This window comes from Hyla sarda, chromosome 6 (assembly GCF_029499605.1).
Source record: "Hyla sarda isolate aHylSar1 chromosome 6, aHylSar1.hap1, whole genome shotgun sequence".
NCBI classification, from domain to species: Eukaryota; Metazoa; Chordata; class Amphibia; order Anura; family Hylidae; genus Hyla; species Hyla sarda.
The window spans coordinates 215,010,532-215,082,620 of record NC_079194.1 but is presented as its reverse complement, the minus strand read 5'-3'; the positions used below and the strand labels follow the sequence as shown (position 1 = coordinate 215,082,620).

Genomic DNA, 72,089 nt, shown 5'->3' with positions numbered 1-72,089 from the left:
ATGTGGGCTGGTGTGAGGGCTCATTTTTTGCGCTGTGTTCGGAAGTTTTTGTTGTTACCATTTTTGTATTGATCGGATTTTTTGATCACCTTTTTATACATTTTTTCACGATATAAAAAGTCACCAAAAATACGCTATTTTGGACTTTTGAATTTTTTTGCGCATACGTCATTGACCGTGCAGTTTAATTAACAATATATTTTTATAGTTCGGACATTTACGCACGCGGCAATACCACATATGTGCATTTTTATTTACACAGGTTTTTTTATGGGAAAAGGGGGGTGATTCAAACTTTTATTAGGGAAGGGGTTAAATGACCTTTGTTAACTTATTTTTTTCCCCTTTTTTTTTTTGCAGTGCTATAGCTCCCATAGGGACCTATAACACTGCACACACTGATCTTTTATGCTGATCCCTGATCCCTGCAAAGCCATAGCTTTGCAAGGATCATCGTTTTAGGGGCTCGATTGCTCAAGCCCGTAGCTCAGGCTTAGAGCAATCAAATGCCGATCGGACGCGACGGAGACAGGTAAGGGGATCTCTGCTCGCGTCCTAGCTGATCAAGACATCGCAATTTTATTGCGATAGTCCCGATCAGCCCTAATGAGCTGCCGGGAAGCGTTTACTTTCATTTTAGACTGGGCGATCAACTTTGATCGCCGCGTCTAAAGGGTTAATAGCGTTCGGCACAACGATCGGTGCCGCCCGCTATTAGCCTAGGGTCCCGGCTATCGTTAGCAGCTGGGAATGACCCGGTGTGATGAGGGGTCATGGTGTGACCCCATTTTAAACACCGGGACCGGGCATAGGTCGTACAGGCATGCCCTACGTCCTGAAGGAGTTAAAGGGGAACTCTGGTGGGAAACAATTATTTTTTCATATTAACTGGCTCCAGAAAGTTAAACAGATTTGTAAATTACTTCTATTAAAAATTTTAATCCTTCCAGTACTTATCAGCTGCTGTATAGTCCAGAGGATGTTGTATATTTTTTTTTTCTGACCACAGTGCTCTCTGCTGACACCTCTGTCTGTGTCAGGAACTGTCCAGAGCAGGAGAAAATCCCCATAGTAAACCTCTCCTGCTCTAGACAGTTCCTGACACGGACAGAGGTGGCAGCAGAGAGCACCGTAATCAGACTGAAAAGAACTATACAACTTCATTCAGATTTTTTAATAGAAGTAATTTCCAAATCTGTTTAACTTTCTGGAGCCAGTTGATATGAAAAAAATAGTTTTCCACCTGAGTACCCCTTTAAACAATCTTACCAAATGTGCAGTATCTAGATAATACTGTATATAACGTATATCAGAACAGTATTACAATCAATGGTTTCAATCTTTCAGGTGCGGCCATACATTTTGTGATGACACATGCAGGACAACTACAGTCATTTACATTTTATGGGATAGATAAGATTCCCAAAACCACAAGAGGAGGAGACTGGAAAATAATTGAATTAAAAAAAGAAGCCGAGTGGATGTTCTGGCTGAAATCAAGATAGTGCCTAGGTATGAATATTAGATTGCATTTTTTATACATTTACTAAATAAGTAGTTTTTTATTATAATTTTTCTACTCCTCACTTTTTACTGGAGGGTTTGAGGATATTGCGTACAGATCTTTGTAGTTAACATGGATAGTTACAAAGTATGACACATAAAGGGGAGGATGTAAGGTTTTTGTGGACATAAATAGCAATAAGGTGTGACACATTTATTTATGGGCAGGAATTTTACACGGCCAATTTCCTTTCAGGTTATTGTAGTATTATAAGGCAGCCCTATTTTGCTTGATACAGCGGTATATATATATATATATATATATATATATATATATATATATATATTTCAAGACTAATTTGAATATTTATTCAAAAATGCTAGTGCAGTTTTTTTTATGCCATTTTAGTTAAGGAAATATTTTTTTAGTCAGATGTAAAAAATAAAATGGAAATAAGTGTTTTAACTTTTTTTTATTGATAGCACAAAGAGACAAAAAAAAGCAATGTTTAAAGTGTGTCCCCTTTCCATTATAGACATTTCTATAAACAGTAGAAGATGTATGTAGTGGACATGGCTAGGGATGTGGTTTGGGCTAGGGGCGTAGTTTATTTTTTAAACTTTTTGTTTTATTTTTTAATTGTTCATTTTTACATATATGTACATTTTTGTCATTCAAAATCTTCATTTTTTACACTCGAATGTTCTTGTAGACCCAGTTTTTGAATTTTTACAAGGGGTAAAAGGAGAAAAAGCCTTTCAAAATTTGTAATCCAATTTCTCTCGAGTAAGGAAATACCTCATATGTGTATGTCAAGTGTGCAGTAGGCGCAGTAGAGGGCTCAGAAGGGAAGGAGCGACAATGTGATTTTGGAGAGTGAGTTTTTCTGAAATGGTTTTTGGGGGGCATATCGCATTTAAGAAGCCCCTAGGGTGCCAGAACAGCAGAAAACCCCCCACATGGCATACCATTTTGGAAAAAACACCCTTCAAGGCACGTATCAAGGCATCCAGTGAGCCTTAACACCTCACAGGGGTTTGACGACTTTTCGTTAAAGTCAGATGTGTAAATGAAAAAAAATGTTTTCCCTAAAGTGCAGTTTTTCCCCCCAAATTTACCATATTTACAAAGGGTAATGGGAGAAAATGTCCCCCAAAATTTGTAACCCCATCTCTTCTGAGTATGGAAATACCCCATGTTAGGACGTCAAATGCTCTGCAGGCGAACTACAATGCTCAGAAGAGAAGGAGTCCCATTCGGCTTTTGGAAAGCAAATTTTGCTGAAATGGTTTTTGGGGGGCATGTCGTATTTAGGAAGCCCCTATGGTGCCAGAACAGCAAATAAAAAAAACACATGGCATACTATTTTGAAAAGTTTGAAAACTGCACCCCTCAAGGAACATAACAAGGGGTAGAGTGAGCCTTAACACCTCACAGGTGTTTAACCCCTTAACCCCTTAAGGACATAGGGCGTATCCAGACGCCCCCGTTTCCAAGTCCTTAAGGACCGAGGGCGTATGGATACGCCCTGAGTATTTCCGGCCCCCACCGCTAGCCGGAGGGGAGCCGGAGCCGGATGCCTGCTGAAATCGTTCAGCAGGCATCCCGGCATATCGCCCAGGGGGGTCATTATGTCCCCCCATGTCGGCGATTGCCGCAGATCGCTGGACAATTCAGTCCAGCGATCTGCGGCGGATTCCGGGTCAATCGAGTCTCCAGTGACCCGATGACCCGGAATTACTGGCTGATCGGGGCCGTCAGAGACGGCCCCGAACAGCCAGAGCCTGCAGGAGTGAGGTGGCACTGGTGCCACCTCACGATCGCCCTGATTCGTCGGCCGGATTACCGGCCGACCAATCAGGGCGCCTGCTGCGGGTGTCACTCCCGCAACCCGCTCCGCCCCTCTTCCGGGGGACGTGAGCGGGTGCGGGAAGACGACCCCGGGTGCTGGGGACCCCGATCCCCGGCGTTAATGTTGGGATCGGGGCCCCAGGAGCGACGACGGCGGCGGCGAGGGACTGACCTGTGTGGATCGTTGGAGGTGAGTGACAGCCTCCTGCTGTTGCTTAGCAACAGCTCCCAGCATGCAACAAGGGCATGCTGGGAGCTGTAGTTATGCAACAGCAGGAGGCAGACCACCACAACTCCCAGCATGCCCTTATGGGCATGCTGGGACTTGTAGTTTTGCAACAGCTGGAGGCACATTCTTTCTATGGAAAAGTGTACCTTCAGCTGTTGTGTAACTACAACTCCCAGCTTGCACAATCAGCTAAAGTGCATGCTGGGAGTTGTAGTGGTGCATCTGGTGGTTGCATAACTACAACTCCCAGCATGCCTGTTGGCTGTCGGTGACTGCTGAGAGTTGTAGTTTTGCAACAGCTGAAGGCACACTGAGTTATGTAGCAAACCAGTGTGTCTCCAGCTGTTGCATAACTACAATCCCCAGCATCCCCAGCCAATGTAGTATGCCTCTGGCTGTTGCATAACTACAAGACCCAGCATGCCCTTCCGCTGTCCTTACATGCTGGGGGTTGTAGCTTTTGCAACAGCTGAAGGCACACTGGTTGCAAAACACTGAGTTTGTTACCAAACTCGGTGTTTCACAACCTGTGTGTCTCCAGCTGTTGCAAAACTACAACTCCCAGCATGCACTGATAGACCGTCCATGCTGGGAGTTGTAGTTTTGCAACAGCTGGATGTTCCCCCCCCCCCCCCCCAATGTGAACGTACAGGGTACACTCACATGGGCGGAGGCTTACAGTAAGTATCCGGCTGCAAGTTTGAGCTGCAGCAAATTTTCTGCCGCTGCTCAAACTGCCAGCGAGAAACTACTGTGAACCCCCCGCCCGTGCGACTGTACCCTAAAAACACTACACTACACTAACACAAAATAAAATAAAAAGTAAAAAACACTACATATACACATACCCCTACACAGCCCCCCTCCCCAATAAAAATGAAAAACGTCTGGTACGCCACTGTTTCCAGAACGGAGCCTCCAGCTGTTGCAAAACAACTACTCCCAGTATTGCCAGATAGCCACTGACTGTCCAGGCATGCTGGGAGTTTTACAACAGCTGGAGGCCCCCTGTTTGGGAATCACTGGCGTAGAATACCCCTATGCAAGTCCCTAATTTAGGCCTCAAATGCGCATGGCGCTCTCACTTTGGAGCCCTGTCGTATTTCAAGGCAACAGTTTAGGGTCACATATGGGGTATCGCGTACTCGGGAGATATTGGGCTTCAAATTTTTGCGGATATTTTCTGCTATTACCCTTTTTAAAAATGTAAAATTTTTGGGAAAACAGGCATTTTAGGTAAAAAAAATGTTTTGTTTTTACATATACAAAAGTCATGAAACACCTGTGGGGTATAAAGGTTCACTTAACCCCTTGTTACGTTCCCCGAGGGGTCTAGTTTCCAAAATGGTATGCCATGTGTTTTTCTTTTTTTGCTGTCCTGGCACCATAGGGGCTTCCTAAATGCGGCATGCCCCCATAGCAAAATTTGCTTTCAAAAAGCCAAATGTGACTCCTTCTCTTCTGAGACCTGTAGTGTGCCAGCAGAGCACTTTTCACCCCCATATGGGGTGTTTTCTGAATCGGGAGAAATTGGGCTTCAAATTTTGGGGGGTATTTTCTGCTATTACCCTTTTTAAAAATGTAACATTTTTGAGAAACCAAGCATTTTAGGTAAAAAAATAATAATTTTTTTTACATATGCAAAAGTCGTGAAACACCTGTGGGGTATTAAGGTTCACTTTACCCCTTGTTACGTTCCCTGAGGGGTCTAGTTTCCAAAATGGTATGCCATGTGTGTATTTTTGCTGTCCTGGCACCATAGGGGCTTCCTAAATGCGGCATGCCCCCAGAGCAAAATTTGCTTTCAAAAAGCCAAATGTGACTCCTTCTCTTCTGAGACCTGTAGTGCGCCAGATGAGCAATTTTCACCCCCATATGGGGTGTTTTCTGAATCGGGAGAAATTGGGATTCAAATTTTGGGGGGTATTTTACACTTTTTAAAAATGTAAAATTTTTGGGAAATCAAGCATTTTAGGTAAAAAAAAAATATTTTTTTTACATATGCAAAAGTCGTGAAACACCTGTGGGGTATTAAGGTTCACTTTACCCCTTGTTACGTTCCCTGAGGGGTCTAGTTTCCAAAATGGTATGCCATGTGTTTTTTTTTTGCTGTCCTGGCTCCATAGGGGCTTCCTAAAGGTGACATGCTCCCCAAAAACCATTTGTCGCTCCTTCCCTTCTGAGCCTTCTACTGCGCCCGCCGAACAATTAACATAGACATATGAGGTATTTGCTTACTCGAGAGAAATTGGGTTTCAAATACAAGTAAAAATTTTCTCCTTTTTACCCCTTGCAAAAATTAAAAAATTGGGTCTACAAGAACATGCGAGTGTAAAAAAAGAAGATTTTGAATTTTCTCCTTCACTTTGCTGCTATTCCTGTGAAACGCCTAAAGGGTTAATACACTTACTGAATATCATTTTGAATACTTTGGGGGGTGTAGTTTTTATAATGGGGTCTTTTATGGGGTATTTCTAATATGAAGACCCTTCAAATCCACTTCAAACCTGAACTGGTCCATGAAAAATAGCGAGTTTGAAAATTTTGTGAAAAATTTCAAAATTGCTGCTGAACTTTGAAGCCCTCTGGTGTCTTCCAAAAGTAAAAACTCATAAATTTTATGATGCAAACATAAAGTAGACATATTGTATATGTGAACCCAAAAAAAAATTATTTTGAATATCCATTTTCCTTACAAGCAGAGAGCTTCAAAATTAGAAAAATGCAAAATTTTCATTTTTTTCATCAAATTTGGGGATTTTTCACCAAGAAAGGATGCAAGTTACCATAAAATTTTACCACTAAGTTAAAGTAGAATATGTCACGAAAAAACAATCTCGGAATCAGAATGATAACTAAAAGCATTCCAGAGTTATTAATGTTTAAAGTGACAGTGGTCAGAATTGCAAAAAACGCTCCGGTCCTTAAGGTGAAAAAGGGCTCGGTCCTTAAGGGGTTAAGGAATGAGGGTTTTTCCATTTTTGCACTTTCGTTTTTTCCTCTTTACTTTTTAAAAATCATAACCCTTTCAATTTTCTACCTAAAAATCCATATTATGGCTTCTTTTTTGCGTCACCAATTCTACTTTGCAGTGACATCAGTCATTTTACCCAAAAATTCACAACGAAACGGAAAAAAAATCATTGTGCGACAAAATTGAAGAAAAAACGCCATTTTGTAACTTTTGGGGGCTTCCATTTCTATGCAGTGCATATTTCGGTAAAAATGACACTTTATAATTATTCTGTAGGTCCATACGGTTAAAATGATACCCTTCTTACATAGGTTTGATTTTGTCGTACTTCTGGAAAAAATCATAACTGCATGCAGGACAATTTATAAGTTTAAAAATGTCCTCTTCTGACCCCTATAACTTTTTTAATTTTCCACATACAGGGCGGTTTGAGGGCTCATTTTTTGCGCCGTGATCTGAAGTTTTTATCGGTACAATTTTTGTTTTGATCGGACTTTTTGATCACTTTTTATTCATTTTTTAATGGTATAAAAAGTGACCAAAATACGCTTTTTTGGACTTTGGAATTTTTTTGCGCGTACGCCATTGACCGTGCGGTTTAATTAATAATATATTTTTATAGTTCGGACATTTACACACGCGGCGATACCACATATGTTTATTTTTATTTACACTGTTTTATTTTTTTTATGGGAAAAGGGGGGTGATTCAAACTTTTATTAGGGAAGGGGTTAAATGATCTTTATTAACACTTTTATTTTGCAGTGTTATAGGTCCCATAGGGACTTATAACACTGCACACACTGATCTCTCATCCTGATCACAGGCGTGTATTAACACGCCTGTCATCAGTGTTATCGGCACTTGACTGCTCCTGCCTGGATCTCAGGCACGGAGCAGTCATTCGTCGATCGGACACCGAGGAGGCAGGTAAGGGCCCTCCCGGTGTCCTGCAAGCTGGTCGGGATGCCGCGATTTCACCGCGGCGGTCCCGAACAGCCCGACTGACTAGCCGGGATACTTTCACTTTCGATTTAGAAGCGGCGGTCAGCTTCTAAAGGGTTAATACCACACATCGCCGCGATCGGCGATGTGTGGTATTAGCCGCAGGTCCCGGCCGTTGATGAGCGCCGGGACCGACGTGATGTGACGCGGGTGCCGGCGCAGGACGTAAATATACGTCCTGCGTCGTTAAAGGGTTAAAGACTTTTTGTTAAAGTTGGATGTGTAAATAAGAAAAGAAAAAAATCACTAAAATGCTGGTTTTCCCCAAATTTAACATTTTTACAAGGGTAATAGGAGAAAATTACCCCCAGATTTGTAACCCCATTTCTTCTGAGTATGGAAATACCCCATGTGTGGACATCAAGTGCTCTGCTGGCGCACTACAATGTTCAGAAGAGAAGGAGCGCCATTGAGCTTTTGGAAAGAGAATTTGTTTGGAATGGAAGTCAGGGGCCATGTGCGTTTACAAAGCCCACAATGGTGCCGGAATAATGGACCCCCCCACATGTGACCCCATTTTGGAAACTACACCACTCACAGAATTTAATAAGGGGTGCAGTGAGCATTTACACCCCACTGGTGTTTGACAGATCTTTGGAACAGTGGGCTGAGCAAATGAAAAATAAAAATTTTCATTTTCACAGACCACTGTTCCAAAAATCTGTCAGACACCTGTGGGGGGTAAATGCTCACTGTACCCCTTAATACATTACGTGAGGGGTGTAGTTTTAAAATGGGGTCACATGTGGGGGCCATTGTTCTGGCACTATGGGGGCTTTGTAAACACATGTGGCCTTCAATTCCGGACAAATTTTCTCTTCAAAAGCCCAATGGCTCTCCCTCTCTTCTGAGCATTGTAGTGCACCAGCAGAGCACTTTACATCCACATATGGGGTATGGTCTTACTCAGAAGATATAGGGTTACAAATTCTGGGGGGCTTTTTGTTTGGGTAACACCACCATTTTAGTGAAAAAATTTCATTTTCCCATCCAACTTTAACAAAAATTTGTTAAACACCTGTGGGGTGTTAAGGCTCACTATACCCCTTGTTACATTCCGTGAGGGGTGTAGTTTTCAAAATGGGGTCACATGTGGGTATTTTTCAGAACCGCTGTAAAATCAGCCACTCCTGTGCAAATCACCAATTTAGGCCTCATATGTACATAGTGCGCTCTTGTTGTGCGTCCGCAGAGCATTTTTCGCCCACATATGGGGTATTTCCGTACTCAGGAGAAATTGCATTACAAATTTTGGGGGTCTTTTTTTCCTTTTTCTGCTTGTGAATTTTGTTTTTTTACACTAACAGGCTGGTGTAGCCCCCAACTTTTCCTTTTCATAAGGGGTAAAAGGAGAAAAAGACCCCCAAAATTTGTAGTGCAATTTCTCCCGAGTACGGAAATACCCCATATGTGGCTCTAAACTGTTTCCTTGAAATACGACAGGACTCCGCAATGAGAGAGCGCCATGCATAGGGGTGGACATAGGAGTATTCTACGCCAGTGATTCCCAAACCTGGGTGCCTTCAGCTGTTGATAAACTCCCAGCATGCCTGGACAGTCAGTGGCTGTCCGGAAATGCTGGGAGTTGTTGTTTTGCAACAGCTGGAGGTTCCGTTTGGAAACACTTCCGTACAATACGTTTTTCATTTTTATTGGGGGGGGGGGCAATGTAAGGGGGTGTATATGTAGTATGTATAGCAAAGGAAAAGATTCCCTGCACCGCTAGATGTACACCTGTTTCTTAATTGTATCGACGTATTACCGCACTGGCGTCCCACGAGGCTACTGACTCTGCATATACACGGGGGTGCTGGTGGAAGTGCACAAATCGCTGTTGCAATATAGTTATGCAAGAAAGAACCGCACTCACCCGTTTTCTCTGTGCAGAAGGTAGTTTATTCTCTTAAGGTGACAAATTGTCCATGGAACACAGCTACCGCAGGTCGGCTAAGACTCTCGGAGGCGCTCCAATTGGTGTGACAGCTGTTTCACGGGTCTTAGCCCGCTTCGTCAGACCACACCTGGTCTGACGAAGTGGGCTAAGACCCGTGAAACAGCTGTCACACCGATTGGAGCGCCTCCGAGAGTCTTAGCCGACCTGCGGTAGCTGTGCTCCATGGACAATTTGTCACCTTAAGAGAATAAACTACCTTCTGCACAAAGAAAATGGGTGAGTGCGGTGTATATGTAGTGTTTTATGCTTTATTATATGTTAGTGTAGTGTAGAGTTTTTAGGATACATTCACAAGGGTTAACAGTGAGTTTCCCGCTAGGAGTTTGCGCTGCGGTGAAAAATTTGCTGCAACTCATCCTTCAAGCAGGAAACTCACTGTAAACCTGCCCGTGTGAATGTACCCTGTACATTCACATGGGGAGGGGGTGGGGGGGGCAAACCTCCAGCTGTTTCGAAACTACAACTCCCAGCAGGTACTGCATGCTGGGAATTGTACTTTTGCAACAGCTGGAGGCACACTGTTTGGAAAACCTTCAATTAGGTTCTGTTACCTAACTCAATATTTTTCAACCAGTGTGCCTCCAGCTGTTGCAAAACTGCAACTCCCTGCATGTACTGATAGCCAAAGGGCATGCTGGGAGATGTAGTTATGCAACAGCTGGAGGTACGCAACTGCAACTCCCAGCATGCCGAGACAGCTGTTTGGGCATGCTGGGATTTGCAGTTTTGCAACATCTAGAGGGCTACAGTTTAGAGACCACTGCACAGTGATTTCCAAACTGTGGCCCTCCAGATGTTGCAAAACTGCAAATCCCAGCATGCCCAGACATTAAACAGCTGTCTGGGCATGCTGGGAGTTTTAGTTTTACAACATCTGGAGGGCTACAGTTTAGAGACCACTATATAGTGGTATCAAACAGTAGCCCTCCAGATGTTGCTAGGCAACTCACCAGCTTCCGTAGGATCCAGGGAGCCGCATCACCGTCCTCTTCTGCCACCGATCGTCGCTTCCGCCGATGGGTAAGTGGATCTTTGGAGCTGGTCCCTGTCGGCTTCCCCGTTCTGCCCCGCCTATTGTGGGTGAGCAGAATGGGGAAACCGAAAGTTACCCCCCCCCCCCCCGATCTGCTATTGGTCATCGCCTCTTGGCGACCAATAGCAGGGATAGGAGGGGTGGCACCCCTGCCACCTAACTCCTACACCTTCAGGGGGATCGTGGGTGTCTTAGACAACCCCGATCCCCCATATTTTCCGGGTCACATAGACCCGTATGACCGGGAATCGGTGCGGGGTGCCTGCTGATCGGTATCAGCAGTCACCCCAGTCCGATTCCCACCCAGCACGGCATACGGGCGTACAGGTACACCCTGTGTCCATAAGTACCAGGGTGTCAAGGTGTACCTGTACGCCCTTTGTCCTTAACGACCACAGACATAAATCCGGTGTATGACCGCGAGTATGACGTCCGGTGTATGACCGCGAGCATCGGAGCGGTGCTCGCGTCATTCAAGGCAGACCGGGGACGCCCCGGTAATGGCTGACATCCGCGAACGCCAGATGTCCGCCATTAACCCCGCAGATGCCGTGATCTGTACATCTGTGGCAGTGCGGTACTTTGAATGGATGATTGGATCGCCCGCAGCGCTGCCGTGGCGATCCGATCATCCAGCATGGCGGCCGGAGATCCCCCCACCTGGCTCCAGCCGTCTCCCGGCATCTCCTGCTCTGGTCTGAGATCGAGCAGACCAGAGCAAGAGATAGCCGATAATACGTGCGTAAATGTTCGAACTATCAGAATATAATGTTAATGATCCCGTACGGTGAATGGCGTAATTGTAAAAAAAATTTAAAAGTACGAAAATGCAGCTTTTTGTCACATTTTATTAAAACATTTTTTATCAAAAATGATATAAAAGTTTTAGATATGCAAATGTGGTATCAATAAAAAGTTTAGATGACGGCGCAAAAAATATATACGGAAAAAAATTAAAAAGTTATAGGTGGTCAAAATAGGGCGATTTTAGATTACTGATTTTGTACAAAAAGTTTTAGATTTTTTTTAAGCGGTACAAAAATATAAAAGTATCTAGCCATGGGTATAATTTTAATCGTATTGACCCACAGAATAAAGAACACATGTCATTTTTCCCGTAAAGTGTACAGTGTGAAAACGAAACCCTCCAAAATTTGCAAAATTGTGGTTTTCATTTAATTTTCCTCCCTAAAAAAATGTTTTTTTTGGGTTCGCCGTACATTTTATGGTAAAATCAGAGGTTTCCTTACAAAGTAAAATTGGTCACGCAAAAAACAAGCCCTTATATGGGTCTGTAGATGGAAATATGAAAGAGTTACGGATTTTAGAAGACGAGGAGGAAAAAACGAAAATGCAAAAATAAAATTGGCCTGGTCCTTAAGGTGAAAATGGGCTTGGTCGTTAAGGGGTTAGCGGGTTAAACATTGTGCATCATACCAGGTGTGTAAACCATGTGGCATTTTACCAGGTGTGTAAATATTGTGCATCATACCCTAGAACCGGGGTTCTCAATCCTTGGTTACGCGTACCCCTAGGGGTACGCCAAGGGTTAGGCGGGGGTACGGCAATAACGATACAATAACATCCTACCACCCTCCCATTCTTCGGTGTTACACTTTAACCTACTTACCTGGCCTGTATCCTGAGCAGGTGCAGGTAGGTGCAATCCCGTTCAGCGGGGTCGGAGGGCCACACTGATGGGTGACGTCCTCCTGTGTTGTGTGGCATCTCCACGCAATGTCAGGGATGTCACATGACAGGCCCAGGTCCGGTCAGATCCGCCAGTCCGTCCGTGCAGAACAGGGGCTGGACGGACGACTGTAGTTGCTGCCAAATGGACTTTTTGATACTAAGTAAAGGGTCTGAATACTTATGTCAACTCAATATTTTAGATTTTCAGTTTCTCAATAAATTAGCATTCTGTTCTTACATGTCATTATGGGTACTGAGAGCAATATAACAAAATCTGAAAAAGTAGAAGGGTCTATACAAAACACATAAATGCTTAACACTTACTCAAATCTTTTAGCTGTTATAATTGCTCAGAGCCTAACAATGTACAGGCATTAAAAAAATAAAAAAGAATGATGGAATTTAGATCTTCCGGTTGTTCAAATGATAACTACTATAATCATTGCCTATTAAAAGGTTAAATAATTTCAGACACATAAAACTGAATTTATTTACACACTACATTATAGACCAACATAAGAATAAAAAAGTACCGTATTTTCCGGCGTATAAGACGAACCCAACTTTTACAGTTAAAATATAGAGTTTGGGATATACTCGCCATATAAGACTACCCCTCTACCGCGATACAGTACCTTACTATTGTTCCCCCACACTAGGTTGGCAGTATAGTTCCCCCCACATTAGGTTGTCAGCATAGTTCCCCCACATTGGGTTGTCAGCATAGTTCCCCTACATTAGGTTGTCAGCATAGTTCCCCCTCATTAGGTTGGCAGTATTGTTCCCCCCACATTAGGTTGTCAGCATAGTTCCCCCTCATTAGGTTGGCAGTATTGTTCCCCCCACATTAGGTTGTCAGCATAGTTCCCCCTCATTAGGTTGGCAGTATTGTTCCCCCCACATTAGGTTGTCAGCATAGTTCCCCCCACATTAGGTTGGCAGTATAGTCCCCACACATTAGGTTGTAGTTCCCTCACATTAGGTTGTAGTTCCCCCATATTAGGTTGGCAGTATAGTTCCTCCACATTAGTTTGTAGTTCCCCCACATTAGGTTGGCAGTATAGTTTCCCTTACAATAGGTTGTAGTTCCCCCACATTAGGTAGGCAGTGGACCCCATGGACATACAGAATTCAGCCATATACTGTGTATGGCTGGAGGTTGTATGTCTGTGTACTGCCCCACTTCAGCGCTCCGATCCCCGCTCGTTGGTCGTCAGTGACGTCCCTGCGTGCGCTACCTCCCGGCGGCCCCTGCGTTTTTAAAGTTAGCGCGGGGCCACAGAAAGGTAACCAGGACATCGTTGTGTCCCAAAAAGATCTTTCAGGATACAGGGATGTTTCGAATATGATGGGGGAAGTTAATCTCGGCTGGGACGCCCGGGGTATGGATAATCCATACCCCAGGTGTCCCAGTCAACTGCAGGACCCGGCGTATAAGATGACCCCCGACTTTTGAGAACATTTATGGGGTTAAAATGTTGTCTTATATGCCAGAAAATCCAGTATATATTTCCCAGACATTTCCACAATATAGTTTTGTCATAGCAGTCTCTTGTAAGAAGTCACATTTAAAGTTTTTTTGGGGGACTTTCTGATTGATGGCCTATCACCCAGGATAGGACATCAATATCTGTTCAGTTGGAGTGCCCACTCTTAGCACCACCATCCATCAGCTGTTTTGCTGAGCCGTTGTACCTGGATGTACACAGTTGACAGAGGCAGAAGCACATAGCGCTGTTCACTGTGTATTCTTTTTTTGAAAGATGACCTGCAGTAACCCAGAACGGCCACAAACCAATGAACAAAGTTGTCTGTGCGGTACCATCTTCCATCTACTAATGTATAAGTTTGTTGTGGGCTAAGGAGTTATCTCTTCAACTAGCTAAATCTGTATCAGAGTATCGTGAGTTAAACATGTATGGTTTGTCATTATGTATAATCACACTGCTACCTCTGTATACCTCTCTTTCATTTGCATACTTGGAAAAAGAAGAAGAATGTAGGAACAGAGGTACAGATCAGCAAATGGTAAGTACCATTGTCACTCGCACTACAAGCCTATACTAATAGGTTAGTGCGGGTTATGCTGATGACAGATTCACTTTGGGAGCTTTATGCATCTAGAAGGTATAGCTGCTCCAGGCAACAGTTCAGTCAGATAGTCATAAAGTCACAGCATGCTGTTTGTCACATACATCAGCAAATTCTTTATATAGGTGGTAATTTAGTTGGTGCTATAAACGCTCATACAACTTTTTCATGAGGTTGCTATGGTAAAGTCATTGAAAATTGGACATCCAGAGAAAAGTCACCTCTTTGTTTTCCCTGTCATTTGCAGGTTTCTGATCTTTCAGCCCCAGCAACCTTAAAGGGGTGGTCCCCTATCCACAGGATGGGGATGTGTCTGATCATGGGGGGTCTGACTGCTGGGACTGAACAGGACTTCAGCTTTCTGAAAGGAGTGTGTGCCCAAGTGCTTCATTCATTCTCTATAGGAGCGCCGAAGAGACCTGGGTGCTGTACCTAGCATCTCCAGCGCTCTCATAGAAATGTATGGAGCTCATGCTTTCTGTAGCATGCCTACCTTTCAAAGAGCCAGGGTCCCATTTAGGAGATCACAGAGGGGTTCCCAGGGGTTGGACACCCATAATCAGACACTTATCCCTCCTGTGGATATGGGACAACTTGTTTTTTTTCCCACTGGACCACCCCTTTAAAATGAATTTAAAAATGTGGAGATAAGATAAAAAATAAAAAAAACAGTAATAAGGTTTCATAAATGCCTACAAGGTTTTGGTCTCTTGATCATGTGGGGATGGAATCTGTATCTACAGTTCAATAAGAATAGGGTGCTATCTTTTTTTATAAATAACATCCTATGCGTATCAGCAAAATAAATGTCAATTAAAGGGGTTATCCACTTAAGGTGATTTTAGTACGTACCTGGCAGACAGTAATGGACATGCTTAGGAAGGATCCATGCTTGTCTTGGGGCTAAACAGCTATGTTCTCACTCAACCATAATGCTGTGGCTATCTTTTTTGTGAACTGGCTATTTCCTGTTGGAGTTCCCTCCCTCGAACTACATGTTCCATAATTCCTTGTTTGTAAGTGTGAGGTCATTTTTCTTCCTCCCACACATCAACAACCCCACCCATTGAAACACACCTGTTCTCCCTTCAAAGCAATAGACCAGTGTTTTCTAACAAGGTGGCCTCCAGCTGTTGCAAACCTACAATTCGCGGCAGAATGATCTACCTCCCACCCAGTGGTCGCTTCACCCATGGAAGCAAAGACAGGCTCCTTCTGAACACCTGACTAGTGATATAATGTCTCGGGCCGGGCTGCAACCTGCGAAAACCTGAGACAACATTCATTTTGTATGCTGTTAAAAATAAACATTTGGCCAAAAATCACAGAAGAATTGGGAGATCACAATTAAGCACAGGTACTATATTATGAACTTCACTAAGTTTACTGCCCGTCTAGCATAATCAAATTTAAAAAAAATTCCCAGAATACCCCTTTAAGGCCCCATTTGCTCTAGAGTCTATTATAGAAGGGGTTGCTGTCCTCGGAGAGTTTTTACTAGTGAATTATTTTTTTATGAAACTAATTTTTTTTTATCATATGGTTAGGATCTGCTACTACTGCCACTGCCTTGCATAGTCTACTAGGACAATTTATGAGAATCAGATTTGCTACAATAGAAACACTGATTTTCTCATAATTCTCTTCTATATGCTATTTTATGCTATTGTGCAATTTTCATAGGTATGGCCTATAGTAATTCCTATGTTAAAACTTTCTAGAATTGAGAAGGTAGAACCCCACTTTCTTGTCTGCATTCTGACAATGAATCGTCTATTTAAACACAATGGGGGAGATCTATCAAAACCTGTCCAGAGGAAAAGTTGCTGAGTTGCCCATAGCAACCAATCAGATTGCTTCTTTCATTTTTGAAAAGGCCTCTGAAAAATGAAAGAAGCGATTTGATTGGTTGCTATCGGCAACTCAGCAACTTTTCCTCTGGACAGGTTTTGATAAATGGATTTGTAAACCCAATGGTCTTACGAATCCATTTACAAATCCATCAAAATCTGTGGGAGTATTACCCTGTGCTAACTTAAGTGCATTAGATCGTTTTTCCTGTTGCCTATATTTGGCAGTCCCCATAGACAAAAAATAGTGTTAGGCTATGTTCACACACTGGATTGTGGAGGATCCCCGTGCGGACATTCAGGACACTGCCGGCGCTAGGACCATACAGAAATGCATTCCGCAAAAAGAATCAAGGGGGTTGATCAGGACAACTGCAGTAAAATTGTGATGTCCCGATCAGCTGAGAGGACAGCGGGAGGGCACTTACCGGCCTCTTCGCCATCCGATCGGTGCTCAAATGCTCCAGTAAGCCATGAACAGTGTATGCAATCTGAAGATTGCATGTAATAACTCCTTATGGGGAATAAAAAAAATGTTTTTTAAATATGGAAAAAGGTAATAAATGTACATTAACCCCCTTCCCTAATAAAATATTAAATCACCCCCTTTTCCCATAAACAAAAAAAAAATGTAAACAAGAATAAACATAGGCATATGTGGTATCGGCGCGTACGTAAATGTCCGAACTATAAAAACTGAATGTTGATTAAGTCCAGAATTGCGTATTTTGGGTCACTTTGTATACCACAAAAGAATCAAAAAAAAAAATAACAAAGTCCCCAACAAACAAAAAAAAAGTATAATTATTTAAAAGAAGTAAAACAAAATAAAAACCTATGTCATTTGGATATCGTATTAATGGTATAGACCTTCAGAATAAAGATCATGGCCCGGAAACCTAGCCTGACCCTGATTTATCAAAATGTGTGAGAGAAGAACTAGAGAGAGATTGCCCATAACAACCAATCACAGCTCAGCTTTCCTCTTCTAACAAGCTGTGGTAAAGTGAAAGCCGAGCTGTGATTGGTTGCTGTGGGCAAAATCTCTCCAGTTTTTCTTTCACACATTTTGATAAATCAGGGTCAGGCTAGGTTTCCACTCTTTTTTTTTTACAAAAATGCTAATAAAAACGTCCATTCTGACGCATGGCGTTTTTTTTTTTTTTGTGAAAAAACGATGCGGCCAGATGTTAGCTGCAAGTCAATAGTTAACTGCAAAATGCCACATCCACTTGGCGTTTTTCAGTTTAGCGTTTTTTTTTTTATCCTTTTCACATTTTTGGGCTCCTTGGCAGTTTTTCAAAAACGACCTCTTGTTGAGACTTTGGCATTTTTTCAGGAAAATCTTGGCGTTTTCCTCCCATAGAAGTCTATGGGAGTGAAAAAACGCCAAGAAAAACGCCATGTGGGTTTTAACTCGCGTGTTTTTAGGTGTACACAAAAAAAGTGGAAAAGTGGAAACCTAGCCTCAATGTGTCATTTTTACCGAAAATTGCAGTGTAGAAACGGAAGCCCCCAAAATTTACAAAATGGCATTGTTGTTTTTTTTTTTGCCCCACAAATATAAATGTATTTTTTGGTTTAGCCGTAGATCCGCCAACGACCGACCCCTATTGTGCCTCCTGCTGTGCCTGCTCGTAAAGCAATCCACCACTACGAGCAGACATACAAGGACCTGCAAGTCGCAGCGCACATGTGCAGCGTACTCACAGACATTGCGCTCGCTTCCCCTGCTCCCTAAGTTAGGCCAAGAGCGGCCGCGATGTGAGTACACTGCGCATACAGGAGGCACACATATAGGGGGTCAGTCATCGGTGGATCCGCAGCATAAAATACGCTGCAGATTCGTTACGTGTGACCCTACCCTAAAACAATTTTTTGGGTGTGGGCTGTATTCTTCTTACTTCCTGTTAGCCGGCACGTCACACGGAGCTTCAGCCTATCACTGGCCGAGGCGGGACATCGCTGCGGCCGGTGATAGGCTGAAGCTCCGTGTGACGTGCCGGGCTAACAGGAAGTAAGAAGAATACAGCCCGGGGACCGAACACCGGTAAGAGAAAGTTTGTTTTCTTTTATTTTGCAGCCCGGACGGGATAAAATGAAAAAAGTGCGTGCCGGAGTACTCCTTTAATGTATACAGTGGTCCCTCAACATACGATGGTAATTCGTTCCAAACGAGCCATCGTTTGTCGAATCCATCGTATGTTGAGGGATTCGTGCAATGTAAAGTATAGGAAGCTGTACTCACCTGTCCCCGCCGCTCGAGATGGTGTCCCTGCCGCTCCCGATGGTGACCCCGGGCCTCCGCTGGGCTCTCCGCTGTCTTCTCCGGTCCTCCGCTGTCTTCTCCGGTCCTCCGCTGTCTTCTCCGGTCCTCTGCTTTCTTCCGCAATGCCTTACTGGGCCTGCGTAGCGACGTCATTACGCCGCTGCGTACGCCATTCCTATTGGATGACGTGCGCAGCAGCGTATTGACGTCCTCGGAGAGGGCCGAGAAGACACCGGAAGACCAGCACTGGACCCGGAGGGCACCCCGGAGCATCGTGGAGGGGTAAGTAATACTTACAGCACCACACGGGGAACATTAAGCTGCTATCCGGCAGCAGCTTAAGCATTTGGCGCTGCCGGATAGCACTTAATGCGATGGCCCCGACATAAAAAAGCATCGTATGTCAATGCTGACATCGACATGCGATGGCCTCTGAGAGGCCATCGTATGTCGATTTCATCATATGTCGGGGCCATCGTAGGTCGGGGCGTCACTGTACAATGTTTATGTCCTTATAGAGACGGAATTTTTATAAATGTTATTTTTTTTGAGATACATAAAAGTATTGGCGTATTATTTGTGGATTACGGTTCAGCAGTGTTCCCCAACTTGTGGCTCTCCAGCTGTTGCAAAACTACAACTCCATTATGTGATTCCAGCTTTTAGCTGTCAGGGATAGTGTTGGGCATGAATATTCGCATTTCAAATTTTTATCGCGAATATCGCAAATATCTCTATATATTTGAAATTACGAATATTACCTTTTTTCCGTATATGCGAATATTCGCATATTCCTTCTTTTCACTTGTTGGCCAATTAGAATGATGCAAATACACTTGTCAGAGGTTATGAACAACATCCATAGCAACTAGTAAAGCTGCCCACCCCCTCACTGTTTTCTTCCTCAAATACGCAAATATGCGAATATAACGAATACGCAAAATTTGCGACTATAGGACGAATATTCGTCTACATATATTCACGAAATATAGCGAATTCGAATATGGGCAATGCTGCTCATCACTAGTCAGGGCATGATGGGACTTGTAGTTCTGCACCAGCTGGAGACCGCTGCAGCAGAGTATGAAGTGCAGCTGAGCCCCAGGGCTGAGGTCACTCCTGAGTATTATAATGACAGGTTACTGGGAATAACAACAGTCAGCGACACCTAGTAATAAGCAGCAGCCCCAATGACTCAGTCGCCATTCTTCCCTTCCTAAAGGATTGTGGTCATGGAGAAAGAATCACTAAAATGCCGGCTACACCCAGACCACGTAATATGAATGAAGAGTATCCCGGATAAGTGTCACTGAGCAGACGGCTGAACGCTTTCGCGCTTCCACTTGTTTGGTCCATCTCGGACGCCGTACATTTGTAGCGTACGCTCCTGTTCTGCTGCATACAGCGGATCAGCACTGCTATAGTGACCTCCTTGTGTACACAACAGCTCAGGTAACCGGTGTATGAGTGACGCGGACGGTGTGACTGGATACCGATGGCTCCTCCGGTGGCGGACACTGCCTCTGCTCGGGGTCCTGGGTGAGTACAGTCCAGGCAGCGATGTTTATCGCAATTACCTGTACGCTGGGGAGATGTATATAGCGCTAATACGTCATTGACCATGGCAACCAATCCCATCCCTTCTTATAATTTACGAAGTGCTTAACTTACGAACAAGCTGCAGTCTGATTGGTTGGTGATCCGGGTTCCTTTATGTACAATATAGCCCAGTGTTTCCCAACCAGGGTGCCTCCAGCTGTTGCAAAACTACACTTCCCAGCATGCCCAGACAGCCAAAGGCTGTCTGGGCATGCTGGGAATTGTATTTTGCAACAGCTGGAGGCACCCTGGTGGGGAAAAGCTGCTATAGAAGGTGCTATTGTCTGTGTGCACCTAAGCAGGGAGAAACCTTAAGACCCTCATAGTTTCCTAATAAATCTATACAATAGGCACTGTAGGTTACATATCATTGGAGTAAATAGGTGGAGAACTGTGTGTTTACTCCACTTTTTTCCTCAGATACTGTCAGCCTTAAAAATGTGCCACAGGGGGGCGATGTTTTAGGGGGACTTATCTCTCACCATTGGCGCAGGGGGCGTTATTATAGGGGATATCAGATCCGAATAGCGTCCATATTTCAATACCGGCCTTAGGCAGGGTTCACACATAGTATTTTGGTCGTTTTTTTTTAGACGAAACAAGAAATGGGTTCATAGCACAAATAAAGCTGCAAATCTTAATATATATATATATATATATATATATATATATATTTTATGTGTGTGTGATAGATATATATATATATAATATATATATTTTATATACTGATCTAAATACTGTGTGTAAGGGTGCGTTCACACGGGCAGATTTCATGCAGGGTATTTGCTGCAGAAAATCCACAGCGGATTTTGCTACCGTTGACTTCAATGGGTCAGCGAAAAAAACGTAATAGTGGCGGATTTACACATTTTCTGCAAACTGATTGAAGACAATAAAATCCGCTGTGGAAAATCTACACGGAATCCTCTTGTGTGAACAGACCCTGCAGGCTTTTCCTCAGCTTATCTGCTGCTGTTTATTTTCTGCTGCTTTATTTTATCATTGACTTACCAGCAAAAAATAAGCAGCAAATACGCAGTGTGGGAATGTACCCTAAAATATATGCAGCAAAATCCTCTCGTGTGAAAGAGCCCTTAGGGTTTGTTCACACGGGCAGATTACCTGCGAAATTTCCGCACCGTATTTGCCGGGGAAAAATCTGCAGCAGATTTTGCTACCATTGACTTCAATAGGTTAGCAGAAAATTTGCAGTAGAGGCAGATTTGCAGATTTTGCTGCTTTTCAGCTGCTTATTTTCTGCTGCTTACGAACAAAAAATAAGCAGCAGAAAAAAGCTGTAGAAAATAAGCAGCTGAAAATCCACTGTAAAACCGCACTAAAATACGTAGCAAAATCCGCTCGTATGACCGAGCCCTTAGGGTAAGTTCACATGTGCGTATTTTCTGCTGCAGATTTTGTTACCCATTGAAGTCAGTGGGCTGCAATAATATGCATGTGTGTCACCCTTTGGGTTTATTCAGACTAGGTGGTTGAGGTGCTTCACAGTTCCAAAGTTAGTACAAGTGAGGGTCAATATAACGGACACCTCACAGAATCCCTACGGACTCCATTTAAACTCCGTGGTGCTGTCCATTGTACTCTGACCCTTTCGGTGCACAAAAAACTTAGCCTAAAACTGCTAAACTGCAGCAATTTGATCTTTTCATAAATTTATTTTTGACATAAATGGATAGGGGATAAGATGTCTTTGGCCAGAATACCCCTTTAAAAACAGGAAGAGGCTGCCACATCGAAATTTTTAAGCTGGTTTCCTCTCCGAAATTCTGCCGTGTGTATACCTACAGGTATTCTTCTCTAAGAGAATAATTTTATGAATCTTTGTAAGATTTTGGTTCGTGTCTTTTTTAATAACCAATAATTGGCTTTGTAATGTTTCCTAAAATGATGTTGACAAATGGTAGGGTACTAAAACTCGGCCTCATTTTGTCCCCATAAAAGTGCACATATATGCCAAATCTGCTTGGTTGTGAAGCTGTATGAGAAAGAGGGTATATTGGGGCTGGGCGACATCCTTGTGACTGCATCTAAATAGCTGTCAACTGAGAATCTCTAGGGCCAACCATTGTAAACATAATGGACTGGTTCCCAAACTGGTTTGTTGCTGATCACTAAGAGACTGTACACAGAAACATACAACCTTTTACTAAAAAGACTTAGTATTCTGGGATATAAAAGAAGAAGCCAAAATCCAGAGCAATTTGAAGCAGCCAACTCTTGAGTGCTATTCAATTTACTATTTCTGATATTTTCTATTCTTTTACATCTCCAGGTTTTCGGAAGTGGACACCAAGTTGTAACTATAAAGTTGTGGATTCGGTAAAATTGCCTTGTAATATTGTGGATGAGTGACCCTATAGTGAAGATAATGGATGACTTTCAAGAGCGGACTTTCCTGCTAACCTTTTATGGACTGTTTTAATCTGAATATTAACCATTATAAAGGGATACATTAACCATAGACTGTTGCTGCTCATGATATTCATGTATCATTATATCCAGAAAGGTCCAAATGCTTGTAGGCCAGAACACTCAGTTCTGGAAGAAATATCAGTAATTTCTCTTCAGGTCAGAAGCCTTTTGCAGGCCTCTAACCAAGTCTATTCTGGTAAGTTTGTAGATAATATTCTGTGAGTTTATTACAATGCAATTCCAATGGGGTTTATAGAAGCTTGTTATAAGCTGAAGGCATTGTACAATACAGCAGTACAACCTCTAATATTTACCAAAAATATTTCTTATTTTACAGATCTACATAAAAGGTTGAGTATCTTAGCAAATACTTTTTAATACTGATTTTATGGCATTTTTTTAGCCCAGATTTTCCAAAATTGTCTAATTCAGGACTAGACCAGTGTTTCCCATTGAGGGTGCCTCCAGCTGTTGCAAAACTACAACTCCCAGCATGCTCGGACAGCCAAAGGCTGTCCGAGCATGCTAGGAGTTGTAGTTTTGCAACAGCTGGAGGCACCCTCAATGGGAAACACTGGACTAGACAGTCTAAAAATCTGCCAGATTTATCAAGGAGGCTAAGACTGATAAATCTGTCACTTTTTGACACTGTCTAGTCTAGGGGTGTGAATCGGCAAGAATTTGGCTTTGATAGGTATCGCGATACACGTATGACCATACGATATATCGCGATATATCCCGATTCTGTATCAAAAACAATGTCTTTTACACTTTTATTAAAACTTATTTTTTTTTTATACACTTTATTAGACTTTTAGGAGGAATCATAAGATTCCTCAGACAGATGAATAGAGTTCTATTGAACTCCATTGATCTGTGATCCATTGATAGAGCCTAATCAAGCCAGGCTCTATCAATGACAGAGCCACGGGACAGCAGGAAGCAGAAGTAAGCCCCCCGGCTACCTCCACAGTGGATCGCCTGCCCGCGATCGTGCTGTGGGGGTGGGGGGGTTTCAATTCTGGCGCAGACAGAATTCTGGCACAATGAGACAGAATTCTGGCACAAATTCTGGCGCAGACAGAATTTCTGGCGCACAACCCGACAAAACTTGTTGGGTTCACAATAGTAAATGAGGGCCAGTGTGTATAGTAAACTTCCATAGGCCCAATTACATGGCAGAAGCCAAAATTGGCCATACTTTGAGGGCTATATAGTGGGGTGTAGGTGTATTTGCTGCATTGAATAGATCAGTGGATGTTTATTTAATGTGCACTGTTAGAGACATATATCAAAAGTCTCAGTCTACGTTTTTGAACCCCGACCAATCAGTAACCTGGAGAACTGCACGCTTTGTGAATTCTCCTCCCCCACCGGCTCTGTGTCATGTAACCTAGATGTTATAGGTCTATGGGATGTTATGGGATGGTCTCTCTTACATAGTCAGTCTTTTTTTTTAATTTTTTATAATGCAGTATTGCAGATTCAGGTATTGGCACTACCTATGTAGCGTATATAGCAAACAGCAAAAGAGGAACTATAGCCAAACGTGGAGGTGCTCAAATCCCAAAATGACAAGTAAATCCAAGTATCAATAAAAGAGATGGTCGGGAGGCACTCGCCAGTCTTGTGGAAACGGCAATTTCTTTATTGTTCATGCATTAAGAGCAGCTATGCAGGACAAGGACGCCAGGAGCTGCACCTCTCGTAATACAGCTGTTTCACTCCACCATGGAGTTTCATCAGGTTACGTTGTCTTACCTGTTTACAGGAGGATTTAACTTCCCGAATCCTGTGACATAGGTGAGAGGGCGTGTACATACAAAACATTATAGCAAAAGTTAAAAACAGTGAACAGGCGGAAAGTCAGGAGAAGCCGCTCCAAAAAAGCACAGTGTAAATTTGGGCCAAAAAAAGGAAAGCCGTTTCTAGGAGAGACTGACTGATATAGAATCTACTGCAACTAATGATCCCATGATTGTGAATCTTACTGATCTAGCTTTAGATGCTCCTACAAAATCGGTCCTCTCTAAAGGGTTGAGAGGACTTTGAAAGTGATCTTTTCTGGAGCATCAGAAAGCTTAATCTTAACAAAATCTTTCACAATAAAAATAATATACAGATACATAGAGAGAGTGAAATACCAGTTAATATCGGTCCGTTAGGCTTTAGTGCACTGAAAGATGCCAGTAAAGTAGATATGGAATGTTTAGAAAACTTGTTGGATCTATTAGACAAAGAATCGTCATCTTCACCTATAAGTGACACTTTAATTGTTCCTGAGTTTAAAGGAGGCAATAAGTCTTCATTCTGCCCCCCACAAGATCCTCCTAATTTAACATCCGCAGAAGTTACAGCCTTGAATATTTTAAAAAACAACAAAAACATAGAAATAAAAATAGCAGAAAAGGAAGGGAATATAGTTCGTGGATGACATCTTTATCGTGTGGGTTGATACAGAAGATGCTTTTCTCAATTTTGTAAATTATCTGAACACTAATGATATGAATTTAAAATTCACATCTAAAACCATTCATTATTGTTTAGAATTCCTGGATGTCTTGATATCCAAAAAAGATGGTCACGTTAACGTTTCAGGGTACAGAAAACCTAAAGCAGGCAATTCGTTACTTCATTTTGCCAGTTACCATCCTTCACACACTAAATCTGAAGTTCCGCACAGTCAGTTCCTGCGACTGAAGAATCAATGATAAAGATCCCTAGATTGCTTCATAAAATCCGTTTCATTATGATCGATTTAAGGCAAGAGGTTATCCCTCTCACATCCTCGATCAAGCCCTGGAAAAAGCTCACTCCAAGAATCATAATGCATTGATTAGAAGGAAACGCAAGCCTGACAATCTGAATTAGATAACGTTTTCCTTCCGTTTCAGTTTCATGTCTGCACAAATTAAAAACGCCTATAAACACTGGTTCATTATTCAGAACAACCATAATTTGACAGATATTAATACTACTAAACCTCATTTCTTAAAAAAAAATTCAGAATTTAGGAGATATTGTTACAGTAAGTTATCTAATAAAAATACAACTTGGCTTGAAAATACTGTGCCGAAAGGCAATTTCAAAAGTGGATCCTGCTCTTGGTGTCCATACACAGGTAAATACCTAAACATTGGAGGAATTAATATTCCCATCAAAGACTGCATATGCTGCCGTAAGTCTTTCGTCTATGCCATCTTCTGCAATTGTGGGCGTTTCTATGTCGGTTGCACCATACATGCTTTGCATACTCATTTTAGAGAACATATTTATTCTTTGAAAACGGGGAAGGGGGCCCCCAGATTTATATCTCATCTCAAAGAAACTCATAACAATGATTATAGCTGTTTAAAAGTGGCATTTAAAGAGTTAGTGCGAAGGATGGCATGGACAGAAGAAAACTACTATTGCAGCAAGAAGTGCCATGGATTTTAGGAACTGAAGCTTTAAATAATCTGGGTTTTAATGACAGATCTGATTTAAAGAGATTCTCCCGCTGCTCAACGTTTGGAACAAACTGTTCCGAACGCTGGAGCCGGCGCCGGGAGTTCGTGACGTCATAGCCCCGCCCACTCAATGCAAGTCAATGAGAGGGGGCAGGGCTACGACGTCACAAGCGCCCGGCTCCAGCGTTCGGAACAATTTGCTCCAAACGCTGAGCAGCGGAGTACCCCTTTTAAGCATGTTCATTAAATACTTTATTATGCACCTGCTCACTGTTTTTAACTTTTTCTATAATATTTTGTTTGTACATGCCCTCTTACCTATGTCAATGTATTCGGGAAGTTTAATTCTCCCGTACACAGGTTAGACAACGTAACCTGATAAAACTCCATGGCGGAGTGAAACAGCTGTATTACGAGAGGTGCAGCGCGTGGCGTCCTTGTCCTGCATAACTGCTTTTAATGCATGAACAATAAAGAAATTGCTGTGTCCAAAAGACTCCCGACCATCTCTTACTTATATATATATTTTTTTTATAATGACAAATATACTTTAGGTCCCATTTTATATTGCTGGGAATTATCATTTATTCACTACTCATGTCTTTTTATATGTGAAAAGTAGTTTTCTATAGCAGATGTAACTTCTACCAAGAAATATCATGTGCTATATGTAATGTATTTATTATGGCAGCAGTAAAGCTTACTCCAAATTTACAAATATTAAATAAATAAAAGTATGCAAAATAACAGCCATTTTCTTTACCTAGATGACCTTCTGCAGGAAGCCGTCTGGTAAGACCGTGCCCGACAAGGAGGGCGTGGACACTGTAACAGAGACCCCTCAACATTTTCGGAAAAATGGCTGGAGTTGGCCCCCACACCCATTGCAGTTTGTGGCCTGGTTCACATATCTTCTTTTCGCCATCATAGGATTTGGCATTCTTGTCCCCCTCTTGCCTCGGCATTGGGTAGCTGCTGGTTATGTTGTATCCTTTTAATACAGATACCTGTCATGTTTTTTTTTTTATTTTTGGGAGAAAAAAAACATGACGATAAACAAGTTGTATACAGTTGAAATATATCATTTTAGAATTTCCCTAATGTGGTTAGATCAGAAGCTCTGGAGGAAGTGTTCCTAAAATATTTCAGCCTGCCCAGGGAACACAGATTGCCTCCCATTACCCTACATATCCCTGCAGATGGGCTATTTCTCTATTGGCTCCTTTGGGGGACACAGACCTTGGGTACATACTGCTGTCGCTAGGAGGCTTGACACTATGGTAACAAAAAAAAAAGTCGGCCCCTCCCAGCAGGATATACCCGCCTACAGGCACCTGAGCTGATCAGTTTTAGCTTAGTGTCTGTTGGAGGCAGACGCTGGTCTGGTGTTCTCCAGACCTGGCCATTTCTTTTTTTATTTTTAAAGATTAGGGACGTGTAGTTAGAATTTTCTCTTCCTTTTATTTTCCTTGTTTTCAGGTGGAGACTCAGGGACATTCACTGTCTCCCCATTTGCAATTGAGGGGGCACAGACATCGTGGATGTACTGTCAACCCCCTCTCAACAACAGTCAGCGCCTGGGGTTGTACCTCGTGGGTCTGGGTCCCCCACTTTTCCCTGCTCATCTCGCTATTACAGCCCAGCATGATGCAGGTGACAAAAAGCTGACTGAGGACTTCATTAGGTAAGTTCTTCAGACTAAGGTGAGTATATTTCCCCCCCCTTTTTCTTTCAGGTACAGGAATTCTCAACCTCTGGAGACCCCCCTTCTGGAGCCCACTCCTCTTTATTTTTTTTCTAAGGGAGTCCTACCCTAATTATTTCTGTTGGGGAGGGCTTTTTATCAGTCAGTAATGTAAGACTGTTACTTGCAGTGGTGTAGGACTGTGTTTCCCCTTCTCCGGCGCTGCCTGTGTGCAGATGCCAGCATTTATCTTGCGCGTGTGTTCCCTCTCTCATAGAGCTGTGTTATACAGATGCCGGCACATAGCGGAGCGTGGGTTTCATTCATACTGCGGCCGCGCCCCGCTGACATCCTTCACACCGGCGCCGGGCCTCCTGCTTCGGTCGCATTTCTACAGAGCAACCGGAGCACAGGTTTCGGCACTGCCAGAGGGGCTTCATTACGGCGGTTCAGCTAGTTATAATGGCTGCGGGCTCCTCCGCTTAGCTCCGCCCACTTGCGGCTGGCGGGACTGTCCTCCCTCTCATGCAAGCCCGTGAAATTCGCTGGTTTCTCTGCCAATCAGCGTTCTGCGCGCGCAGCAGCCGGCCCTAAGGACCAATGGGAGGTGTTCTAGCCTCAAGTCCTGCCCTCGCTTCTCATTGGTCCTGCACTCCTTCCTCCGGTCTTACCTCAGCTGCAGAAGTTTTCCCTTCAGCTGCTACGTTTTGAGGGGACATAGACACCGGGTGAGATTGTTTCATCTGGGTTCGGACATAGCAGGAAAAAATAACTGTCCCCCCCCCCCCCCTCTAGACAGATACCTGGAGCCCTGGTCACCTATTATACTTGCAAGGGCTGTAATACAAAAATGTCTGGTTCTGCGTAACCCACTTGTTCCGCCTGCACCTCCCCGACCCTTCTGGTATTTCTACTCAGGATTCTCCCCCAGACCCTGTGGGCTCTGCTATCCCTCCAGTTTGGGTGTTTTGCCTCTTCCAATCTATCTCCGACTTGGATCAGGTCTCCCGTTCCATGGTGACTGCCTTGGAGAGGTCCTCCTTACGCTGACCCTCTAGAGAGACCCGCTCTCCCAAGTGTAATAGGGGTATTTCCGCTGACTCATGTCCAGAGTCTTCTAGTAGACATAGGCGCTCACCTCATAGGTATCGCCCCTCTGCTCCAGCTTTCTGTAAGTATCCCTCTTCTAGGGGATGCTCCCCTGGTCGCCACTCTGGGTCCCCAGAACCACGTACCAGGTCAGTGTCTCCCTCTTCCAAGGCCGCCTCCACCCGTTCCCACTCTCCTGGGGAACTTGTAGATGAGGCTTCTGATTCTGCCTCTGATTCAGAGGACCGAACAGATACGGCCGACACGGTGGACACATTGGTTTCGGCCATAAGGGACACCTTCCACCTAGAGGACCCAGGAACTTCGGACGTAGCTCCAGAAGTTTCCTTTCACCGTGCCCAACCGGCACCCAAGGTTTTCAGCTCTCATGCTGAATTTGAAGCCTTGCTGGAGTCTGCCTGGGGGCACCCTGACAAGAAGTTTCAAGAAACAAAGAAGGTTCAAGCGCAATATCCCTTCCCCAAGGACCTCATAGCTCGATGGACCTCCCCTCCAACTGTGGATCCACCGGTCTCCCGCCTATCAACTACCCTGCCAGTGGCTGATGCAGCCTCCTTCAGAGATCGGGCGGACAAGGAGGTGGAGACTTTGGCAAAATTTGCTTTTGAAGCAGCAGGTCCGTCCTACTTTTGCTTCTGCCTGGGTATCAAAAGCCCTTTCAGTCTTTGCTTTCCAACTCCGCCAGGGTATCCTTTCTGGATCCTCCTTGGAGGAATTGGCTGACTTAGCTCTCCAACTTTCCAAGGCTGGGGACTTTCTGTGTTCTGCTTCCATGCAGTCGGCCCACTGTGCTGCCTTTGCCACCAGCAACCTAGTGGCCCTCCGTCGCTCCATGTGGCTCAAAGCCTGGGATGTGGATGCCACTTGCCAGAAGTTTCTGGCAGAGCTTCCCTTTTACTGGTTCTTGGCTCTTTGGTAAGCGCCTGGATGAGATTATGTGAGGCGACGGGCGGAAAAAGTTCCTTATTACCTCAAAACAAGGCTCACACTACTACTTCCCGCCAGAAGTCAACCTCCTTCCGGTCCCTTTGGACTTATGGTTCCAATAAGGGATCCAGGCAGACGCGTTTGCGGGACAAGAAGGCTCCTTCCTTCCAGACCCGTCCCTCCTGGAAATCGGACAACCGTTCCAGCCGTTTTGCGGCCAAAGTGGGCACCCGCAAACCTACCTCTGCCTGAAGGGACGCCCTCACCCGCAGATTTTTCTCGGTGGGAGGTCGTCTGTTACTCTTCATGGATGTCTGGGCCGCACATGTGCAGGACTCCTGGGTCAAGGATGTGGTATTCAACGGTTCAAGTTTGCCTCCCTTCCAAGTGATGGCTTTTTTCTTTCCCGATCCCCCTCTCTGGCACAGGCCTTTCAGGGCGTGCTCCAGTCCCTTCTCATCCAGGGAGTAATTGTCCCTGTTCCTCCCAGGGAGTGTTTTCAAGGTTTTTATTCCAACCTTTCGTGGTCCCCAAGAAAGGGGGTTCCATGCGCCCAATCTTTAGATCTGAAGTGCCTCAACCAGCATCTTCTCCTCCACCATTTCCGCATTGGAGTCTCTCCATTCGGTCATGGTGTCCATGAATCAAGGGGAGTTCCTTTCTTTAGTGGACATCAAGGAGGCCTACCTCCACATCCCAATATTCCCAGGACATCAGAGGTACCTCCACTTTGGCAATTTCCAGCTTGGGTCTTTCCCCTTCGGTCTGGCCACTGCTCTGAGGGTCTTCACCAAGGTCCTGGCGACTGTGATCGCCCTTTTACAGAAGAGGTGTCTCCGTGATTCCTTACTTGGACGTCTCCTGATCAAGGCTCCAACATGGGCCCAGAATCTGGAGAGTCTCCGTCTGACCCTTCAGGCCTTGTCTCGTTTCAGCTGGACGTTCAATCAGGACAAGTCCAACCTCTCTCTCATCCAGTCCCTAATATTCTTGGGACTCCAGTTCGACACAGCGTCTGCCCGGGTTCGGCTTCTGCCGGACAAGTGGCTGACTCTTTTGTCAGGGGTTCGGATACTTCGGAACCCTGCCCCAGTGTCTGTTTCCCTTTTGCATGGAAGTCCTAGGTCGGTTGGTGGCGGCCATGGAGGCCATTCCATTTTCCCAGTTTAATTGGGAAGTTTAATTACTGACCTCTTCAACTGGCGATTCTATCCCGATGGGACAGATCTCCGTTGTCTCTCGATCGCTGGATCATTGTTCCTCGGAGGTCTCGCCGGTCCCTCCTGTGTTGGCTTCATTCTCCCCTACTCCTTCAGGGGCGCTCCTTCCTGCCCCCCCGCTGGCAAGTCATCACGACGGATGCCAGTCTTTCGGGCTGGGGAGGTGTTTTCCTGGACCGGATGGTCCAGGGCCTTTGGTTCCCCCCCCCTCCCCCCCCAGAAGCCCTTCTCCCCATCAACATATTGGAACTGAGGACAATCTATCTTTGCCTGCTACATTGGGAGATCCTTGCTCGTGTCCAGTAGGACAACTCAACTGCTGTGGCATACATCAATCGCCAGGTATGCACTCGCAGCTCAGCGGCGATGGCCGAGGTATCCAAAATTCTCCTCTGGGCAGAACTCAAAGTTCTGGCAATCTCAGCAATTCACATTCCGGGAGTAAACAACTGGGAAGCGGACTTTCTCAGCCGGTCCTCAGCCGACCCCGGCGAGTGGTCCCTTCATCTGGAGGTCTTTGCAGAGATCTGCAACCTCTGGGGTACTCCGGATGTGGACATCCTCGCGTCTCGCCACAACCAGAAAGTACCTCACTTTGTGGCGAAGTCCCGGGACCCCTTGGCTCTAGACGTGGATGCCCTGTTGATCCCTTGGTTGGACTCCCTACCCTATCTGTTCCCTCCTCTTCCTCTCCTTCCCTGGGTCCTGAGGAATCTCAAAGCGGAGGGCGTTCCCGCCGTTCTAGTGGCTCCGGACTGGCCCTGGAGGGCGTGGTACGCCAACGTGGTCCGACTTCTGGACGACGTACCGCTGCGCCTCCCACTTCGTCCAGACCTCCTCTCAAGGTCCCCTGTGCCACCCCAATTTACCATCGCTGCATTTGATGGCGTGGCATTGAGACCGCGGTTCTAAGGGCTCGAGGTTTCTCTCCCCAGGTGATTCGCACCATGCTCGGGGCGCGCAAGCCCTCCTCTGTGAAGATTTACCACCGTACCTGGTGGTCTTATTTTTGTTGGTGTGAATCTCAGTCTTTTTCTCCGGTGGCAGTCTCCCTCCCCGACTCCTTTCCTTTTTGCAGTCAGAGCTGGAGCAACGGTTAGCTCTCAGCTCCCTTAAAGGGGTACTCCGGTTAAAACCTTTTTTCTTTTTAAATCAACTGGTGGCAGAAAGTTAAACATATTTGTAAATTAATTCTATAAAAAAATCTTAATCCTTCCAGTACTTATTAGCTGCTGAATGCTACAGAGGAAATTCCTTTCTTTTTGGAACACTGATGACATCACGAGCACAGTGCTCTCTGCTGACATCTCTGTCCATTTTAGCAACCATGCATAGCAGATGCATAGCAGATGTATGCCAAGGGCAGCATGGTGGCTCAGTGGTTAGCACTGCTGCCTTGCAGTGCTGGGGACTTGGGTTCAAATCCCACTAAGGACAACAATAAATAAATCATTATTATTATTATAATAACGTCAGCAGAGAGAACTGTGCTCGTGATGTCATCAGAGAGCATTCCAAAAAGAAAAGAATTTCCTCTGTAGTATTCAGCAGCTAATAAGTACAGGAAGGATTAAGATTTTTTAATAGAAGTAATTTACAAATATGTTTAACTTTCTGCCACCAGTTGATTTAAAAGAAAAAAGGTTTTCACCGGAGTACCCCTTTAAGGGTCAGGTGTCGACCCTTTCCATTCTCTTTCCATGTCCTCTAGCATCCGATTCTCGTATTCGGACCTTCCTTCAGGGAGTGGCCCGAGCTGCCCCTCCTTATCGTTCCCTACTCCCCCTTGGGACTTGAACTTGGTCCTAGGTGCCCTGCAGGGCGCCCCTTTGAACCTCTCAGGGATTTTTCTCTTAGTCTCTTTTCCTGGAAGGTGGCGTTGCTTCTTGCAGTTACCTCTATTAGGAGGGTATCAGAGCTGGCAGCTCTCTCCTGCCGCTCTCTCTTCATGGTCATCCACCAGGACAAAGTTGTTTCCCGTCCGGTTCCATCCTTTTTACCTAAGATTGTTTCTGCTTTTCACCTCAATGAGGACATCGTCCTCCCGTCCTTTTGCTCGACTCGATCTCATCCAAAGGAGCTCCATAAACTGGATGTGGTCCTGGCTGTCCGGAGCTACCTCTCTATCACTTCCTTTGATCAGTGTGACTCCTTTTTTGTTTTTACGGACAGCGCCATAAAGGACATCCTGCTTCAAGGGACACCATTGCGTGGGGACACCATTGCAAGTGGAAGACCCCACCCTTCAGGGTCTCAGCTCATTTCACCCATTCTGTCGGAGCTTCTGGGCTCTCTGCAACAGGGCTTCGGCCTCACAAGTCTGTAAGTTGTAGGTGGCGGTAGTCCGGCCTTCCAGCTAACTGGGTTCTTTTGCCCACCCTAGGAACAGCTTTGGTACGTCCCAAGGTCTGTGTACCCCAATGTAGCCGATAGAGAAAAGGAGATTTTTATGCTTACCGTAAAATCTCTTCCTCAGAGGATCCATTGGGGGACACAGCACCCGCCCTTTCTTTTCTGGTGTTCCTGGTTTTGGTTACCTGTCCGAGGGTGTGTTCAGTTACTTTTTATTCTGTGGTTTTCTCGGACAGTTTTTTTTTTTTTCTAACCGGTCGGTCCTGTCCTCCTGCTCTGGGACTAAAACTGATTAGCTCAGGTGCCTGTAGGCGGGTATATCCTGCTGGGAGGGCCAACTTTTTTTGTTACCATAGTGTCAAGCCTCCTAGCGACAGCAGCATATACCCAAGGTCTGTGTCCCCCAATGAATCCTTTGAGAAATAGATTTTACGGTAAGCATAAAAATCTCCTTTTTACAACATCCTGTGTTCTGGAATCTAGGTTGACAGATTATAGGCTGCTGTACTGTATATGGTAGTTTATAGTCTTGACAATTAGTAGAACAAATAGTGAATTTCTTCTCAGCTCTTACTATTATTATCAGGTAGCTAAAGGGAGTGTCTTTGGTAATAACATTATGATAGAATTACTGGGACTTCTAGAGAGGTGTTTAATGCAGTGTATAGAAAATAAGCCTATTAAATTTAATTGTATGTGTAACCTATTTACAAAAGTGTTTCACAAGACTGAAGAAAGGCTGGTGAATCACTTGACGGTGTCTACATTCTTGTACTTCTCAAAAAAAAATAAAGGGAACACTTAAACAACACAATGTAACTCGAAATCAATCACACTTCTGTGAAATCACACTGTCCACACTGATTGCCAATCAATTTTACATGCTGTTGTGCAAATGGAACAGACAACAGGTGGAAATTATAGGCAATTAGCAAGACACACCCAATAATGGAGTGGTTCTGCTGGTGGTGACCACATACCACTTCTTAGTTCCTATGCTTTCTGGCTGATGTTTTGGTCACTTTTGAATGCTGGCGGTGCTCTCACTCTAGTGGTAGCATGAGACTGAGTATGCAACCCTCACAAGTGGCTCAGGTAGTGCAGCTCATCCAGGATGGTACATCAATGCGAGCTGTGTCAAGAAGGCTTGCTGTGTCTTCAGCGTAATGTCCAGAACATGGAGGCACTACCAGGAGACAGGCCAGTACATCAGGAGACGTGAAGGAGGCTGTAGGAGGGCAACAGCCCAGCAGCAGGACCGCTACCTCCGCCTTTGTGCAAAGAGGAGCACTGCCAGAGCCCTGCAAAATGACCTCCAGCAGCCCACAAATGTGCATGTATCCACTCAAACGGTCAGAAACAGACTCCATGAGGGTGGTATGAGGGCCCAACGTCCACAGGTGAGGGTTTTGCTTACAGCCCAACAACGTGCAGGACGTTCGGCATTTGCCAGAGAACTCAAAGATTGGCAAATTCGCCACTGGTGCCCTGTGCTCTTCACAGATGAAAGCAGGTTCACACTGAGCACATGTGACAGACGTGTATGAAAATAAAGAAAAAGAAAAAATGGGCACTCCTAGTGCAATAGGTTAAAGTTCAGGGATCCCCAAAACAGATGAGCAACTCCGCTTACCGGATGGTGTTGCGCTTAGAGCACAACACCTATGCTTGCCTGTAGACTCGCTTGGTTGTTGGCGATACTACATGGTGAGTAGGTGGCAGCTTCCACGTGTTCCCCAATGCCCTTCAGGGCAGCGGTACGGTAATCTTCAATCCCTTGGGCGGATCATGAAGCGATGATCCAAAATAACGGGGTTAAATCAGCGCCGTTCCTCAGAAAGAATTCGTAGAGCAATCGTGGTACAAAAGCTCTTTATTAGATTGTGCAGTGTGACAGACCTGACAGTCTGGAGACACGGTGGAGAATGTTCTTCTGCCTGCAACTTCCTCCAGCATGACCAGTTTGGCGGTGGCTCAGTAATGGTGTGGGGTAGCATTTCTTTGGGTGGTCGCACAGCTTTCCATGTGCTTGCCAGAGGTAGCCTGACTGCCTTTAGGTACCGAGATGAGATCCTCAGACCCATTGTGAGACCATATGCTGGTTGCTGGTGCGGTTGTCCCTGGGTTCCTCCTAATGCAGGACAATGCTAGACCTCATGTGGCTGGAGTGTGTCGGCAGTTCCTGCCAGAGGAAGGCTTTGATGCTATGGACTGGCCCTCCCGTTCCCCAGACCTGAATCCGATTGAACCCATCTGGGACATCTTGTCTCGCTCCATCCACCAATGCCACGTTGCACCTTTAGACTGTCCAGTAGTTGGCGCATGCCACCTCATCAGGAGCATGCCCAGGCATTGTAAGGAGATTATACGGGCACGTGGAGGCCACACACACACACACACACACTACTGAGCCTCATTTTGACTTGTTTTAAGGACATTACATCAAAGTTGGATCAGCCTGTAGTGTGGTTTTCCACTTTGATTTTGAGTGTGACTCCATATCCAGACCTCTATGGGTTGATACATTTGATTTCCATTGATAATTTTTGTGTGATTTTGTTGTCGGCACATTCAACTATGTAAAGACGAAAGTATTTCATACGATTAGTTCATTCATTCAGATCTAGGGTGTGTTTATCTTAGTGTTCCCTTTATTTTTTTGAGCAGTGTATTTAGTCTTTGAAGAAAATATGTGTTTAAATTAGTACAGTGGTCTCTCAACTTACAATGGCCTCAACAACTTGCAACATACAATGGTCTTTTCTGGACCATTGTAACTTGAAACCAGAATCAACATACACTACTATGGACAGTCCAGATCTGTGAAACGTGTCAATGGCTGGAAGAACTGACCAATCAGAATGGGCATTTTACTGGTAAAACACCTGTAAAGGTGCATTCACACGGTTGTCTGTCCCCGTTTTATTTGCCCCCATTTTTGTTTGCTTTTTTTGCAGGCTGTAAAAGGATTCAAAACGGTTTAAAAAAAAATCCCATTCATGTCAATAGGATTTTTTTACAACCCTTCTGCACTAATTTCCGTTTTTTTTTTTTTTTTTTTTTGTTTTGACGGCAGAAAAGCGGCACATGCAGTATTTTTTCTTCCGTCCAAAAAATGGAAGAAAAACAGAGACAGCAAATTTAACATTGAAGTCTATGAAAAAAGGATGAGCCTTTAATGTCATCCATTTGCATTCGTTTTTTCAATCCGTTTTTTGATCCGTTTTTACTTTTGAGCATTCTCAGAAAAAAAATTTTTTTGGGGGTTTATTAACTGAACAAAAAAGGATACAAACGAATAAAATCCTTTTGCATCCGTTATTGTCCGTTTTTTTAAAGTCCATTTTTTATTTTGATGGGAGAAGAATGGAACGGGTCTAGATGGCCCTGTCAATGCAGCCTAATACTGAAGTGCATGCACTGACTGGCTGTCTGGTAGCGCCTCCTACAGTACAGGGTGGTATTACATGTTCTGTTCTACTCTTTACCTGTGCCATGGTTAGCTGCTCCTTTTGGACACCAGGTAAGGGCAGCTCCATTTTACTTTTTTAGGACATTGCGTGTACTGTACAGGACCCTGAAGAAGCTCCTGTCCGCTACATAGACAGTGATTACAGCTTCCAGCAGCTCTTTTTTACTTTTATATGTAAGGACTTGCTTTATATTTATTAGTTATGTACTTATTTTTCTGTAATCCTCACGTTTCCCTATTTTTGGATGACATTTTGGTGGCTTCAGAACCAATTACCAGGTTTCCATATTTTTCATTGTCTCAACATACAATGGTTTCAGCATACAATGGTCGTCCTGGAACCAATTCATATTGTAACTTGAGGGACCACTGTATAGTATTTGTTACTGTTATACTACAGTAAAGCAAGTAAGATGTACAGATTAGAGACTTAAAGTGCCCCTGTCATTTCAAAAGATTTTAAAAACCTGCATGGGTTTGTTTAACCCTTCAGAGTGTGGTGTTAGTGCTCTTACTGCTGTTTTCGAGCCCTGAGACTCCCCTCCATGATGCACAGCTATTTATTATTTTCTCCATTTTAGCGGATGGGGCCAAAGCTGGACTGTGTGCCGGTAGTACTCACGCAGTTCCTTACCCTTACTTATATGGCCAGTCACACCACCAATTCCTCTTTGCTATGCCATGACATTGGATGCACTGAATGGCACTGTGCTGGGGATGATTTACAGTGCACCACTATAGATGGCATGTGGATTAAGAAGGGTTACTGATGCATTGAGTTTTCAAGGTGCTGTGTGTGCAGAAAGTCAAGAAACAGCAGCAGCACAGTACCTCAACTTATGCTACAGAGATGAGAGGGAAGCCTTGATTACCTTTCAGGGACAGGGAATTTACTTTAACAGGCAGTGGACAGCAGATTGCAGAGTAGGGAGGCACCTAGTGGCTAAGGCTTTTAAAAAATTTTTTTTTTTTGATGAGTTAAGTGATTTGCAAATATGTTAGGAATCGCCTAGGCTAAAACATGGTGAGAAGTTATTTGAAATTGCATTGACCATTTAACAACTGTAGCCTCTAAATAGACATAGGAGATGTCCCCTTTTTATGTTAAATTTCTTAGGTTATCAGCCACCGTCATTTAGATATAATATACTATCTCTTATAATAATATTATCTGTTATTCCTCCTGCAAATTTATCAATAAATATACAACTGGGTGTGAGCATTCCCTATATATGTACCTTCATAGATAGTATGTAAAGAGGACCCTTTTCCACCTTAAACATGGAACAAAGAACTTGTCTCTGCCAAAGTTGCTGATGAGTGAGTAGGTTTCCCTTACGGTAGGTTTATCATGCCACACATGGACGTTTATCCTAGACACCAGTAGGAGTCAGCCGGCTCCCTATAATGTGGGATGAGCCATTGTGCAGTGAAGGGGAGCCAGAATTTCCTGCTTAAAGGGGAAGAAAATATGGCACCTTGCCATAGCCAGATGAATTCATACACTACCCTGCCAAGCCACAATAAAAATGTATTTAAAAAAGAATTCTGACTCTTTAAATTATGCACTTTCTTAGCATAAGCTGGGCATTTTATGTAAAGAGCGGCAGCAATGTATTCTGTTCTGGAGTAGTCGCCAGAATTTCTCAAATTTAAAGGGTACCTTTCATCAAAAAAACCTTTTGATTATATGATAGATTAATGTATGCAGAATAACATTCCAATTGCATGTTATTAAAAAATATGCTTCTTTCTATTTAATTTTCCACTTTGAAAAAATGACCACTAGAGGTCTCCATACCAGTCCTGTCCACAAGCCCTTTTTTATAGATTTCAGACTCATGCTGGAGTCCTAAATCTCGGACATACTTTTATTCTTCCTTAGTTGTCTTTCTCCAGTGTATGGGAGCACTGTTCACTTTACAATGTATCGTCCACTTTATGGCTGTAACCATTGATCCAGCAGATGAGAATGTACGTGCCAAGAGCTCTCCTGGTCCTCTTCCTGTATTCGATAGGACCAAGCATGCTCATGTCATTGAAAACATGCATTGTTACATCTGTGAGGTGGATGTGTAAGTAAAGTTCTTGTGTCTTGTATGTGTACTTGTCTTACAGCAATGCTCCTAACCTAAGTGAGCTCTATGCGCCTTTCCAGGAGCACTTATGTTAAAATAAAACGCCATTCCATAATGTATACACCAATGTATACTACCTTACCAGAGGCCAAATTACATTTATTTTGACTCCCTTGAGTACTCCAGGTCTATAGTTATGTTTGCCATTAGAGATGAGCGAACTTAAAGTAAATTAGATTCGTCACGAACTTCTCGGCTCGGCAGTTGATGACTTTTCCTGCATAAATTAGTTCAGCTTTCAGGTGCTCCCATGGGCTGGAAAAGGTGGATACAGTCCTAGGAGACTCTTTCCTAGGACTGTATCCACCTTTTCCAGCCCACTGGAGCACCGGAAAGCTGAACTAATTTATGCAGGAAAAGTCTGCAACCGCCGAGCTGAGAAGTTGGTGACGAATCGAATTTACTGTAAGTTCGCTCATCTCTACTTGCCATATATGCTGTAAGCTTTCCTGGCAAGTGCAGCAGAACATTAGAAATAGCAGCCCAGTGATCTGTTCAGAGTCTGTCCCTTTTGTCATTTGAAATTTTCATTTTCATTAAATTTTTTAAAAATTTTTTTTCTAGTAGTTTGTCCCTTGTTTGCAAATAAGAGCTTTAACTCTACCCACGTCACTTTTTTTTGTGGCAATATCGCTCTTTCATCTAATGATCTACATATACAGTAAGTCCTCCATTCATGGATGAAGAAACGCAAACCTTACCTTCCCTCATTCTTCATACACTGTAGAAGTCTTGAGGAGAAATTGGTGTCCTGCTTCAAAGTGCTTGGTGGCAGTCCTAGTGGTTGACCCCCACACCGGTGTAACATATATCCTACAGCAGTGTTTCCCAACCAGGGTGCCTTCAGCTGTCGCAAAACTACAGCTCCCAGCATGCCCGGACAGCCGAAGGCTGTCCGGGCATGCTGGGAGTTGTAGTTTTGCGACAGCTGGAGGCACCCTGGTTGGGAAACAATGTCCTACATGATAGAATAGCCATTTATTTGAGTGGCAAGATAGCTCATCGCTAGGGGTTAGTGAAGTCAGAAGGTAGATGAAGGGTCACATGACTGAGCTTTATATCATAAACTTGAGAATTCAATGAATAGTAGAAAAAAATTCCGGCTGATCGGCACAATCCGTATGTCGTACATAAATGCAAGGTATACTGGTTAAAAGTTCAAAGTTTCTTTTATTTGCTTGTGTCAGATGCGTTTCGAGATTTCATACTTCTATGAAAGAGGTATGAAACCTCGAAACGCGTCTGTCACAAGCAAATAAAAGAAACTTTGGACTTTTAACCAGTATACCTTGCATTTATGTACGACATACGGATTGCGCCGATCACCCCGAATTTTTTTCTACTATTCATTGAATTTACCCATCGAGTGTGAAGAGGATCCACTCGAAATAATCGGACGGCTGCACCGCTCCTCTGATAATTCCCAATATATCAAAAGGCTCTTAAGGTTGCTGTGTGCCAAACACAACCTTGCAAGGTGAGTGGTCCACCCACACTACCCACCTGTAGTACCAACAGTACCAAACATACTGCCCAATGAGAAGCTCTGTCTTGTGTTTTTTCCTACTGTAGTATTATAAACTTGAGAATATTAGGAATGTATCCATGATAATTGGATTGCTGTATTTTCCATCAGTCAGATATGTTATGTCCATCTGCATTACTTGTGTGTTCTTTTGCTTTTTTTTTTTTTTTTGTGCTGGCTTGTGTTCATGTGCATGACTTTGTATGTCACTGTATCAATGGTTTATTTATATTACAGGCTAAACCTATTTTACTGTTCTATCACTACAGGGGTGCCAAGTCAAAGCACTGCAGTTTATGCAATAAATGCGTCAGTAATTTTGATCACCACTGCAAATGGCTCAATAACTGCGTGGGAGGAAAAAATTACTGGTAAGAGGAACATGCATTTAATAGAACCAAATCTTTGTTTTCATATTCTATTTATTCCTTATAGATCAGAGCAGGACAGACAGGACAGGAATCTTGATATTCATTGCTGCGTTGAAGATATGTCATTATACTGATGTGCTTAACCCCTTAACGACGCAGGACGTATATTTACGTCCTGCGGCGGCTCCCGCCATATGAAGCGGGATCGCGCCGCGATCCCGCATCATATCGCGTCGGTCCCGGCGCTCATCAACGGCCGGGACCCGCGGCTAATACCACACATCGCCGATCGCGGCGATGTGCGGTATTAACCCTTTAGAAGCGGCGGTCAAAGCTGACCGCCGCTTCGAAAGTGAAAGTGACCCGGCTGCTCAGTCGGGCTGTTCGGGATGCCGCGATTTCACCGCGGCGGTCCCGAACAGCTGACCGGACACCGGGAGGGCCCTTACCTGCCTCCTCGGTGTCCGATCGGCGAATGATTGCTTCGTGCCTGAGATCCAGGCAGGAGCAGTGAAGCACCGATAACACTGATCACAGGCGTGTTAATACACGCTTGTGATCTGTGTAAAAGATCAGTGTGTGCAGTGTTATAGGTCCCTATGGGACCTATAACACTGCAAAGAAAATGTAAAAAAAAAGTGTTAATAAAGGTCATTTAACCCCTTCCCTAATAAAAGTTTGAATCACCCCCCTTTTCCCATAAAAAAAATAAGTGTAAAAAAAAATAAACATATGTGGTATCGCCGCGTGCGTAAATGTCCGAACTACAAAAATATATCATTAATTAAACCGCACGGTCAATGGCGTATGCGCAAAAAAATTCCAAAGTCCAAAAAAGCGTATTTTGGTCACTTTTTCTACCATTAAAAAATGAATAAAAAGTGATCAAAAAGTCCGATCAAAACAAAAATCATACCGATAAAAACTCAGATCACGGCGCAAAAAATGAGTCCTCATACCGCCCTGTACGTGGAAAAATAAAAAAGTTATAGGGGTCAGAAAATGACATTTTTAAACGTATAAATTTTCCTGCATGTAGTTATGATTTTTTCCAGAAGTGCGACAAAATCAAACCTATATAAGTAGGGTATCATTTTAACCGAATGGACCTACAGAATAATGATAAGGCATAACTTTTACTGAAATATGCACTGTGTAGAAGCAGAAGCCCCCAAAAGTTACAAAATGGCGTTTTTTCTTCCATTTTGTCGCACAATTATTATTTTTTTTCGTTTCGCCGTGCATTTTTGGGTAAAATGACTAATGTCACTGCAAAGTAGAATTGGCGACGCAAAAAATAAGCCATAATATGGATTTTTAGGTGGAAAACTGAAAGGGTTATGATTTTTTAAAAGGTAAGGAGGAAAAAACGAAAGTGCAAAAATGGAAAAACCCTGAGTCCTTAAGGGGTTAAAGTATGAATGAACAAGTAACATTTATAGGGGTACTCTGGAGGGGAAAAGCCAGCAAGTTATACAGATTTGTAAATTACTTCTGTTTAAAAATCTCAAGCCTTCCAGTACTTATCAGCTGCTGTATGCTACAGAGGAAGTTGTGTAGTTCTTTCCAGTCTGATCACAGTGCTCTCTGCTGCCACCTCTGTCCATGTCGGCAGAAAAGGTTTGCTATGGGGATTTCCCTATGCGCTGTACAGTTTCTGACATGGACAGAGATGACAGCATAGAGCACTGTGGTCAGACTGGAAAGAACAGCAAACTTTCTTTGGGAGCATACAACAGCTGGTAAGTACTGGAAGGATTCAGATTTTTAAATAAAAGTAATTTACAAATCTGTATACCTTTCTGGCACCAGTTGATCTGACATTTTTTTTTTCTCTTGAGTACCCCTTTATTGGCATGAAAGGGGTTATCCAGGAAAAAAAAACTTTTTTTTTTTTATATGTCAACTGGCTCCAGAAAGTTAAACAGATTTGTAAATTACTTCTATTAAAAAATCTTAATCCTTTCAGTACTTATGAGCTGATGAAGTTGAGTTGTTCTTTTCTGTCTAAGTACTCTCTGATGACACGTGTCTCAGGAACCGCCCAGTTTAGAAGCAAATCCCCATAGCAAACCTCTTCTACTCTGTGCAGTTCCCGAGACAAGCAGAGATGTCAGCAGAGAGCACTGTTGCCAGACAGAAAACAACAACTCAACTTCAGCAGCTGCTAATTATTGAAAGGATTAAGATTTTTTAATAGAAGTAATTTACAAATCTGAATTCAGGTAGACAAAACAGACATGGTCGCACATCTACATGTTGTGTTTTGATCTGATTGCTTCTCAGCATAAATTCAAAAACGAACAGGTTGTTAGTATACATTTTGATCAAAAGGTACAAGCCCACTCGCCAAGTCAAGGCCACCTAATTTGAGTGGGTTTTTAATTTACAAATCTGTTTAACTTGCTGGAGCCAGTTGATATAAAAAAAAAAAAAAGTTTTTTCCCGGAATGCCCCTTTAAAGAGGTTCTATGTATTATTTAAAAGGGCTCAAATGCATCAAACAATCTGTTAAACACCTCTCTGGTCCCGCACTGATCCCCGCACATACAGTATAGAGATTGTCAGCCTATCCTAGCAGGATAAATTCAGAGTTTGTGTTATAGAGCATTATTTGTGCGTTTGTGCTTTTTGAATCAATACATAAATATATCATATCATCTAGATATTCTTCTCACTATTAAATGCATTTTTTTTTTTTTTGCTAAAAAAACGGGCAATGGTGCCAACAGACAACTTCCTGTTGTCCCATTTCATCATCCCAGAAACAAAGTGACATTTTGCCTGGTTACTCAGGCTTGGCTGTGTGTTGAGATAAAATATTGCTCTAATGGTGACCATCTGCTACATCTGTACCATATTGTATTCGAAAACCCTATGAAACCCATGTTACCTGGTGAAAAAAATAAATTGACCGTGATGGTTTAAACTGTGTTTATAAACTTGCCAGTTTTGGCACCTTCTTATTGTGTCGTAGCTTTTTGTAGTGATTGTTTTATGTTAGGCAATATCGAGGTTTAGATGACATATGTGACATTTTAACATGTCCAACATTTGTTTTTGCTTCACAACATTTTAGGCTTTTTTTCAACTGTCTTATATCTGCATTCCTGGGCACTTTCTTGCTGAGCACAATTTCATCATATGTATTTATAGAATACTTCATTGATCCAACAGCATTAAGGACTGATCCGCACTTTACAGGTGATCCTTTTTATGTTTTCTCTCTTTTATTTTAATATAATTAATATAATAGTGATGATAAAAATATGAATATACAATATTAGAAATGTAAGGTTTTTTTTTTTGTTAATAAATATATATATATGTTTATGAGCTTGTTGACAGGCTTGAAAATAGTGTAATATATTTCCACTAAGGGCGCATTCACATTACAGAATCTCAACCCAAACATTCTGGGTGGAGATTCCATCTGTAGTGGGTGCTAGAACAGCTCGGGAATGGGCCGTCTACATCGAAACAACACCAATAACTCCTTGCAGAAGTATGGGGTTAAAAAAAAGAAACCTTTTTTTGAATCTTACCCGTAAAAATGTTATTTTATTGTATTCCGATAAAACCAGAATAACAAACCTCAAACAAAACAATATAAGACTCAAACTGTGATACACAGGTATAGCCAGTACACATGAGACCTACACCAGTTGGTGTTAGGGTCTATTCACATGGCCGAATTTCCACTTGTGGCATTCTGCCTCAAATTAAAAGCCCTTCTATGGGATTCCGTACTTCCATTCACACATCTGAATTTCAGCTTGCGGAATTCTGCTAGCGGAATTCCGAAAACGGAGATTCAGATGTGTGAATGGGAGTGCAGAATCCCATAGAAGTCTATGGGCTTTAATTTGAGGCGGAATTCTCCAAGCGGAAATTCGGCCATGTGAATATGTGTAAAAATAGTTTGTGGGACTGCACCACACCACATTCAGAGTATCACAGCATTAGCTCATAATGGCAAGTTTATAATACTGTGTAATATGCTTCTATTACCTCCGTGCAAAGCCATGTCCCGTTTTCATGCATGAGATTCACACCCAGAAGTGCTATAGTAGGTAGAAAGTAGGGTGGTGGAAAGGATTTACTGAAGGGTGGAGGGGATTTGTTGAAGTAATGTTATCCACCCACCCACTGCAGCATAGCTACACCCTGACCATGTGACTTATGACATATTGACAGAGATTTATCAAAACCTGTCCAGAGGAAAAGTTGCTGAGTTGCCCATAGCAACCAATCAGATCGCTTCTTTCATTTTTCAGAGGCCTTTTCAAAAATGAAAGAAGTGATCTGATTGGTTGCTATGGGTTTTTATAAATCTCCCCTATTGTTTCTGGCCGCATGGAATGCTGGGAGGTCAGAGACCAGAGTAAAGTAAAAAGACTTGCACTACAGCACTTCTGGGTGTGGGTCTTGTGCATGAAAACAAGACAAAGCAGCATACGAATGTAAGAAAAGCATATTACACTGAATATTTTCTTAGCATAGTGGCCTCAAAGGCTGAAGAAGAAAAATCTTGTAATACCTTTTAAAATTGAAGGGGTTACTAGTGTGCTGACAACTTATCCCCTATCTAAAGCCATCGGCGGGACACCGCGATCTCGCACACAGCACCTGCTCTCATCAGGCCCCGGAGCGAACATCGCTCCGGGTCTGATGACTGCCGATCACGGGGTCGGAGTATTGTGACGTCACGGCTCCGCCCCCATGTGACATCACGCTCCGCCCCCTCAATGTAAGTCTATAGCAGGGGGCGAGACAGCTGTCATAGACTTGCATTGAGGGGGCGGAGCGTGACATCATATGGTGGCGAAGCTGTGACGTCACGATCACCGGCCTCGTAATCAGACCCGGAGCGGATGTTCGCTCCGGGGCCTGATGAGAACGGGGTGCTGCGTGCGAGATCGCGGGGGTCCCCAGCGGCGGGACCCCGCGCGATCCGGCAACTTATCCCCTATCCTTTTAGATAGGGGATAAGTTGTCAGCACGGTAGTAACCCTTTAACTGCCATGACCTCCTCAACATACTACACTGTAATAACAGCATTATCAGGAAGTTATGATGGACATGGCTGATAATAAAAGAAAGCAGGGGTATTGATAGGTATTTGTCCATAGATGTGTTGTCAAGGGGATTCTGCAAAAAAGAATGAATGTTTATTATTTCGACAAAGTTTGGGATCCGGAATTTTTGTGACGGAACTTTTACTTGCCCTTTAGCAAGCTTTTAAAGTTTGTCTGTTTGAATGTGCAGTATAGGAGATGTAGGCCGGAAGCATTACAACCTCTTCTATGTATGTGCATGTGTTTTTAATTACTATATCTAGTTGTGTTTTTGGATTGTAACCCTGATCCTTATGTCTTCTAGCCGTTCAGAACCTTTCAGATGTGTGGTATGTGTTCCTGCCTGCAGCACCAGTGGAAACTCAAGCCTCTGTCATTTTGGGCCTGGCAGCTCTAGTTTCAGTGCTGGGACTCATTACTATACTGTTGATAGGACAACTGCTCTGCTTTCACATCTACCTCTGTAAGTATTGTTCTCTAAACTAAAAAATATATATATATAAATAAGAGGGTGCATTATCTGTAGACTGTACATCACCAGGATATCAGATTTACTAAATAATATATTACAAAATTGTCTGTGGGGGCACATTCACGTAAAAATTGTAAATAATTTCATATTCAAGCAACATTCACTTATTTTACTCCGCAAACTGTTCCAAACGCTGGAGCCGGCGTCATAGCCATTCCCCCTCATGATGTCATATCCCACCCCCTCATGACAGCATGCCCCGCCCCCTCAATACAAGTCTATGGGAGGAGGCGTGACAGCCATCACGCCCCCTTCCATAGACTTACATTGAGGGGGTGTGACATGATGTCACAAGCTGCCGGCTCCAGTGTTTGGAACAGTTTGTTCCAGCAGTGGAGTACCCCTTTAAGCGCGGTCCACACACAGTATTTTGGTCAGTATCTTTTGTCAAAACCAGGAGTAAGCGCCAACAAAATGCACATCTTCTCATTCCTGGTTTTGGTTAAAAATTCTGATCAAAATACTACGTGTGAACCCAGCTTTTGCCTACTAAAGAAGTACATTCTCCTGCAGGTGAGTATTAAGAGGACTTGTGGTCCGTTAAAAACAATTGTCTATTGTTATGTAACACGCAAGTGTTGATTCCAACAGTGTTTTTACTTTCGTGTTACACCTTTTTCTCCTTCATTAGTAAGATATAGTGATTTTATTATTTGGTTGACTGTTTTTTAAACTGAATTGTCAGGTAGGAAGAAGTTTATTGTAAAATGGGGTGTGTGATTGGTGCTGAGGGGGGCTGAATGTTGTTTAGGGGGGGAGTGATGGTAGAGCTCCTAATCACATCTCCTTAGCCTTGCATTCACATCGTGTTTTGCAATAAAGCTACTGTCCATGTGACGTTTAAGTGAGTTATAGATAGTAAAACCCCTATGTCTCAGGAACAGGGGGCATAGCAAGGAAGTTAAATAAAAAGTTTTAGGAATCATGGCCCCAGTGGCTATAGAATCTTATATGAAAGCTAAATGTCTTTTTGACTGACCACAGGTCCTTTTTAAAGTAATAGGAATAGATATGCATTCATTATGCAGATAGTTACACAGTATATGTAGTTCACCCCTAGGTATTCCTTTCTATCTTAAAATTCCTGGAATCCTTTCGTTTTGCTTGGTCAAATCATCTCTTGTGACCCCCATGTGCTTCTGTGCTCTCAGTGGGGTCACTTTCTCAGCACTAGAACCTCCTGTATGATTAAACTGCATGTGACAGTTAAGCTTTTTTGATTATTTACTTATGATTTCCAAGTTTTTTTTTAGAGAATATTAACCCCTTAGTATACCCATTTTTCCAAAATTAACAAAATAAGTATGAAAAAAATTACCCTATTCTGACTCCTATATTCCATATATGGGGCTGTATGAGTGCTAATTTTTTTGTGCTGTGATCTGTAGCTTTTATCAGTACCACTTTTGAGTGTATGACTATTTTTGATCACTTTTTATTTAATTCTTCCTGCAATGTGATGTGTTATTTAGTTAAGTTCATGCAGTTCAACATGCTGGATCATTAACACCATATTTTAATAGTTTGAACATTTCCACATGTTAGAAAATAGCAGTCTGATAGTGTAAGCAGTGCAACTACACTTGCTCACTATTGATCACTGCATCTGAAGGGTTAATGGCGGGCATCAGTGTGATTGCTGATGTCTGCCAGTAGCAGCAAGGTCCCAGTTGCTGATAGCAGCCAGGACCTGCCATCTGCAAGGCAAGCTTCATACACTACTCAAAAAAATAAAGGGAACACTTAAACAACACAACAACTCCAAGTCAATGACACTTCTGGGAAATCGCACTGTCCACTCAGGAAGCAACACTGATTGACATTCAATTTCACATGCTGTTGTGCAAATGGAACAGACAACAGGTGGAAATTATAGGCAATTAGCAAGACACCCCCAATAAAGGAGTGGTTCTGCAGGTGGTGACCACAGACCACTTCTTAGTTCCTATGCTTCCTGGCTGATGTTTTGGTCACTTTTGAATGCTGGCGGTGCTTTCACTCTAGTCGTAGATGAGACTGAGTCTACAACCCACACAAGTGGCTCAGGTAGTGCAGCTCATCCAGGATGGCACATCAATGCGAGTTGTGGCAAGAAGATTTGCTGTGTCTTCAGCGTAGTGTCCAGAGCATGGAGGCGTTACCAGGAGACAGGCCAGTACATCCGAGATGTGGAGGAGGCCATAGGAGGGCAACAACCCAGCAGCAGGACCGCTACCTCCGCCTTTGTGCAAAGAGGAGCACGAGCAAAATGACCTCTAGCAGGCCATAAATGTGCATGTGTCCACTCAAACGTTCAGAAACAGACTCCATGATGGTGGTATGATGGCTCGACGTCCACAGGTGGGGGTTGTGCTCACAGCCCAACACTGCAGGACATTTGGCATTTGCCAGAGAACACCAAGATAGGCAAATTCGCCACTGGCGCCCTGTGCTCTTCACAGATGAAAGTAGGTTCACACTGAGCACATGTGACAGACGTGAAAGAGTCTGGAGATGCCGTGGAATACATTCTGCTGCCTGCAACATCCTCCAGCATGAATGGTTGGGCGGTGGGTCAGTAATGATATGGTGTGGCATTTCTTTGGGGGGCCACACAGCCCTCTGTGTGCTTGCCAGAGGCAGCCTAACTGCCATTAGTTACCGAGATGAGATCCTCAGATCCCTTGTGAGACCATATGCTGGTGCTGTTGTCCCTGGGTTCTTCCTAATGCAAGACATTGGTACACCTCATGTGGCTGGAGTGTGTCAGCAGTTCCTGCAAGAGGAAGGCATTGATGCTATGGACTGGCCCGCCCGTTCCCCAGACCTGAATCCGATTGAGCACATCTGGGACATCATGTCTCGATCCATCCACCAACGTCACGTTGCACCACAGACTGTCAAGGAGTTGGCGGATGCTTTAGTCCAGGTCTGGGAGGACATCCCTCAGGAGACCATCCGCCACCTCATCAGGAGCATGCCCAGGCGTTGTAGGGAGGTCATACGGGCACGTGGAGGCCACACACTACTGAGCCTCATTTTGACTTGTTTTAAGGACATTACATCAAAGTTGGATCAGCCTGTAGTGGGGTTTTCCACTTTGATATTGAGTGTGACTCCATATCCAGACCTCCATGGGTTGATAAATTTGATTTACATTGATAATTTCATACGATCAGTTAATTCATTCATTCTGATCTAGGATCTAATTTTTTTGAGCAGTGTAGATTGTACACGCCGCAGGGTATAAATACACACTCTGGTGTGCTAAGTACCGGTCGACCAGGTCGTACGTTTTTGCATCCTGGGCTTAAGGGAAAGATTTTTAGTATCCTCCTATGTAATGCTGTGTTGATTCATCATGGGACTGATAGCAAAACAGATTAGGGGAGAAATCTAAAATAAAAGATGATGGCTGATCAGAGAGGAGGCTTGAATAAAAGGAAGTGAGTTTAATATACAGCACGATGAAGTAGTCCTGAAAGTAATAGAAAAACAGATAGTGAATCAGTGAGGGCTCTTAACTAAAATGCTTTAACTCCTTTCCGACCACTTAGCTTAAATTTGAGGCAGTTATGAATGAGCCAGATTTCATAGCTGCCCCCTTAACCCCTTCAGGACGGAGCCCATTTTGGCCTTAAGGACCGGAGCGTTTTTTGCACATCTGACCACTGTCACTTTAAACATTAATAACTCTGGAATGCTTTTAGTTATCATTCTGATTCCGAGATTGTTTTTTCGTGACATATTCTACTTTAACATAGTGGTAAATTTTTGTCGATACTTGCATCCTTTCTTGGTGAAAAATCCGTAAATTTGATGAAAAATTTGAAAATGTAGCATTTTTCTAACTTTGAAGCTTTCTGCTTGTAAGGAAAATGGATATTACGAATACATTTTTTTTTGGTTCACATATACAATATGTCTACTTTATGTTTGCATCATAAAATTGACGTGTTTTTACTTTTGGAAGACACCAGAGGGCTTCAACGGTCAGCAGCAATTTTCCGATTTTTCACAAAATTTTCAAACTCAGTATTTTTCAGGGACCAGTTCAGGTTTGAAGTGGATTTGAAGGGTCTTCATATTAGAAATACCCCATAAATGACCCCATTATAAAAACTACACCCCCTAAAGTATTCAAAATGACATTCAGTCAGCGTTTTAACCCTTTAGGTGTTTCACACAAATAGCAGCAAAGTGAAGGAGAAAATTCACAATCTTCATTTTTTACACTCACATGTTCTTGTAGACCCAATTTTTGAATTTTTACAAGGGGTAAAAGGACAAAATTTTTACTTGTATTTGTAGCCCAATTTCTCTCGAGTAAGCACATACCTCATATGTCTATGTAAAGTGTTCGGCGGGCGCAGTAGAGGGCTCAGAAGGGAAGGAGCGACAAGGGGATTTTGGAGAGTACGTTTTTCTGAAATGGTTTTTGGGGGGCATGTTACCTTTAGGAAGCCCTTATGGTGCCAGAACAGCAAAAAAAAACCACATGGCATACCATTTTGGAAACTAGACCCCTCGGGGAATGTAACATGGGATAAAGTGAACCTTAATACCCCACAGGTGTTTCACGACTTTTGCAAATGTAAAAAAAAAAAAAAAAATTTTACCTAAAATGCTTGTTTTCCCAAAAAAAATTTATTTTTAAAAAGGGTAATAGCAGAAAATACCCCTAAAAATTTGAAGCCCAATTTCTCCCGATTCAGAAAACACCCCATATGGGGGTGAAAAGTGCTCTGCTGGCGCACTACAGGTCTCGGAAGAGAAGGAGTCACATTTGGCTTTTTGAACGCAAATTTTGCTCTGGGGGCATGCCGCATTTAGGAAGCCCCTATGGTGCCAGGACCGCAAAAAAAAAACACATGGCATACCATTTTGGAAACTAGACCCCTCGGGGAACGTAACAAGGGGTTAAGTGAACCTTTATACCCCACAGGTGTTTCACAACTTTTGCATATGTAAAAAAATTTTTTTTTTTTTACCTAAAATGCTTGTTTTCCCAAAAATTTTACATTTTTAAAAAGGGTAAAAGCAGAAAATACCCCCCAAAATTTGTAACACAATTTCTCCCGAGTACGGCGATACCCCATATGTGACCCTAAACTGTTGCCTTGAAATACGTCAGGGCTCCAAAGTGAGAGCGCCATGCGCATTTGAGGCCTAAATTAGGGATTGCATAGGGGTGGACATAGGGGTATTCTACGCCAGTGATTCCCAAACAGGGTGCCTCCAGCTGTTGCAAAACTCCCAGCATGCCTGGACAGTCAACGGCTGTCCGACAATACTGGGAGTTGTTTTGCAACAGCTGGAGGCTCCGTTCTGGAAACAGTGGTGTACCAGACGTTTTTAATTTTTATTGGGGAGGGGAGGGGGGCTGTGTAGGGGTATGTGTATATGTAGTGTTTTTTACTTTTTATTTTATTTTTTGTGTTAGTGTAGTGTAGTGTTTTTAGGGTACAGTCGCACGGGCGGGGGTTCACAGTAGTTTCTCGCTGGCAATTTGAGCTGCAGCAGAAAGTTTGCGGCAGCTCAAACTTGCAGCCAGATACTTACTGTAATCCTCCGCCCATGTGAGTGTACCCTGTACGTTCACATTGGGGGGGACATCCAGCTGTTGCATAACTACAACTCCCAGCATGCCCGTTGGCTGTCGGTGACTGCTGAGAGTTGCAGTTTTGCAACAACTGTAGACACACTGGTTATGTATCACTGAGTTTGTGACCTAACTCAGTGTTTCACAACCAGTGTGCCTCCAGCTGTTGCAAAACTACAACTCCCAGCATGTACGGTGCATGGTGTACATTGACTGCTGAGAGTTGTAGTTTGCAACAGCTGGAGGCACACCGGTCGTGAAACACTGAGTTAGGTAAAAAAAAACTCTGAGTTTCACAACCAGTGTGCCTTCAGCTGTTGCAAAACTACAACTCTCAGCAGTCACCGACAGCCAACGGGCATGCTGGGAGTTGTAGTTATGCAACCAGCAGATGCACCACTACAACTCCCAGCATGCACTTTAGCTGTTTGTGCAAGCTGGGAGTTGTAGTTATACAACAGCTGAAGGTACACTTTTCCATAGAAAGAATGTGCCTCCAGCTGTTGCAAAACCATAAGTCCCAGCATGCCCATAAGGGAATGCTGGGAGTTGTGGTGGTCTGCCTCCTGCTGTTGCATAACTACAGCTCCCAGCATGCCCTTTTTGCATGCTGGGAGCTGTTGCTAAGCAACAGCAGGAGGCTGTCACTCACCTCCAACGATCCAGACGCTGCAGGTCAGTCCCGCCGCCGCAGCTGCTCCTGGGGCCCCGATCCCAACGGGGCGCCGGGGATCGGGGTCCCCAGCACCGGGGGTCGTCTTCCCGCACCCGCTCACGTCCTCCAGAAGAGGGGCGGAGCGGGTGCGGGAGTGACACCCGCAGCAGGCGCCCTGATTGGTCGGCCGGTAATCCGGCCGACGAATCAGGGCGATCGTGAGGTGGCACCAGTGCCACCTCACCCCTGCAGGCTCTGGCTGTTCGGGGCCGTCAGAGACGGCCCCGAACAGCCAGTAATTCCGGGTCACCGGGTCACCGGAGACCCGATTGACCCGGAATCGCCGCAGATCGCTGGACTGAATTGTCCAGCGATCTGCGGCGATCGCCGACATGGGGGGACATAATGACCCCCCTGGGCGATATGCCGGGATGCCTGCTGAACGATTTCAGCAGGCATCCGGCTCCGGTCCCCAACCGGCTAGCGGTGGGGGCCGGAATTCCCACGGGCGTATGGATACGCCCTCGGTCCTTAAGGACTCGGGATTCAGGGCGTATCCATACGCCCTATGTCCTGAAGAGGTTAAAGGGGTACTCTGCCCTAGACATCTTATCCCCTGTCCAAAGGATAGGGGATACGATATGTGATCACGGGGGTCACGCTGCAGCCCCCCAAAATCATCACAGCACGGAGCTAAGTTTTGCTCCGTGCATGATGACTCGCCATACAGGGGCCGGAGTATCGGGATGTCACGGCTCTGTCCCTCGTGACGTCACGCCTCGCCCCCTCAATTCAAGTCTATGGGAGGGGGCTTGGTGGCGGGACGGGGCGTGAAAAGGGGGCGGGGCGTCACAATACTCCGGCCCCTGTATCGTGAGTCATCTCGCACGGAGCAAACTTAGCTCCATGCTGTGACTCGGGGGGGCTGCAGGAGAGATTGTGAGGGTCCCCAGCAGTGGAACCCCCGCGATCAGACATCTTATCCCCTATCCTTTTGGATAGGGGATAAGATGTCTAGGGCGGAGTACCCCTTTAAGGGTTAACAAACTTCCTAAATGTCACTTTAAATATGTTGAGATTTACAGTTTTTAAAATGGGGTAATTTTGTGAGGGTTTAAACATAACGATGATAAATTGTTTCACATTATATTCTTTAACACAATTTTTTAAATTGAGCCAAACATGTATACTTCCATGGATACTTATAACAGAGGTTATGATTGTACTGTATTTTGTGTATTCATACCAGTGTGGAATAAACTTAGCACTTATGAATATATAATGCACCAGCGGCAGAAGCAGGAAATGAAGACAAGCAACATGGATCCAGATGCTGGAGGAACACCTCCCACTGGCCGGGCACAGGTAAAATAAGTAAACAAGTAAAGTTTTACATTTCTTATCTGAATTGCATAATTTAGAAATGGGAGCAACTTGAGTTAACAATTTCAAGACCTAAACGTTTAAGGATAGGGTCACACGTGCAGTATTTTGTTTGCAAATTTGCTGCTGCAAATTTTCCTACCCATTGAAGTCAATAGATAACAATATCAGCTGCACATGTAACCCTACCCTAAGGCAGAGTTTCCAAATGCTGGTGAATGTATGTAGCTTTCACCTCACCCCCATGCGTTTAGCGTAATGGGCGTGCGCCAGTAATCCCGTCCGCAACATGCACCTATTGGTGAGTGCATGAGGATGTGGTTTTGGCCGCATGTGTTCACCTGCTTTGGGAATGTGGCCTTAGAGCACCCTTAGGTGTGTTTTATTATTAATTGCAGCATGTTTTGATTTGGCTGTTAGCTGTACAGTATAACCAAAAAGTACATGCATGTTTGAGGAAGTACTGCAATGTGTAAGAGCACCCTAAATGCTCCTACAATGTGTGTAAAATCTATGTATTTGTAACAGGCCAGCCTGACTAAAAAGTGCACTAACTCAGATTGTGACACCTGTATTCTCCTAGTTGTGCCTTTGTTTAGTTTCCTTATCTTATTATAATGTTTGTCTCCTTTTTTGTATCCTGTGTCATAGTTATTTTTCTGCTTTTTTTCTTTAGAATGAGAGCTATGGTGGAAGTCTCATTTACACTAATCCAGATGTTTTATTTGAGAGCCCTTCATCTGGATCTCCAAATACAGAGTGAGTCTGCCAAACCCATTTTTGTCAGTCAAATGGAGCTGATAGCTAAATCACTGTACCTACCATGGCTAAGGTGCTGTTGGATAAGCCTATGTTCTCCATTATGTGCATATGATTGATGTTTCAGTGCGACACTCCTTACAGGAGCAGGGACTCCTGTTTATTCCCAAACTCCTTGCTCATATTTTACTGTAAATGAGCACTGTATAAATCGCCACTCACTTCTGTAGATGTACATACACCTCCAGCCCAGCAAATGAATGCTTAGTGGGTGGAGATGTATAACACAATGAGAACATGCTGTTTTAAGGAGTTGTTACACCACCACTAGAGATGAGCGAACTTACAGTAAATTCGATTCGTCACAAACTTCTCGGCTCGGCAGTTGATGCCTTTTCCTGCGTGAATTAGTTCAGCCTTCAGGTGCTTCGTTGGGCTGGAAAAGGTGGATACATTCCTAGGAAAGAGTCTCCTAGGAATGTATCCACCATTTCCAGCCCACCGGAGCACCTGAAAGCTGAACTAATTTATGCAGGAAAAGTCATCAACTGCCGAGCCGAGAAGTTTGTGACGAATCGAATGTACTGTAAGTTTGCTCATCTCTAACCACCACAATAGGTGTGCTCTACACCTGTACATTGCTGTACATATGGATTTCAGGGTAAAAAGAATACTGGAGTACATGATTAGCCCTTTTTGGACCAGATACAATTTACCCCTGTGGTAATTTACCCCTGAAATCAAATACATATGTATGATTTGTGTAGCTTTTTACAACTATGTTCTTTGAGCAGATCACCCGTGCCTGTGAACATTGATCATGGGAATAGAGACCCTGAGTTTGACCCGAAGACTTCATCAGCTGAACAGAAGAAACCAAAGGTTGGAACCAAAGAATATTTCCTCTCTGTGAGATTAGTGATGCAGAGCCTATAACTGAGCTCACTGTTATGTATGACATGATATATGGCATTCATGAAGCTATTATTATTTTATTTTTATTTCTTTTGAACCTTCAATCGAGAACAGTAACCTATGCCATTATAACTGTTCTGTCATACATATTTAAAAAGTACCTGTCACCAAATAAACTTTTCTAAAGTAACTCAGGCTATGTTCCCTAACTATTCCTAACACCCCTCCTGCCCTTAAAAAAAAATTCAGAGCTTTATAAAGCTCTGTATCATACCTTTTTTATTCTTGTAATCTCCCAGCAGGAGAAAATGGCATTCCCGAGCAGGCATAACATCACTGAAGCCTGCTGGGGGACCACCTCCGCCCTCATAGTTGCAGCGCTGTGATGAATGGAAGACCTCAAGCTCTGTGCATCTTTCAGTGAGGCTCTATCCACGTTTCAATGAGGCTCTTTGCAGATTTAAGTGAGTCTCTGTTCAGCTGTCAATCAAGCTCAGTGCAGCCAGAAGCACTTCCTGATTTTGGACTCCTGCCGGGCCAGGAGGAGACCAAACTCACTGTATTAATTCTGGCAGGGTACAGAACAGAGCTGCCTAGTGGCTGTTTTTTCTATTACATTTTAAACATATTTATGTTGATAATTTTAAGTGAATGGGAAAGTGTCTGCTTATTACACAAGGAACACTATATTAAAAGTTTTATTTGGCGACAGGTACTCTTTAAAAGTCCCTAAAATCATTTAATCGGGAGATAAAGATGTCCAGAGGAGTCTAGAAAACAAGGTTGGTATTTTTCTGGATTTCAGTGGCCATGCACCTCACATAGCTGTCTGCTGAATGTGTGTTCAGCTGACAGCTACTCTGCCTTCTGATGTTCCACAAACCTATATAGCAACAACTGTGGCAGACAACAACGTGAATGCAAATAATGTTTATTGTTTAAAATTACAATAAAAACAGGATTGGCGTCTGACAAATATGGAACATCTCTCATATTGAAGCTACTAATAATATGTAAAATGCCAGCATAGCATCTCAAGGTAATAGAATTCTATATAGCAGCCTAACAACAATACAGTGCTGGATCCAGATTCAGTGCATGAAAATATATGCATAAAGTGCTAAAGTACAGTACAAGCGCAGGATCACAGCAGCAAAATACCTACATGTGCAAGCAGAAAGTGCAACAGAGAGATGTCCACCCCTACGTCCGTTTCGGACTTGCGTCCTTCTTCCGGGAGTGCTGATGTTCCAGGCATGATGAGATTTGTAGTTCTGCACAATGTTTATGGACACCTTTTCTGTCAAAAATTCCTTTGAAAGACATTAAAGGGCCACAAAAAAAAGCATCCAAGGAAAAAAGACCAACTTAAACATGTAATATCTGGCATATAGCACATTTTCAAGAAAAAAAATCATAGACTTGGAACTATGTTTCTTTGCTAATATAATGTAACATTGGATGTCATTAAATAATTAAGTGCAAATACTTGTGTATGCATATTCGTCATGATGCCTCTGGCTTTGCAGAGACATAGGGCAGAGTCTCATCACTGCACATGCTCTGTAATAATTGTAACATAGAACCTTTGTCCCTAGGATCACACTATAGGGATTCATATACAGCTGCATCCTGTCTCCTGTTCTCACTTAAATTGTAGCTCTTACACACCGGAGAGCAGTGTCAGTTTCCATCACTTAGGGTACACTGCAGAACCTACTTACAGCACATAGCAGAGAAGGCAGTGCTATAACAGCATAGGTGCGATGGGGTCTGAGAGTTGCCAGGAGGAATCTGATAGGTGATAATGTAAGTCTGTAGTACACAGGAAGTCAGCTGACACATGGCAGCCCAATTTGTTATATTTTGGTGCAAGCAATTATCTGGTGGTCAGACTGGATTTCTTTACCAAAGAGGAACCTTTTTACCATCTAGCTATTCTCCTCCCTACAATCTGTGGAAGGGATCCAAAGGAGACCTACATGATTGCAAAAGAAAGTATTTTACTACAAGCCCTATCGTGCCTTGCATATGCTTCTTTCTGATAGGTCCTCCAGCTGCCTCCACACACATTGCTTATAAAATGTTGTTAAAATCATTCTCTGACTACTTCGCTTCTGCAGCACAATCTGCAGGTCCCCAGTTCTTTGAGCTGCTTCATACTGCTGTACACGCTTGGATTTCTAGGCGGAGGTAAAGCATTTGAAGAGAGCCATTCAAAGTACCATGATGACAGGGTCAGATCTGGCAGCACAGTGTGTTTCACAGCACCTGTATGTTCTCTACTTATGGCAACACATGGATAAGCACAGACCCATTCACAAGCAACAGCAGGAGGTGCAAAATTAGTAAAGTGGATTAATCTGCAATATAAGATATTTTTAATAGGGTTTTCCTGCAATAGTCCTATGAAATGTCTATTTTGCAAGTCATCGCTTAAAGGGGTACTCCGCCCCTAGACATCTTATCCTCTATCCAACAGATAGGGGATAGGATGTCTGATTGCAGGGGGCGTCAGGTGCAGCGCCGGAGGTTCGTGGCCCCTCCCATATACTTGCGTTGAGGGGGCATGGCCATGACGTCACGAGTGGGGCGTAACCGTGATGTCACGAGCCTCCGTTCCGCCAGTCATCCGGCATAGAGAGAAGTTCGCTATGTGCACCGGATGTCTGGGGTGCTGCAGCCGAAATCGCAGGGTTCTTCAGCGTCGGGACTCCCACGATCAGACATCTTATCCCCTATCCTTTGAATAGGGGATAAGATGTCTAGGGGCAGAGTACCCCTTTAATTGTTCCAAGGTGTACCTCCATTACATCCAATTATTAAGAAAAACTAGAATTTTACACTGTCCTGCATTAGTTTGATAAAACAAAAACTCTATGAAATAATAAAGTGAACTTTCAGTTATATGTGTGATTTATCTCCCACCAGAAGAAGAAAAAGAAAAGGACAAAAAGCAACAGAATCACTCCAGAAGATTCCAATAAACATTCAAGTGGCATACCAGACGTCCGTGTACTTCCTCCATCCCTTGAAGAAAATGGTGAGGTCTAAAAGTATAATGTGATTTGATATTTGTATATTTATGGTCACCAAAGTAAATATATGAAACCTGAAACAAAAGAATGTATATCTGTATGTTATGTCTAGTTTTATTAACAGCCAGACCAAGTTTTATTTTATTTTTTTATTTACATAATAGGACACTTCTGTCAGGAATGGGTATTTTGTTTTGCTTTATTTTGTTTCATGGAAAACAATTTCTTTCAAATTTTTTGTCTTAACTATATTGTATTTTACTAGCAGTTATACCTTTGTATACTAAAGACTCTTTGTGCAGATTCAGTTTTGTCCTCCACAGAACTTTTGTGTCCTAATAAAAGTGATATTGCTGTTATGGTTTAGCAGCTTTGGGGCGTCACAGCTGTTGCCATGCACTTCTCCATCCACAGTCTATAAATATGTGCTGATAATAATACATTTATTTAAAATAATAATATAAATAGTTTTCACTACATAATAGTATCCTTACTTTTAAGTATTGCAATGCTATTTCTAATTTAGCCTAGATAAGTAAAAGTGTTTCTCCTAAGTGGCTTCTGCTTTGATGGTGTAGTGAAAAAAAACTGTTCCCTGTAGAGAAATGTGTCCAAGTAGCTGATGATAAATGCTGAGTTAGCAAAGCCACTGATTGGCTGAGACACGCACACCCGCGCCAGCCAGCGAGAGAGCCAGCAGCGGGACACATTTCTACATCCCCAGGCTGATGAATGCTGTGGGGATGGGGTTCACAGTTGTACAGCAGCGGTGAGAGCGAGCTGCAGCAGCAGGGACACAGTTTTCAACATCCCTGTTCTCCTCTTCTTTGCCCCGATCTCGCCACTCTCAGAGAGGATACAGTTTGCTATATTCCGCTGTGAGAGCGCGGAGATCGGGGTGTAGTCAAATGTGTCCAGGGAGCTGGCACCAAATACTGAGCAGAGCGAGGCTGCCCCCCCCAACAACCAATAGTATGGAGCAGGTGTGCGTGTCTCAGAGTGTCTCAGCCAATCACAGTGGCTTTGCTGACCCAGCATTTATCATCAGCTGCTTTGACACATTTCTCTATAGGGAACAATTTTCTTCACTACACCGGATCTGTCCCAACCTGCTCCATGATAACAATTGTGGGAACTCACATGATATATATTTTATTAGTGTAAGGTGGATGTCTGTCAGCACAGTGGAAACAAACTGTGCACTGTTTCCAAAAGCAACCAGCACATTTCTTGAAAGAAGCTTGGATATAATAGAAGGAAAGAACACATTTGATCAACTTTTTATGCAATTTTAAAACTGAAATGTAAAAAAGAAAAACAAATTTAAATATAGTTATTATGTTTACTCTTTCTAGATGCTCCAGTGTCCCCAGCACCTCGGGCCATCCATTCGCCCAGTTTCCCATCAAGGTCTTTACCTGTTTTGGCTCCGATTAACTTACATCCAGTTCAGGCTGCAGGACCACCTGCTGAATATCACTCTGATTCTGCAGAGTCTATGGAAGAAATTCCAGTAGCCCAAACACATCTTGGCAGCTCTTCTATGAGCGAGAACCTGTTTCTCACACCAAGGAGTCCCAAAGACATAGTGAGTGAGTGTGAGCATGGACCAAGACAAAATCACTTCTGGCCTGTCACTTCGCAAAAGTTTGAACTGCTACCAAAGACTCCATCGATATTTGTCAGTGAGAGCAGTGGAAGACCTGCGCCCAATGGACTTGGCGAATCCAAAGCACAGAACATTCACAAAACACATTACAAAAAGATGTGGGTGGCAAAGGGCATGGAAGGAGAGCAGGTTCTTTCCATCTCTAATGCAGAAGTTTTGCCCTCCATCTATGCTAATAAGTAGCTATAACCCTTTTTTAATATGAAGATGTATAATCATTTATTCTTAATAAATTCTTTTTATATTTGATAGTATTGTGTTTTGCTAACTTTCTCTATGACAAATTATGGATGCTTTTTAAAGGGGTATTTCACTATTTGCTTTTATTTGTCTATGCTACAGGGGCTGTAAAGTTAGTGTAGTTCATAATATAGTGTCTGTACTGTGTGTGACGGTTTTCTCACAATTCTTCTGTCATTTAATTGCCCCAATATATATATAGAGGTAGGAGAGTAGCAATGCTAAGGCTGGTAGAGGTAGGAGAGTAGTAATGCTAAGGCTGGTAGAGGTAGGAGAGTAGTAATGCTAAGGCTGGTAGAGGTTGGAGAGTAGCAATGCTAAGGCTGGTAGAGGTAGGAGAGTAGCAATGCTAAGGCTGGAAGAGGTAGGAGAGTAGCAATGCTAAGGCTGGTAGAGGTAGGAGAGTAGCAATGCTAAGGCTGGAAGAGGTAGGAGAGTAGCAATGCTAAGGCTGGTAGAGGTAGGAGGGTAGTAATGCTAAGGCTGATAGAGGTAGGAGGGTAGCAATGCTAAGGCTGGTAGAGGTAGGAGGGTAGCAATGCTAAGGCTGGTAGAGGTAGGAGGGTAGCAATGCTAAGGCTGGTAGAGGTAGGAGAGTAGCAATGCTAAGGCTGGTAGAGGTAGGAGAGTAGTAATGCTAAGGCTGGTAGAGGTAGGAGGGTAGCAATGCTAAGGCTGGTAGAGGTAGGAGAGTAGCAATGCTAAGGCTGGAAGAGGTAGGAGAGTAGCAATGCTAAGGCTGGTAGAGGTAGAGTAGCAATGCTAAGGCTGGTAGAGGTAGGAGAGTAGCAATGCTAAGGCTGGTAGAGGTAGGAGAGTAGCAATGCTAAGGCTGGTAGAGGTAGGAGGGTAGTAATGCTAAGGCTGGTAGAGGTAGGAGGGTAGCAATGCTAAGGCTGGTAGAGGTAGGAGAGTAGCAATGCTAAGGCTGGTAGAGGTAGGAGAGTAGTAATGCTAAGGCTGGTAGAGGTAGGAGAGTAGCAATGCTAAGGCTGGTAGAGGTAGGAGAGTAGCAATGCTAAGGCTGGTAGAGGTAGGAGAGTAGCAATGCTAAGGCTGGTAGAGGTAGGAGAGTAGCAATGCTAAGGCTGGAAGAGGTAGGAGAGTAGCAATGCTAAGGCTGGTAGAGGTAGAGTAGCAATGCTAAGGCTGGTAGAGGTAGGAGAGTAGCAATGCTAAGGCTGGAAGAGGTAGGAGAGTAGCAATGCTAAGGCTGGTAGAGGTAGGAGGGTAGTAATGCTAAGGCTGGTAGAGGTAGGAGGGTAGCAATGCTAAGGCTGGTAGAGGTAGGAGAGTAGCAATGCTAAGGCTGGTAGAGGTAGGAGAGTAGCAATGCTAAGGCTGGTAGAGGTAGGAGAGTAGCAATGCTAAGGCTGGTAGAGGTAGGAGAGTAGCAATGCTAAGGCTGGTAGAGGTAGGAGAGTAGCAATGCTAAGGCTGGTAGAGGAGCAGTGAGCCTGTGATAATGGCACAGTCACCACTTGGGTTCTATCTTGATTTCTATGTTACTAGAGATTGATTGAACCTAACAACCAGCAATGAATAGCAAATTCAATGGAAGGAAGACCTTTAGTGGCTGAAACTTTACACGCTTTTATGTAGAAAAACAGGCTAATTTTTAATAGAAGTAAATTGCACTTTGGATACTGCTCACATACACTCACTGGCCATTTTATTAGGCACACCTCTTCAATTGCTATTTAACACATACAGCTAATCAGCCAATCATATGGTGGAAACTCAATGCATTTAGGCATGTAGACGTGGTCAAATTAACTTGCTGACGTTCTAATTGAGCATCAGAATGGGAAACAAAGATTTAAATGGATTCGAACGTGCCATGGTTGGTGCCAGACAGGCTGGTCTGAGTATTTCAGAAACTGCTGATCTACTGGGATTTTCACTTACAGCCATCTCTATGGTTTACAGAGAATGTTTAAAAGAAGAAAAAATCTCTAGTTAGTGGTAGGTGTGGGGATGAACATACCTTTTTTATATCCGAGGAGAATGGGCAGACTGATTTAAAATGACAAAAAGACAACAGCAACTTAAATATCCACTTGTTAAAACAAAGTTGTACATAATACCATCTCTGAATGCACAACATGTTCAACCTAGAAGCAGATGGGCTGCAGCAGCAGAAGACCACATTAGGTGCCACTGCTGTTAGCTTAGAAGAGAAAACTGAGGCTAAAATTTGCATACAAAAATTGCATAATGGAAGAATGTTTCCTTGTCTGAGGAGTCTTGACTGCAGCTGCAACATTGAGATTGCAGGGTCAGAATTTGGCATTAAAGAGTTACTCCGCCACTAGACATCTTATACCCTATGCAAAGGATAGGAGATAAGATGTGTGGTTGTGGTGTAATGGGGACATTTTCTTGCACACTTTAGTATCCTTTAGGCCCCTTAGAACCAAACGAGTGTCATTTACATGCAACAGCCTACCCAAGTATTGTTGCTGACTATGTTCATGACATGATCAGATGTGTACCCATGTACACCCATCTTTTGAAGGCTACTGCCGTAGAATAATGTCACAAAGCTCATATCACCTCTAACTGGTTTCTTAAACATGGCAATGTGGATACCACAGCTCTGGCAAACAGCTGATCAACATGGTGCTGGGTAATATGCATGCAACTTAGCAGATATTGTTGTACAACAAAAAAAGACACTGAATGCCTTTTTAATTCATCCTAGGAAAAGTAATACAAGCAATTTCCACTAGATGGCAGTATTTAGCAAATGATAAATAATTGTATAGCTACAATTACTTCACGTATAATACTATATAGCAATTCAAAAAACATTCACATTTCCCTGTTGTATTTGCATTCTATATTAGGAACCCCATAATTCTGTGTTTGTATAAAATGAACCAGCCCACTGAAGGATATACCCGGCACTGCTATTTCACACACAAATACGTAACTGTACTCCTCTAGCTAAAAGACCATTCCGGTGCTCACATACAGAGTAGAAGATATATCCAATGCAGAGAATTAGATGAATGGAGGACTTTTTTATTGTATCACGGCATGCTTAGCGTTCCATGACATGCGGGAGAGCGGGCAACACCAGAGGGGTGTGGGGGGGGTGAGATGGGTGACGGTCCGTATTGCGCATTCAGCGCTTCATCAGGCCTCTAAATTACACAGGAGGGAGTGTTTATAAAGACAAGGTGAGCTATCGCCATAGTAACAGTGTAAATAACCAAATGTGCACACCAAAAAATTACTCTTTATGTGTGAACCACTGAACTGAACTGCAGGGCGTTAATTATATTTCTTTTTGTTTCTTTCATTTAGACCTTCTGTAGCATTTAATCTAGATGTCCATCTAGCTTCTTTGGTAAGTAACTGCTCTTTAGTAGCTGACTGTTCGATTCTTTCTATAGCAGCAAACTTGAGTGATTTGGGGGATCCATCATGAAATTCTGTGACATGTAAGATTAAAGGGGTTATCCAGGAAAAAACTTTTTTTATATATCAACTGGCTCCAGAAAGTTAAACAGATTTGTAAATTACTTCTATTAAAAAATCTTAATCCTTTCAGTACTTATGAGCTTCTGAAGTTAAGGTTATTTTCTGTCTAAGTGCTCGTGTCTCGGGAAACGCCCAGTTTAGATGCAAATCCCCATAGCAAACATCTTCTAAACTGGGCGTTTCTCGAGACACGTGTCATCAGAGAGCACTGAGACAGAAAAGAACCTTAACTTCAGAAGCTCATAAGTAGTGAAAGCATTAAAAAAATTTAATAGAAGTAATTTACAAATCTGTTTAACTTTATGGAGCGAGTTGATATATAAAAAAAAGTTTTTTCCCTGGAATACCCCTTTAATTGTGGTGCTCCCACTCCGGTTTTCAAAGACCTAAAGTGTTCTCTTATCCGGTGGAATAATGGGCGTATTTGTTTTCCCAACGTAAAAATGCCCACAGTCACAGAAGATGGCGTACACCACTAAATCTGATCTGCATGTGATAAATTGCTTTATTTTTATACTGTAACCTCCTAATTGCAGTTCCTTAGATTTAAAATTGTGGTTGAGGCCTGACGAAGCGCTGATTGCGCGATACTGACCGTCGCCCATCCCACTCCCCCACCCCTCTGGTGTTGTCCGCTCTCCCGCATGTCATGGAACGCTAAGCTTGCCGTGATACAATAAAGAAGTTTTTCTCACGCCAAGACCGGGTGAGTGCTCCATTCTTCTATTTCTCTGCATTGGATATAGTTTGTATAAAATGGTTTTACCACTTTACATTTAGGGTCTTACATATCCTAGCGTTCTTGTTTACCTGAACTTCCAGTGATACATTTTATTTTGCAGCATGTAACTTGGGGTCCATGTACATGGCTTTCCTGCACAAATTGACCTTCTAGGCCAGTGGTCTCCAACCTGCGGACCTCCAGATGTTGCAAAACTACAACTCCCAGCATGCCCAGACAGCCGTTGGCTGTCCGGGCATGCTGGGAGTTGTAGTTTTGCAACATCTGGAGGTCCACAGGTTGGAGACCACTGCTCTAGGCAGTACACGGAGTCCCTTTAGGCAGTAGCCACTCCATGAGATACCTTATTACCAAATAGCAATGTTTAAGGGCAGAATACCTGCCTTTTACTGCACACAAAAATATTAATAATAATACTAAGAATAATAGAGCATGCAAAATGTTTCCCCTATATGTATAGATATTTAATAATGCAATAGTATGACTGAAATGTGGGCTAATAATATGGAATATTATGGTCAGAAAGGTAGCAGACATAGCAGTTGATATGAGGCCCAACAGATTGTCCTTATATAGAAGGAAATGCTGCAGGAAGTGCGACCCATAGATTTGTAGCGCCATCGCCATTCTGTCTCCGCCATTCTGTAGGTTCATGAGATTGATTACCGTATGTAAAATTTCTGATCATTTCCCTCTTTGTTTAGGGGAGAGGAGTCGTCTTATGGAAATTTAGATAGAAATTATAGATATGGATACTTACATAAACCAGCAGCTAGATTGTTATTTTTCCTATAATACGGGCTCTGACTACCCTTATTTTGTACGGGAAGCTATGAAGGCTTATGTGTTTTTATCAAGTCTATTGCTCAGGACAAGGTCAGAACTATAGCTATAGACAATTCTATTTATGAGGAGGGCCAAACAAGCCTTTATGCTAAATCCTAGTCCACAGTCCCAAGAAAAGTAACGCAGTGTACATACTGCCCTTAACCAGCATTTCTGACAGTCTCACAAAGAAATTTATGTTTTTTAAACTGAGGGAAAAAACAGGACATATGTTTTATATTGAGGCACTAGAGGGTGTTTACACATTTCTTCTCTGTTTGACGAATCAGGTGCATTAGTTAGGGTCTATTCACACGGCAGAATTTCCGCTTGCGGAATACCACCTCAAATTAAAGCCCATAGACCCTTGCGGAAATTCAGAAGTGTGAATGGGAGTGCGGAATCCCAAAGAAGTCTATGGGCTTTAATTTGAGAGGGAATTCCGCATTTCTGTTTTACACGACCTAAATTGACTAGGCCTGAGCCTCCTTCAAAAGTCCATTGATGTTGGGGAAATTGGAGAGAGCCACAGGTGTCTCTCTATATCATGTGTTACACAATATTGATATTTGACCCAAAAAATATTGGAAAGCAAGCACGACCACAGTATCTTTCTCCTTTACTATCTTCATCAAATGCACTGAAATAGACTTACCTTAGAGGGGAGGAATCTCTCCTTTCCCTTCAACTCCAAGTCAGCTCTTCACTAATACTGTGAGAGGTTCGTCCACACCAGGCATTCCGTTACAGGCACATATGGTTCCAGAACTAAGTTCAGCAGTTCTTCCAAATTTTATTTTCAAGATCAAACATACACTAAAATAACAGCTCAACGCGTTTCGGGGGTTCATTCCTTTTTCAGTCTCTTGATTTGGTATGGAAAGGGAGCAGGCTAGAGCAGTGTTTCTCAAGTACCCACATCAGGTAATGTTTTCAGGATTTCCTTAGTCTTTCACAGGTGATATCATTGTGGTCAGTGCATCAGGCATCACCACAGGGACCTGTTGGGGGTGCTTGAGGACCGCACTTGAGAAACACTGGCCTAGACTGCGCCTGGAAGTTTTACAGCATCTTAAAACAGACTGAGGCCTTGCCCTTCCTAATCCCTGGTTGTACTTTTTGATTGCCCAGGGACAACATATGCAAGGCTGAAGTGATGGTGTATCTACCTGAAGGGTGCCCTTGACTCCTGCAGACCTCCTCCACATGTTGTAGTCGGTTTTTCTTGTGTATATTCAGCCCGAGAATTCTATAACAATCCCCCCATACTCTAAGGTTTGTCTTTTAGAACTCACTGAGGAGCTTCCAATTGACTTATTTAGTAAGACAACTATGGGACAGTTGCTTTATATAGCTAGAAATCTTTTGTTTAACACTGAATAAAATCCACTTTCCTCTGTGAAACATGAATTTATCAATCAAGTTAATACTTTACTGGGGTGGGAGAGAGAAATATAAATGAAGAGCTACTGTGAGGTTTAAAAAACTTCTGATAGAAGACTCCTTCCCTGGCCAGTGCACAACTGCGCAGTAATAGGCTTTGGCTGTTAGAGGATTTGCACCTTCATAGTGTCCCATACAGGGAGTTTTTTTTTTTTTTTAGGACATCTTATTTATTTTTCTGCTTGCGAGTTTACGGTCATTTTACATTATTAACAATTTCCTGTATTGGGTGCTGGAATTCATTGTTCTGTGCTGGAATCGGTGGGTGGGAGTTGAGATGACTAGGTTTTTTTAAATCATTATCTGTATCTTTAATATCTTTATTAATTATCTTTATCTTTATTATGGTTACATGTTGTGCCGCTGCCCTTCCCCAACGATTGGCTCAAGCTATGTTTTCCTTGGGTGATGGGTATGGTGCAAACGAGCACTGGCTTCTTCTGTCCCAGATTTAGTGGAGATGGGAATGTAAAGGTCCTACAAAATGAAACATTTTGACAATTTTCCTTGTAGGTAAAAACAAATGCTTTGGATATAATCTTCCGTGCCTTTTTGACATTTATGTGCTGATTCACGATGAGCTTAATACTCAGATCAGCGTCAGTAGTGATGAATCATATGTAACGTCTGCTGCACGTTCAGAAGCTTATACGTCCAGTTTCATTAAATGAGAAATATTGCCTGTTAGTGTTGGTGACATTGAACAGTTTTATATATTGGACACATAAACAGAATTTGTTTTGTATTAGAATATAATCCATCAGCCTAAAAGAGTGATGTCATTCACCCTGTTTATCACTGTTTATTATCTCTATGACGCATTCTGCTCATTCCTTGACAATGACAATGCTGGTGGTGGTAGGGGACCATAATCCGGTCCTCCAGTGGGCCATTCTGACATTAAAGCAGGAGAGCAGACAGCGGGGGGCTTGAAGCTGGAGCTCCAATGATGATCTGGCCCTGGCCAAAGTGCCATTGCAATAGTGAAGTATTCTTTTTTTTTTTTTTTTTATAGTGAGTATCTACCATGGTTGTATCACTATGAATTTATTATGATTTCATTTCACATCTGCAAAATGGACCAGGATGCAATAAGCAAGTTGGGCCATTGTATTGGAATGCATGCACATTTACATTTAAAAAAGCTAAATATATATATATATATATATATATATATATATATATATATATATATAATTTCTATATGTGACAACACTGAAAGGACACTCTGCTACAATGTAAAGTAGTGAGTACACAGCCTGTATAACAGTGTTTAATGTTGCTGTCCCCTCAAAATAACTCAATGCGCAGCCATTGATGACTAAACCTTGCCAGCAATAGTGAGTAGACCCCTAAGTGTCTAAATTGGGTCCAATTAGCCAGTTCCCTCCACAATATCATGTGATTTGTGTCTGGTGTCTTTAATTTGGTATGATCACTCTTACACTTTCTAATACTAGCCACTGGACAGGTTTCACATAGAATAGGCCACGCCATGGTCGACCTAAGAAGTTGCATGCATTTGCTCGGCGTCATATCTAGAGCATTGCTGTAGAGGTTAAAGAGGCACTGTCATTGTTAAAAACTTTTCATATATTGCAGGACTCATTATAATATGACATTTCACAATATACACCTGTTAAAAAAAATAAAAATTTTCACCTAAAATTCAAGCTCAAAATAGCCACCACTAGGGGTCACCTGTCTTTTAGCCAGACAGACTAGTCTAGATTTTACAGCATACTGGATACCGTCCGTAAAGCATACCGGTATCCAGTATAGGAGATTTCTATTGTGTATGCAAAACTACAGAAGAAGGATGTGTGGACATGCTGGGAACTGTAGTTTTAAAACAGCTGTAGGCAACACTGCTCTAACACAGTTATTTACAAACATTGCAGCTTCAGTTGTTACTAAACTACAACTCCCAGCATGCTGAAATAGTCAAAGCTTTCTCGGACTCCTGAATGACAAAGAAGTTGATCAAAAATTCAGGAGTCTGTGAAAGATGAATGACACACATAGTGACAGCTATGCTGATTAGCATCCAGCTTTACTAGGAGAAGATAAAACATGTATTCATAAAAATGCTGTACTTTTATCTAAAAAATCCTTGCACTAATTTTATAAAGATCTATTCTTATATTTATACATTTTATCCTGTTATGAATTCACCATAATGTCTTCTGATTATTGCAGGCAAGCTCCAAGTATCTTCCTCTGACACATGACACAGCATAAAACCAGAGAGGAAAGGGTTACAGAGTAGAGAGTACTGATTGGCTGACTGCACAGGCTTGCTTCTGTGAGGGAGACAGACTGACACGCCCCCTCCAGCCTGCACAATGAAAAAGTAACTCGCCAGCAGATAAATGCTTATATCTCCTGATATATAGGTCAGAGACACGTAAAAATTATATGCACATGATCAGGATTGGGTCCTGAGTAACTATGACAGGTACGCTTTAAAGAAGGGGTCAGCATGTCAGTGATCAGACCATAAGCCACAACATGCATCAAATGGGTCTGCATGGCTGTCATCCCAGAAGGAACCCTCTTCTAAAGAATAAGCACATGAAAGCCCACAAACAGTTTGCTGAAAATAAGCAAACTAAAGACATGGATTACTGAGACCAAAATACATATATTTGGTTCAGATTGTGTCAAGTATGTGTGAGCCTACTACTGTAGAGACTGTCCTCAGGGAAGCATTTCAATGTGATAAAGACCCCAAACAAACCTCCAAGAGGACCACTGCCTGTCTAAGGAAGCTGAGGGTAAAGATCATGGGCTGGCCAAGCATGTTTCCAGATCGAAACCTTATTGAGCATCTGAGGGGCATCCTCAAATTGAAGATGGAGGAGTGCAGGGTCTCTAACATCCACCAGTTCTATGATGTTGTCATGAAGGAGTGGAAGAGGACTCCAGTGGCAACTTGTGAAGCTCTGGTTAACTCCATGCTCAAGAGGTTTAAGGTAGTGCTGGAAAATAATGGTGGCCACACAAAATATTAACACTTTGGGTCCAATTTGGACATTTCCACTTGGATGTACTCAATTTTGTTGCCAAGCTTTACACATTAAGGGCTATGTGTTGAGTTATTTTGAGGGGACACAACATTATACAGGCTGTGCACTCACTACTTTACAATGTACAGTGATCCCTCAACTCACAATGGCCTCTACATACAATATTTTCAACATACAATGGTCTTTTCTGTAACATGAAACCAGACTCAACATACACTGCTACAGACAGTCCAGATCTGCGTAACATGTCAATGGCTAGAAGAACTGACCCCTGTATTACTGAAGCGTATGCACTGACTGGCTGGCTGGTAGCACTTCCTTACGCCACAGGGAGGCATTAAATGTTCTGTACTACTCTTTACCTGTGTCTGCGCTGCTACTTTGTATCCTAGGTGAGGGCAGCTCCATTTACTTTTTTAGTACATTGTGTGTACTGTACAGCACCCTGAAGAAGCTCCTGTCCTTTACGTAGACAGTGATTTACGGCTTCCAGCAGCTCTTTCTTACTTTTTATGTAAGGACTTGCTTTATCTGTATTAGTTGTCTATCTATTTTTTATTGTCACTTTTTTCTATTCATGGATGACATTTTGGGGCTCTAGAAACAATTACCAGGTTTCCATAGATTTATATTTTCAACATACAATGGTTTCAGCATACAATGGTTGTCCTGGAACCAATTAATATTCTAACCTGAGGGACCACTGTGTCAGAGTGTATTTTCTTTAGTGTTGTCACATGAAAAAAAAAAAAAATAATATATATATATATATATATATATATATATATATATATATATATATATAATTTTTTAAATATAAATATATACATGCATTCCAATGCAACAACACAACTTGCTCAATCCTTGTATTATTACACCCAGGTCCATTTTCCATTTTGCAGATGTGAAATAATAATGAATAAAGCATAATGAATGCATATAAAATTAATAAATGCAAATAAAATGTGAGGGATATTCTTACATGAAATACGGTATGTATCTATACATATATAATCCAATATTTATGTGTCTAAAATGTTTCCTGAGAAAAGATGTCCAGCACAGCTTAAATTCTTGTTAAAGCTTCAGATATGGAAGCTCTTAACCTGGATTTCAGTTGTGCTGGACGTTTTTTCTCATCGTTTGCATTCACAAGATGGTGGTCCGCATCAGTCCGTGACACGGCAGGCTGCGGTGAGCTGGTTCTGCACTTTTTACATAAATGTTTCCTGGTTATAGAGGGAAATTTGAGGTGCCAAACATAGGCGTGCGCAGCCTACTGCATTAGGGTGTGCACCCTAAAGCACAAACTCACTCCGCGCACGCGTGTGTTTATGTATATATATATATATATATATATATATATATATATATATATATATACATACATATACACACACACACACACTCCTGCATGCATAATATAGGAGGATTGGATCCAGGGCCGGTTTTAGGCTTAGCATGGCCCTGGGAAAAATCAGAAGTGGGGTCCCAAAAGTTGTAATAGTGCACTAATCAGATTAGCACATTTTTGGTCACTTCAAATACCATAAAAAATATCTACCGTATATACTCGAGTATAAGCCGACCCGAGTATAAGCCGAGACCCCTAATTTCAACCCAAAATCCCAGGAAAAGTTATTGACTCGAGTATAAGCCTAGGGTGGGAAATACATCATCCCCCCCTGTCATCATCCAGACCCATCATTAACATCCTCATCATCATCACCGCCTGTCATCATCCAGACCCTCATCATCATCACCTGTCATCATCCCCTTGTCATCATCCCACACCCCACCCCTTCATCATCCCCTTGTCATCATCCCCACCCCCCTTCATCATCCCCTTGTCATCATCATCCCCTTGTCATCATCCCACCCCCCCCCTTCATCATCCCCTTGTCATCATCCCCACCCGCCTTCATCATCCCCACCCCCCTTCATCATCCCCTTGTAATCATCCCACACCCCCCCTTCATCAT

The 72,089-nt window shown here is 43.1% G+C and overlaps 1 protein-coding gene across 3 annotated transcripts; it reads left to right on the top strand.

Annotated features, from left to right (window-relative positions):
• The first annotated feature begins 19,674 nt into the window (after nt 1-19,674).
• On the top strand, nt 19,675-60,573 carry ZDHHC1 (zinc finger DHHC-type containing 1). Of its 3 annotated transcripts, none has more exons than XM_056526388.1 (12): nt 19,675-19,991; nt 22,342-22,677; nt 26,698-26,916; nt 38,595-38,770; nt 40,628-40,729; nt 43,809-43,933; nt 46,112-46,270; nt 53,825-53,940; nt 54,635-54,717; nt 55,512-55,599; nt 58,567-58,675; nt 60,026-60,573. In XM_056526388.1, the coding sequence occupies exons 3-12, from the start codon at nt 26,698-26,700 to the stop codon at nt 60,520-60,522; spliced, it is 1,674 nt and encodes a 557-aa protein (XP_056382363.1). In that variant the 5' UTR covers nt 19,675-19,991; nt 22,342-22,677; the 3' UTR covers nt 60,523-60,573. The 3 variants fall into 3 exon arrangements, with proteins under 3 accessions (XP_056382363.1, XP_056382361.1, XP_056382362.1); XM_056526386.1 differs by having other exon boundaries at nt 19,679-19,991; nt 58,564-58,675; nt 60,026-60,572; XM_056526387.1 differs by lacking the exon at nt 19,675-19,991 and adding an exon at nt 21,511-21,856 and having other exon boundaries at nt 58,564-58,675; nt 60,026-60,572.
• The last annotated feature ends 11,516 nt before the right edge of the window (nt 60,574-72,089 follow it).

Coding starts and splice junctions, on each gene's coding strand:
- ZDHHC1 (XM_056526386.1), top strand. CDS start 26,698: ATGACCTTCTGCAGGAAGCCGTCTGGTAAGACCGTGCCCGACAAGGAG. Junction 40,730..43,808: donor GTGGGAGGAAAAAATTACTG/GTAAGAGGAACA, acceptor ACAACATTTTAG/GCTTTTTTTCAACTGTCTTA. Junction 43,934..46,111: donor GACTGATCCGCACTTTACAG/GTGATCCTTTTT, acceptor TATGTCTTCTAG/CCGTTCAGAACCTTTCAGAT.